At 42.8% G+C, this 70,546-nt stretch overlaps 4 protein-coding genes across 6 annotated transcripts in view; 2 read left to right on the plus strand and 2 right to left on the minus strand.

Annotated features, from left to right (window-relative positions):
* Positions 1–275: 275 nt before the first annotated feature.
* On the plus strand, positions 276–11,116 carry EPHX1 (epoxide hydrolase 1). Its single transcript, XM_010226538.2, has 8 exons — positions 276–478; positions 2,357–2,537; positions 4,017–4,244; positions 4,908–5,037; positions 5,505–5,719; positions 8,054–8,162; positions 9,122–9,247; positions 10,723–11,116. Exons 1-8 carry the CDS (start codon positions 296–298, stop codon positions 10,946–10,948), a joined length of 1,398 nt encoding a protein of 465 aa, XP_010224840.2. The 5' UTR covers positions 276–295; the 3' UTR covers positions 10,949–11,116.
* Positions 11,117–20,486: 9,370 nt separating this feature from the next.
* TMEM63A (transmembrane protein 63A) lies at positions 20,487–46,601 on the minus strand. Of its 2 annotated transcripts, XM_088532565.1 has the most exons (23): positions 46,542–46,601; positions 45,487–45,683; positions 43,472–43,551; positions 42,655–42,718; positions 41,661–41,698; positions 40,509–40,651; positions 39,529–39,580; positions 38,355–38,463; positions 37,873–37,943; positions 37,395–37,475; positions 36,830–36,953; positions 36,331–36,464; positions 33,762–33,899; positions 31,775–31,928; positions 30,897–31,003; positions 29,208–29,294; positions 28,485–28,547; positions 27,286–27,448; positions 26,087–26,192; positions 24,309–24,476; positions 21,568–21,683; positions 21,134–21,196; positions 20,487–20,729 (listed from the first exon to the last, which is right to left on the minus strand). In XM_088532565.1, the coding sequence occupies exons 2-23, from the start codon at positions 45,670–45,672 to the stop codon at positions 20,559–20,561; spliced, it is 2,418 nt and encodes an 805-aa protein (XP_088388691.1). In that variant the 5' UTR covers positions 45,673–45,683; positions 46,542–46,601; the 3' UTR covers positions 20,487–20,558. The 2 variants fall into 2 exon arrangements, with proteins under 2 accessions (XP_088388691.1, XP_088388696.1); XM_088532570.1 differs by lacking the exon at positions 46,542–46,601 and having other exon boundaries at positions 45,487–45,711.
* A 13,274-nt stretch (positions 46,602–59,875) lies between these two features.
* Positions 59,876–62,778, plus strand: LOC104578965 (left-right determination factor 2). 2 transcript variants are annotated; one of them, XM_010226549.2, is made up of 4 exons: positions 59,876–60,140; positions 60,830–61,073; positions 61,913–62,152; positions 62,439–62,778. In XM_010226549.2, the coding sequence occupies exons 1-4, from the start codon at positions 59,876–59,878 to the stop codon at positions 62,776–62,778; spliced, it is 1,089 nt and encodes a 362-aa protein (XP_010224851.2). The 2 variants fall into 2 exon arrangements, with proteins under 2 accessions (XP_010224851.2, XP_088387690.1); XM_088531564.1 differs by having other exon boundaries at positions 60,842–61,073.
* A 5,537-nt stretch (positions 62,779–68,315) lies between these two features.
* SDE2 (spliceosome associated SDE2) overlaps positions 68,316–70,546 on the minus strand; it is a 7,433-nt gene continuing 5,202 nt past the window's right edge. Inside the window, exon 7 of the mRNA XM_088532644.1 lies at positions 68,316–69,100. Coding sequence (XP_088388770.1) covers positions 68,885–69,100 — 216 coding nt within the window. The 3' untranslated portion in view covers positions 68,316–68,884. The remainder of the gene's footprint in view (positions 69,101–70,546) is intronic.

Here is a 70,546-nt window from a genome sequence, read left to right on the forward strand (position 1 = left end):
CTAGAGATGTCAATTTGTGACTTGTGACAACAAAATGCCACCACCAACATAGGGCACGCAGCATCTGCGATGCAAAAATGAATGATGTAATCAATATTTTGCTAACGCAACCTATTGATCTAATGTCTTATTGATGCAACTTATTGATGTCCTGAGTGTGATCAGTGAAACTTAAACGTGTAGATCAAATCCTATCTTAAAAAGTGAGTAAGCTTTTGTATTTTTGTAGTATGTTGCATGCCTCTGACCTATCCAATTAGGTTCACCAGCCTTTGGTTCTTCTTCTGCAGGCATTATGCTGCTTGACATACTTGTGACACTGATTGCGGGAACAGTCATCTACTACTACTTCCTTTCCAAGAAGAAAGAAGAGACATTACCCTTTAAAGAGGGATGGTGGGGCAAGGGACAAAAGCCTGACGCTGAAGATGCAACTATTCGACCGTTTAAAGTGGAAACTACAGAGGAAGAGCTGAGCGTAAGCAAATTTCTGTACGGGGGAGAGAGAAGTGTGAAATGGCCAAGTAAATGTAGAACTTGCTTGAAAGTAGTTTTTAAACTGAACCAATAACTACATTTGTTAAAACAAGGAATCGCCAACAGGCGGGAGTGGGAAGTGATTTTCTGTTAGTTTAGAGATAGGTTTGGATAGGTAGAGAGCCCTTGCTAAGCCTGACTGTATAGATTGTAATAATAGTGTCTTTATTTCTTTCAAAGGCAGATACAAATATTTTGTTTTCTTGAGTGCCTTTAGTCTGCGGCTAAAGACTGCTGCAGCTTTTAAATGCTCAAATGCTAATTCTTCTCTGATTGATTTTATACTTTGGTCAGCACTAACACTATAGTATAAATATGGAAAAAAATACTTAGGTTGCAGAATTTGTTAACTAGCAAAGCTGTTGATTATGTGTTTAATTCGGAGATTGTGCAGCTCCTAGACCTGTTGGGAATAATGTTTTAAACAGTACTCATGAGATTGCCAGTATTAGTCAGTTGTAATGGATTGCTTCCTCTATGAAGTCTGATTTTTTTTTTCCATTTTTTTAATGCTTCATTTGTTCTCCTTAGTGATATGGACATTGATCTGTAATAAATATAATTTCTCTTTACACTGCACACAGAAAGTTAGATACTAACCTACAGATTTTTTGAAATGTACAATACTATATTGTAGTATTGCAACAATATTGACTCATCATCCATCACTAGTAAACTCTTGTTTCTAAATAAATTTTCACAAAAACTAGGGATTAAAGTTATACTAGCATACATCAGATAAAACTTTTTTGTTGCTTTTACAGTTGCTGAGCAAGGACAAAACAGCCTGTATGTACCAATATGTTAAAAGCTTTGTTTAAAACCCAGGCTTTTGGTTAAACCACATTAGCAAGGGTTAAAGACAGCGTGGCTTTCTCATGTAATGTGCCAAGGAAGGTTAGCTCCCCTGCCACCAGCTTGCCTAGTCTGAGACTGCATGAGCAGTGCATGCGTCTAACTCAATGTAGTCAATATAGGAGCTGTCCTTACAGCTATATTCAAAAATGCTGCTCTGGTTTAAACCTCACAGAGGCTCGAGCAGGGGAGGACAGGATCTCCAGAAATCCCTTCTACTCCCAGCTATCCTGTGATTCTGTTTGCACTAGGAAGGGGCTCTTGGCTGTCCTTCCTTGAGAGCGATTTTGGACTGAATTTGCCACCTCACCTGTAAACTGTTAAAGGGCATTACCACAGTCACTTCAAGAGTTGTTCTAGAGGTGGAAACTTTCACTCCAAGGCTCATTTCACCAACTTTGGCTATGTGAAATCTAGTGGTGTGTTTACCAGTGAAGACACCCAGCCTGTTGGGTTGGGAAGGAGAGCAAAAGGTCTGAGCCAGATTCATGCATCAATGGTAGCCTGGGGAACAAAGCACCATGGAAAGGTAAAGAAACTTTACCTTTACTTTAACTTTTAGTGGGTTTGAAGCCACTTTAGCACTTTTGGTAATCACTCTGCAAGATGCCATATCCTCTGGTTAGCTAGAAGAGTAACCATGTGATGGAGGAGATGAGTATCATAAGCAAGCTTCTTTGTAGCTGCCTGTTGGTTTTGGGTTCTGTTAGAAGGATTAGAAAAAATTATCTCTGTGGCTATCAGCCTTGCAAACAGGTCAACGTTGTTGAACAAAGACTGGGAGAGTGTGGCAGCTGTAAATAGGAGAGCAAGGAGGGCTTGTAGAGGAGAGCAGGAATTGGAATGGATGGATTTGGAATGATTTCACTTGGGAATAACCAAAAAGCCTGCACAGTAAATAAAGCACAAGCTGGCAGACATAAATGCTTGTAACGTCTCTTTCCTTCTTTGTTTTTGCCTTTAGGACTTATTTAGGAGACTTGACCAAGCTCGATTCACTGAGCCACTGGAGAACAGTTGCTTCCAATATGGGATTAATTCAGTATATCTCAGGAAGGTTGTCTCTTACTGGAAAAATCAGTTCAACTGGAAGAAACAAGTTGAGGTTCTCAATAAATACCCACACTTCAAAACTAAGATTCAAGGTGTGTGGCTTTTTCCATTAAAAATAAGCAATGATCATAATCTTGTCTATAAGAGGTCTCAGTGATATGAATGCTGCGGCATAGGTGAGAAACTCTCTTGTCATACCTGAAATATTTAGGAAAAGGAAGGACATGTGGAATCCCCTACATAGCAGGTAGACATCAAGGTTTCATTTTAACATAAGCAACAGTGTCAGACAAGACAAAATGCGAAGTCCTCCCCAAAAAAAAAAAAAAAAAGATGAAGGGTGTATTGTCTGAGACAGGAGAAAGGAAAAGGATGCTGCGGGCAATGCCTGGAGATAACAATATGGAGAGAGGTTTTGGCTTTGGCACAAAGGCCATGATAAGACAAAGTTAACATGTGAAAGGTCAGATTCTTAACTTCTGTCAGCACTGAACATTTCTGAGAGATTACAGAAGTTCACAGGACTAAATAAGGATGGGGAAATCTCAGTCAGTGAGAAAGGCTGGGGTTGTTGGTGAGCTGGAGCTGCTGCAAGTCAGAAGTGTTTGTATATGCATCAAAAAGTGAGGCATGCAAGCCCCACTGCTAGAGCGAATTTCCACTACTGTATGGTGGAAAGCAGAGCCTTGAGCAGCTCTGAGGATAAGCAGCTCACCAGGAACTCCCAGAGTGACGCTGCTTATATATCGTACAGCTCATACAGGAAATACAACTGCCGTTCTTACTTTTTCACTTAATAGTGATGGGAATGGCTCTAGAGTATGGTTGAAGGCACTGAACACTCTAGACAAAGATAGAAAAGAACTATAAAATCAAGCTAAGCTAAATCTCCTTTAGCAAGTTTTTTTTTTTTTTTTTTTTCAAATCCTTGATTAGCTTATCAAAAGTTAAGATGTATAACTTGATTGCAGGAGGCCTCCACAGGGAGGGAATGCTTACTGAAGGCTTTTTAAAATTCCTTTTGCTGCAAGATTAGGATCAATGGTGGAGACAGAAGCCAGACATGTTCAAATGTAAAAGAAGGCTTGCGCAAAACAAGGAAAGTGATTAACTTCCCCTGAAACAAGCTGCTGCTGGCTGTAATGGCTTCTCAATGCCTTCAAGCCATAATTGCATGTCTTTTAGGAAACAAAGCTGTGGTAGGCTCTGCGTAGGAATATTTCAGTGAAATTTAAGGGCATCCGATATTCAGCCACTTGGAATAAATGATGTAATTGTCTCTTCTGCCTTTTTGGCTGCGTGAGTCACTGTGTTACCATTAGTGGATTGCTTCACTTCTAGGCCTTAATTTGCCTATTTAGTCTAAAACAGAAATATGTCTACCTCTTTTGGCTGCTGTGGTGCTTAATTGCCCTTTATAAAGTACTTTAAGTTCCTTGGGTAAATGGATCCGGAGGTGCAGGGTGTTTGCATAGTCACCAGAAGGCTTCCAACTCCCCTCTATTCTGTGATTGGTTTCAGTGTCATGGTAAAATTGGGCATGTTATTTATTTATTTATTTATTTTAACAGGTATCGATATCCATTTCATTCACGTAAAGCCTCCTCGCCTGCCGGAAGGCCAGTCTGCAAAGCCATTATTAATGGTTCATGGTTGGCCAGGCTCATTTTATGAGTTTTACAAGATTATTCCACTTCTGACAGACCCCGCTAGCCACGGCCTCAGCGATGAGCACGTTTTTGAAGTCATTTGCCCATCTATCCCTGGCTACGGCTTCTCGGAAGCCCCTCACAAGAAAGGTAGGATGTGTGGGAAGAAGCTAGGCTTTAAACAGCCCTTGATCTCAAGGCGACAGAGCAGCCCCTAGCAGCAGAACATCCCCTCCTGGTTCCTCTCATTTTCCCAATGTGGAAAATCTGAGCTTAGTAGCATTTAGGGTGTCACTGAGCTTCGTACCTGCGTGTGTAGGTGACGGCTCTGTGGGATGGAGGAGGGGTTGGCTTTGCTCTTCCCTACTTCCATGGTTCTGATTTGGCAGGGCTGCTTGTGTGTATGCTGGAAGCGGGCCACGTTCATTGAGGATCACGTTACTGGTTGTCACTTCGGGTTTCCAGCTGTCGTTAAACTGGCACCGCTTACGGCAGGCAGAACAGCAACATGTTGCCAGGGCAATGTCAGCACTGCTGGGCACATCAGCCGGAGTACAGTCCTGGGTGCCCGGGAGAGCAGCCACCCCGCCGTGGGGCAGGCGCCTGGAGATCTGTTGGGGCTAGAGGAGCAGCCCCTAATGAGCACTGGACTCTCCTCCTGCTTTTGCTCCTTCTCTGGACCTTACCTTGGCCTGGCGAGGGCCTCGCTAGCCAGGAAGACTTGTAGCTTCTTACAAACTTGGCTATTGCCTTTCCTGGGAGAATAAATGCACAGCAGGAGTTAATGCAGTATGTTTTTTTCTTTTCTAACAGACTTTAATTCTGTAAGTGCTGCTTCTGTCTTCTATGAACTGATGCTCAGACTGGGATTCAGTGAGTTCTACGCACAAGGTGGTGACTGGGGTGGGCTCATCTGCACCAATCTGGCCCAGATTGCTCCCAAGTGAGTAGCTCTTTGGCACACTGCTGAATGATTGGCATGCAAAGCTGTTTTATTCTCTAAATAGCAAAGTATTGCTCATGCACCTCAGAGTTCCTGTCTAAGTCCTCATGAGCATTGTGCAGTTTCTGTCTTCAGTGCTCAGTACTACACAGTGATACAGAACTTCTTCCAAAAAGACAATTGCTGCGTAGCACTTTCGTGATGGCTGCAGACCAAGTCTGGAGTGGGACCAGTGTTTGTAGTGAAAGGAGGATTGGTGGCATAGTGATGTGCTGATTACTGGCAGTTGCCCCTTTGGCTTGTTTTCACATGAAAAGCTAGACAACAAAGTACAGCTAAGACAATGAGCAACAATGTATTCAGAGGAGCAGAATTTAAGTATATCTCTTCAGTTAATAACATTTTAAACAATTTTAGAGTCAGATTTTTATTGAATTGTGTGCTTTCTTTTCTGGTTTTGTTTTTAGCAATCTGAAAGGCCTTCACTTAAATTTAGCCTCAGTTACAAGACTAGGATTCAGTCATGTGCTCTCCGTTCTGCTGGGATGTTATCTTCCAGGGCTCTTTGGATTCCAGGATGAAGATGTTAAGCGGATGTATCCCTTCTTGGAAAAAGGAGTCTACAGGATCTTGAGGGAGTCTGGCTACGCTCACATACAGGCTACAAAGCCTGATACTGTTGGTAAAGTGAACAAACAAAGCTTTCTGAGCTCAGAATTGTTGATTTTAATTGTACTTTTCCTTTCTAGAAACAAGACACATTGCTTAAAAGGTATAGAAAATCTTTTTTTTCTCCCCCCCGATTGAAGTAGGAAAGTTTGAAATTTTTAAAGATATGCTCATCTCCTGTACAAATCAGAAAAGAATATGTATCTGTGTGTAGTATTTAACTTGTTTCTTGTGTGAAATGGTAAATCTGCACACCACAACTGAGTGTATGGCCATGTGCCTGGCATTCTCTAAATGCTGCTGACCTAATTTTCAGTTTTCATAAATAAAAGAGTTTATATAATACTTTTCCACTTCACCAGGGACCACAATTCCACTTCAAACACATCAGCTATGCTGAGAATAATTTCTTCCCAGAGAATGGATCACATTTAAATAATGTAAACTCTAAGAGGCTTTTAGATGTCTCAGTATACAAGCTAGATCATTTATAGGGATAATAATACCTGAAAAGTAAATCAAATTTAGTTTTCTCTCTTTGCTAGACAACTGATTCAAGAATAGTGAATATATCTTACCTGAAAAGTAAATCAAATTTAGTTTTCTCTCTTTGCTAGACAACTGATTCAAGAATAGTGAATATATCTTGGTTTAGTGCAGCACTAAACTCACTGGGGTTTGATCACACAGGAAAATAAACTATTTTCTTAGTTCAGAAAATGATAACTAAATCAATTTTAAGTAATTTGGCTTGCTTTGAGTTGTGGTCTCTGAAAAATTCTAGTCTGTCAATTCCTTGTATGCTTCAAGAAAAGATAGGGAAGCTGTGGGTGACAGATGGCTAGACCCAGCTTTGCTCCTTTTGCTGTGGCTTTCTGGCTGATTCTTGTCCCCACCAGTCATCTGTGGTTTGTCAGGGCGGACTGCACAGACTGTGAAGCAGCAGTGAGTTCAAATTTTGGGAGCTGAAGCAGGAGCACTCCTGCAACTTGGAGGAGGAAGGAGAGAGGAGCATGGCAGAAGGGAGGGCTCTGCAGAAGAGAGCAGAGCGTAGGTGGCAGAGGCAAGGCCAGAGAGGCTGCCAGCACCTTCGCGAGGCTTCTGCTGGGAAAAGGCCACCTTGCAAGTAAGGCGATATGGCAGGAGAGCCGCCGGCGATCAGCAAAAGCAGGATCCTCGGCACGGAAGTCGTCTCTGCCTTCTGGCTGACAGCGTGCTCCCGATTGCTTCAGCGTTGGCTTTTGATCAAATTGGCTTCTGTGAATCTGATTTTATGCTTATTCCCTGGGAAACTCACAGGGAGTGTTGGGTTCACTTTCAGTTGATTGAGAAGTCTGGGAATTTGCCTGCACTGTTAGAAGTGCTGTTTGGATCAGTGTCAGTTTTTCCAATCTGTAAACTGATGCACTCTTCCTCATTTCCTTCACAGTATGAGAACTGGTTATTGCTTGTCTAGTTCTGCAGATCTGGAGGGCATGCTAAATATAACTTTTTGTTACATTTGGTTTTTCAGTTATAAATGTTAATTATTTGATAACTGGAATGCACATTTAGTTTGTAACTATCAATGAAATTGTGCTGGCTGTACTGTGGGGCACCACAGAGTGAGGACGGGGGGATGCATGGATGGGACTTAAACACGCTGTCTTCTTTAGGAAGAATTTTTCCTAGGCCAGAACTGAGCAGCTGGGATGATTTATGGTGCCTGCATTTGACAGCACTAGGCTGTATTAGCAAAGCTCCAAGAGCAGGTGTGGGTCTTCTGGGTGAACAAAACAGATGACCAAAGGTATATTAAGCGTTGTTCCACATTAGGCAGTTGGCTATTTCTAATGCGCAGGATGAACCTTTTAATAAAGCCTTGCTTGTCCTTAATGACTTTCTAATAATCCCTGAAAAGGTTTTCCACCAGATAATGACGGAAATTTTCCTCGTCTCTTCTTACATATGTAGGCATATGGAGTTTGGTCCTGTAATGCTGTTAATACATGACAGCTTCCACATTAATGGAAGCAAATCTTACTTGGCACACTAAGATAATCTTATTAGCTCACTAAAAGAAAAAAAAAGGCCAGCAGAAATCCAATAGTGTTACATCACTTTAAAAAAAACATACTGTGTGAGCTAATATGGAAGCTCCTGGTTTGCAGATACTATCAGTTTATGATTCAACAATAAACGTTTCTGACTTGTTCTAATACTTTTTTTTTTCCTGCATTTAACACAACTGCTGGAACAGCTTCATAACAAGCTGTCTGCTCTGTATTAAAATGGCAGCTTCTAAAACAGTCTTGAGGTCAATAGCAGGATATTCTAATTTTAGTTAAATTTTCCTCCTCTTTTTCAGGCTGTGGTTTGAATGACTCTCCAGTAGGACTGGCTAGCTACATCTTGGAGAAGTTTTCTACTTGGACTGATCCTGAATTCTGTAATTTAGAGGATGGAGGACTGGAGAAGTAAGCACTTTTGAACGACCAAGCCCTAAGTCATAGCTAAATAAGTGCCTATTTTGGCTACTCCCATCTTGCAAGGAGCCTGTCGCAACCAAAACAAGACACTGTTGGACTGCACAACACAGAGGAGCAAATAGATTTTGAGGGTTGACTACTCCATTCCCACCTTGATCCCCTAGAAGAGATACGTCCTGTAACTTCTGGGGATTAAAAAAGCTAATTTAGGTGGAAGAACCTCATTTGGTCGGAACAATGAAGATGTGCTCTATATTAAAAAGCTGGGAAATAGAGCTCATGATTCATTTTAATACTGATACTTAATTCTGTGTACTTGATTAATCAGTATTACTTCATCTACCTAATGTTTGCTAAGTCACTCCTAGTTTGAGGCAGAAATTAGATTTTGATGTCCCCTTCGAAAACTGCTGAGGTATGTGACAGAACAGAGTCATGTTAGGAAAATGTCCAGTGAAAATTGCTTTCATTAGCACGTTTCCACTGCTTGCAGCTAGTGATTTAATATGAAGAAAATGCACTATTTGTGGAATAGGTTGGTGAAGTTCCTGCAATGTCTCTAGGGAAAGCTTATGGTAGCATTTGGGATTATGAATAATAAATGCCACAAGCTGTTCCATGTGCTCTTCTCCTACCCACCAGTGCAGGGACAGTATAGCCAGCTATGCTGGAGCATAAAGCACCTGTGGGGTGCAAGTTTAAATGTCACTTTCCAGCCTGTGTCTGAACATACTGATTTGGCCACTGACACAGAAGAAAGAAGCAGGAAGTAGAAGTAATACCCACCATCACTCAACTGTTTTCCTTATCAGTGGGGTTTCTGTTCAACTAATTTTGCTTTAATAATTTCTTCGCACAACCAAACCAGAGAGTCAAGTCCTTGCCAAAGAAATATGAAACGGTGTTTAGTCTTAACTGAGCAATCTCTCTGGGCTGACCTTTTCCAGGAAGTTTACAATGGATGACCTGCTCACCAATATAATGATCTACTGGGTATCAGGCTGCATAGTTTCCTCAATGCGTTTCTATAAAGAAATTTTGCAGAAGGGCATAGGCACACAGAAACACGAAAAGTAAGTAGTTTCTTCATGAAATATTTTGCCTTGAACTTAATCTTTTGGTGGCTGATAGGTCTTTCTGCAAATTTCTGAATGCTGCAATGATGCATCATGCTGTTCTCTCACAGTACAGTGCTCCTGGGTGATGTGCAGGGTTGTGCTTGGACACATGTAAGAATCACAAACGAGCAGTAAGGAGCACTGGCTCAAACAAGACAGCTTAAGGACATCCCACTCTGGGCTTAGCCAAATAAAGATAGCGCAAGTGCAAGCAGTCCAGGAGTTTATTTCACATGCTAAGTTAGCTGTGGCTGATCCATGTATTCCAAGTTTACGTTCATGTAGGGATGTCCCTGTTCTGGAAACAGATTGCCTCTTCCTGGGAAGGATTTAAGTCCTCTGTTTTGGACCTTCAGTATATGGACAAACTCTGCACCCTCTGAAAGCCAAGCTGCTCTTCCTGCTGTGCCGGAGCGCTTCTGGCTGCAGCTTGGTTGCATGCACTTGTGTCAGCTGGGGTAGGAGTGGAGGTTTAACCCTACTATGAGGTATCTGCAGCCACAGCTCACTGCTGGGTGAGTTTAGCTGGGAAATGAGGCTCCTGAGAAACTACTCGGTTGTTTAAGCTGTTGTGGCCACGCCATAGGCAGGATGGTGTGCCGTTTGTGCCTAACTGACATGAGACATATGGGCTTCTGCACATCTGGAGAGTCTCAAAGACTAGGGTGAACCTGGGTACCTGGTTTTCAGACTCTAGTGTACATGTGCCCAACCACTTGTGTGCCTTACAAAGTCTACCACCTCTGATAATGCTGCTTATGTGTATGGGATATTTAGACCTTTTGTTACCGTGTTAAGGACTGCTTTATATGATATTTTCTCCTCAAAGCCTGTTGCTTCTCTCCCCCTGCCCGTACTCAGTGGAGTATATTCGTGCAAGTTGCAAGCAAGAGCTTTTGTCTGTGGGTACTACTTTGCAGGGCATAGGTTCACAGTTCAAAATGTTTTCTCTGGTCAGATTTACTTTTTACTGCCTTTTTTTCCCCTCTCGTCCTACCCTTCTTGCAGCAGCTCAAGATAATCCCTCCCCTACCCTACCCTCCCATTGCTCTGACAGGCTTAACGTGCTTTAGTTGTAATCTTCGCAGTAAATCTCTCTTACCAGTCCTTGTCAATTAGTTGCTTTTCTCTCAATTCCTAACTCTTGATCCCTGCGTGCAGCATGAGGAAATGTGATACCCACCCCTTCCTCGAGTTCTAACTTTTGTACTTGCACCACTAATGTCTTAAAGTCCTTGTACAGATGTCTTGAAACTTGTGCAAAAACTGTAACTACAACTGCAGTGTTGTCTAGTGTACAAATTTTGGATATGGAAATCACCTTTTAATTGCCTAAGCAGTGTGTCCAGGCATTGGAGAACACAATTTCCAAGGAGCATCGCCTTGCTTGCTGAATTAAACATTTGAAATACTCTTTTCTTCTCTTGCAGGCTCCCTGTGCATGTTCCTACTGGCATTGCCTCCTTCCCCAATGAGCTCATGCACACACCCCAGGCCTGGGCCCGCAAGAAGTACCCCAACGTGGTCTCCTTCCACTACATGCCTCGAGGGGGCCACTTTGCAGCGCTGGAGGAACCAGTGCTTCTGGCTGAAGATGTTCTGCAATTTGTTGGAAAAGTAGAGAAACAGCAACTTTGGAAAAAGAAAGGAGAGTAACTCCCCTGAGGGAGAGTAGGCAAGTTTGCTATGACCTATGTGATCACATCTTATGCTTGACCACATGTGAGAATGGGCAGCAAGCAGAATGCAGGGTAGCTAAATAAGATACTGCCTTTGGGCCTTACTGTTGTTTCTTTTCTTACTGTTTTTTTTTTTTTTTTTAACTCTTTCGGCTAGGCTAAGAGTAGAGCATGAAGACATTTAGTAAGCACAGACTTCCAAAATCTGTTCTATACTATAGTACTTTGAAGTTGAAAAATAGTCATTAAGACAACTCATGCTCGGTTTGGCTGTTATGAAAGGGCTGTCCTCACTGCAACAGGGAGCTTGAGCTGGTGCATGGGCACGATTCCAGGCAAGCGATGGGGAGAAGAACTCAAACAAGTGCACTGAGTAACAACCAGCATTTACCCACAGCACCTCTCCAACTAGTCCCACGGCTGTCCTGCTCTTCCAGGCCCTGTGTTCCGCTGCTTCCCGGCTGCTAGGCAGCTCCGAGCCACAGGCACCTCCCGGAGCTCAGGCCAGAGTGCTTACAGCCCAAGCTCCCTCTGCACGGAGCTCATGCTCTTAACAGCCAAAACCACAGCCCTGGAAAGGCTCAAGGCACCACAGCTTTGCACTGCTTCTGCAGGGTAGCATAAACACCTCTTATAAGAGACGGAAAACTGCATTAATCTGAAATTAAAAGAAACTTGCATCAAAACTGTCTGCGTGTATTTCTTTTAAACCTTGGAATGCCTGAGATTTCACTTAGTGACAGCAGATAGATAGCTGTCAATTTTAAAATTACTCAAGTCTCTTTTACAAAGGTCAGACTGAAGGCAAACTGCTCAAAGAAAATTGAATTTGAAGGACTGTACATTTTTGCCAGCAAGAGTCCCTAGGGTGTGCAGCTGAGCTTCAAACATTCTTAAACTATGTCCAGATGACGGATTTTTCGTATGATTTTGTTCTCCAATCACTTCTAATAATCTTCCTTACCTCTGCAAGCACAGAGAAACATAAACCATCACCAACACTTGCATGGATTAATATTATTTTACACTATGAATTGAAATGGAAGCTGTTAACCAGCCGTCGCGCCCGTGCAGAGCCCTGCTGCGTTCCACAGGGTGTTTGACTCGCTGCTGCCACCCAGTTTGCTTGGCAGGAGGGGAGCTGGCACTGCTCCTGGGCACGCCGGAATTGCCATGCCCCACTCGCAGCCGCCAGCTGCACCACGGCAGAAAACTACGGGGCAGAGGGACTGCGCCATCACTGACCCGCTTTCTGAGCAGAGGTGAGAGCTCTCTGCCTTTCCCTGCCTCTTCTGTGCCCGCAAAGCAGCTCTTGGGCCTCCCTACATGAGTTGACTGCACTGTTTCCTAGACCTTCAAGCTGAACATGAGGGCTTTAAGACAGCCGAGTGCTGACTGCCCCCAGGTTAGCAGTGAGCACTAACTCCACATTTACTTTTAACTGCTTCCATCAGTCAGAACTTCTGTGTTCTCACTGGCAAAATATTTTGTGGTTTAGGCCAGTCTGCTCTGAGCAGACAGAAAGAAAATGCAGAGCTAGTCACTCGGTCTAAAAGAAACTTTCCACCCCCTGAGAACTTGTTTCAGGGTAAGGATGAAGAAAGTTGTTTGTTCGGGGGAAATGGGGTCACCTCTGTGTGCTGGAGCTGGTTGCAGGCACAGCCCTGCTCTCTTGCACAAGCCCTTGGTTGCTGGTTGTTTGTTCTTGCTGAGCTTCTATCCCCCGCGTGCCCTTCTGTTTCAGAGCTGGAGGTCAACCCCTCTCATCGTTAATGCACATGCAAGCAGCTTCTGCGGGGCTGGGGAGCACTGCCATGTGCTAATACAAATGAATACTTCCCTGGAGACTCCTCCATCACAGCACAGATAAGTCAGGAGGAAGGCGGTTCGCTATGTGATACCTGCCAGACCCCTTTCCAGGAGCGAGTGAAAGGCTCAACGTGTTTTCAGCCCCTTGCTAGAGCAGGTCCCCTTGCAAGGGCTCAGCCTCGGTGAAGGGAAGCCCGTTTGGACTCCCATCAGCCTCCCCGTGTTACAGTGGCCGTTCTAGGCCGGGCATGGGTGAGTGCTGCTGAAAGAACCAACTTTCTATCTTTAAACACCCTTCAGAGCACTCAGCAATTGGAGACGGGATGATAACGACAGTAGGTGCGCGTGCCTGCTGCGTTCGGCACCGCAGGTGAGCGCGCTTCAGCTTCCTACGCGCGAGCTGTCCGTGCTGCCAGATTTTACTGAGCACAAGAAATAGCGGTGAGACACTAAATACAACATGAAAATGGACCTGATTAGCCCCCATCTGGAGAAATCTGGACATAAAAGTTACAGGCTTTAGAAGCTTAAAAATGTAAGTGAACAGCTAAGGTCTTCTGAAACCTGATGTCATACGTCTCGAACCCTGAGCCTACAGTGAGCAGCAGCTGGTTCTCATCACCTGGATCTACAGGCACCTACAGAGACCTTAAGTTTCTATGATCAAGGCCAAGTGCTCTGCTGCTGTTGGGCTGCCCAGGCTGCTTCTGGAGAGCGGCATTCTCTAGAGGAGTCACTGTGGCCTTTGAGAGAACCCAGAATCTCACGATGCTTCACTGCGCAAAGTATTTGATATTGCTCAAGGAGAAGTTCTTGACCTACGTCCCTGCTTAAGGAAGTTGCTGTCCTAAAAGCCATTCCTCCTTAAGCCGCTCCCAAACAGGCTCTTCTGCTGCACTGAAAACAGAAGTAGCTGACCTTAACCATGCTTTTAATTAGCCAGTTATGGCCTATGAAGAGTCAGGGTAAAAGGGTCAAAACCACAGCGATGTCACTGAAAATAAATAGAACTGCCCCCTCCGCCTCCCAGCCCCCAACTGGTTTGTGACAGAAATACACCCCTTCAAGCTGGATGACTGGATGCACATTCTGTTTTACATGATATAAAGCGCATTACTTGAAGATACATTTTTTTTTCCTGAAAGAGTTTGGAACAGAAAGGCCCTGCTGGGTACTGTAGGAAGAGACAAGAATAAATCCATATTGATTTGAGGCTTGCTTATTTTAAAACACTGAGAAACGATGCCACTTGTTTTACTTGCTGCAATAGCACTTTAAAGAGCATAACTCACACTAAACCTGTCTTGCTTAGGATTAGTTTTCTTACATGGAAGAAATATCCTCGCAGTGCCAGACAGCCTGATGGTGTTATGCCAACGCTGCCTAGGGAATTAGCCCCATTACAATTGTCACTTGTCTTCTGGAGACTGGTACTTACGAGCTGAGCTGCGCTGAGTGACAGGTCTTTCCCCCTGCTAGATGTAGCCCAAACTCTAGTCTTTAAAATACCTTCCAGACTGGATTTTAAGATGTTAAGAAAACATCTTCAGGGTCTTGTGCTCTCTCCAAGTCCAGATGTCTGCCATGTTGGGAACAGGAGGGACAATACATCAGATTTTCCTATGTAAATGTTGAATTTCCAGCTTTGTGAAGGGAAAAGAACGCCTCCAGCAGCAGAGGTTCAAAGCAGTGCCGGCGAGCGGTGCCGATGCGGCCCTGTGCAGAGAACGGTGCCTGCAAACCCAACCACGACGCACGGCTCGGCTGTACGCGAAGCGTCTTCCTCTGCTGAGGGAGCCTGGAGGGCCTTGCCCAGCTAACAGGGAGCCTTCCGCAGTGACTGGAAGAGATTCTTAAGGTTTGAGGGCAAACAGAGACAAGGAGGGATTGAGTAACCTGCCCAGAGATCCAGCCACCCCCGAGGAGCCGGCGCCCTGCCGCACACAGACAGGATCAGTTCTGCGAACCGCAGCACCTCGCCTCTCTCCCATGTTAAGCTAAGCAGCAGAAACGATTGCTTATGTGATTCCTCCTAGCTCCTAATCAGCACACAACTGATTTATTTCTCAGTTTTTGCCCTTTTCTTCCCTCTACATAAGCAGATTCTGATTTCTGGTCCCTTGAGACTGGAATGATTCTTTTCTGTCTTAAGAGTAATTTGGAAACCACAGACATCAAATATAGAGCAGAACAAGACAAGCCCACTCCATTCTCTAAAGCAAAAACTCTGTCATAAAAAAGTCCTACGCACGCAGCTCACAAATTCTTCAAATCATTTCCTTCTCTGTTTTTCTCCGTGGAGACAGCTTCTAGCTTTATGTCCTTGTGTCTACAGATTTAGGGAAAAAAAAAAAAAAACCACAAAATCAATATACTGCTGATTTGCCTTAAGCTTTTTTTTTTTTTTTTTAATAATGATTTTAGAATTCGAGGTAAGGTCTGACATAGAACTTTCACTTGAAGAAAAGCAAGTTGGTGCTTTACATTTCAGGAGATCAGCTGTAATAAAGCTAATCAAGCAGGAAAGCCAAATCTTCTAGAACAACTCTAAATGCATGGAAAAAAATTCACATAGAACGGAGAGGAAATGTTTGAAAAAAATGCATTTATCTTGCATTCTTTTTGGTCTCAGAAAGATCTGAGAGGCAGGACAAGTAGCTGCCTTCTAAGCCACTCACGTAACTTTCTTGCCCAGCCTTGGCCTTTTCTGTTTTGTCTCGCTGCTGTGTACAACTGAGAGTTCCACAACTACCAAGATGCAACTCCATACAAGAGTAACGGTGCGAGCCAGCAACAAATCCTGACTCTACTTTCAGTAATACCCTACGATATATCATACCTGAGATTTCTTGGACTCCATTTCAGTGATTATTTTGGAGGATATTGCCTCAATGTTGCTATCAACTATCTACCAGTATTTAACTACTCAATTTAGAAATGGATGTGAAAACTTCTCCCCCCTCCTGGGCTCTCTCTGCGTTATTTTAGACATTTTTGCAAACAAATACCTTGTACTGAATCTTCTGAATGTCTATCTTGCAGCAGGTCAGTGCAGGTCTCAAGGGGACTATGGCAAAATGATTATAATCATCTGGCAGACAACACTGCTGGCACTGGAGAATGACAAGGAGAACCTTTTCTGCACAAACCCATAGGAGCAAAACGAGGTCTTTTTGATACACAAAAAGATCTTAATTTAATCACACTTGGAGAAAACTCTATCAAAAACTATCAAACTATCCATAGTTCTGGATATTTCCAAGACAGAACTTTAATGGAGAGAGAACTCTATCCGAAATGGAAGCTGGAAATATATTTAGTTCATGAAGTCAGCAAAATTCTTATCTAATGCCACAGAACATTATTTTTCACTGGCCATAAAAGTTGGTCTTAAGAGGGGAATTTACATTGCAAAGTGCTAGAGTAGAACTTCCTTAGGAAGGCCAGAAACAAACTTCTGCAGCAGACAGCAAGTTTTCCCCCAGGAAAGCGGTGGTGCTTGCTGTCAGCCAGGAATCCAGAGTCACTGTACCAGGGATTGCAGGCTCCTGTGTGGAAGAGAATAGTAGTGGAGATACTAAATAGGGAGAAGCCACTTCATAGACCATACCAGCTACTTCATGAGGACCCATTCTTTGTTTCAGAAAAACAAACAAAAAAAAAATAGAATATTCAATAGAAAGAGAGGTGATGTTAATTCCTATCTTCTCCAAACAGTAAATGTTTACAGTCTGTAACTGACACAAGACAAATCAAGATAATTCAAGAACTCTGTGTGTGAGCACAAACATTTGGAAGATGCACTAGCAGCTCAGATGCTGTGATCAATTAGATGTCAGATATACAGCAAGAGCCAGGAGGTAATGCAAGAGCTGGAAAATGAGAGGGGAGAATGTCTATTATAATGACCCAGCAGATAATTTTCAGTGCCCCTGCTTCCAGTCATTCCCTCTCTGGTTTGATCTGACAGACAGCTGTCCTCAGAGCAGAAAAAAAACAAAGTTCTTCAATTCTGAAATATCTGAAACAGGCACTTGCAGCTGTTACAGACAGGTGACAAGCAGAAACACTCTGAAAGTCCCGTCCAGATTGGAGAAGGAATCTCTGAGGCCATTTGAGAAATATGGACATGTGTCCTCTAGAAATCTATGAACCTTGCTGCCACATGGAATTAAAAATACATATTTCCTTACCTTGGTACAGTTTGGAGACAATAAACAGCATCTTTTCTCTGTGCTGAAGGGACTTGTTATATTCATTTTGGTGGCAGGAAGATTTTCCTCCTCTCCAAATCTTCCTGTGCTTTTCACCTTGTTTTTGTGAAGAGCCTGGAGAAGATGCCTCTGGGATCCTCTGGTGCTCCTAGGACAATTCAATATCCCTGAGAAGCATAAAAGAGAAACATGTCAAACTTGGATACATGAGCCATTTGTAGGTTATATGTGAGAAAGCTTCTAGTTGTGCTGTTAGTATCTACGGGCAAGCAGAGCTGGGAACTGGATTTCTGCAGAGAGCTGGGCTAATGCTGAATCACGTGGAAACAGCTGGGACAGAGTTCTGCTCTTGGCTTGGGACATGGGAAAAGCTCAAGGCAAGGCAGGAATGGGCGCACCTGATGCAAGTGAGAAACGTCCATCTTTGGGTGTTGAGGACAGGCGGTCGCAGGGCGGGAGGAGGTGAACCTGGGACGGCTGCTCCTGGGCGCCTGCCCAGACTGGCGCAGAGCGAGGCAGGATCTAAGCGAGCAAGTTTGGGGGAGTCTCAGCCTATAATGCAGCATCTTCTTCTCCCTGGAAGAAAATGTGCCTTTGCAGAATTGCACTACATTGTACGAGTATCCCAGGGGCTCTGCTCTTCAGCTTTGAAGAGACTGTCCTTGGTTGTGCCATGGGGATCCCGGCACAGCCGACACGTAGTGTGTGCTCACGTGTGAACATCACGTTTGCCTCGGATTCGCATTCCATGGGGTCGGCGCTGCTCCCAGAGCTGGTGGCCGCTTGATAGTAGGGACCTAGCAGACTCAAGGGAGAGGGAAAGGTGATGCCGTCCCAACTGAGCAGTGCGAGGAAAGCAGCAGGCGCTGGATCGCAGCAAATATGGCTTCTAGGAGCTACGATCAGCAACTCCAGCTGGGCCATTTGCTTAGGCTTCCTGCCAGAAGATTTATAAAAAGCATAGTGAAGAATGTGCAATGGCTTTAAATATGAATTTCAAATTCAGCGCAGCCAACATCCACATTTGTCGAAGCTTCCATCCCTCAGCTTTTCTCTAAGGCTCAGTGAGGAATGCAAGGAGTTGTTCCTGCTGATCTAATTTTATCCTCTCGGAGACATCCACCAGCATGAAAGAATGAACCAGAGCCAGTGCAGTTTCTTAATTACTTCCAGCTCTGAGCCGAGGAGACCCAAGGGTACTAGGGAAGCAGGCACAAAAGAGCGAGGCGGAGAGCAGCCTTTACTTTGCGTGTTGCTAGACCCAGAGCTCTTGTGCTCATTTACTATCTGATGATCCCAGCCTTTACCCAACCATGGTGCGACTACACCAGTTCTTGACCCAACATTTTAACTACTGGGGGGTGGGTAGTTCACTTCCAGCAGAGCCCAGTGGGGTACGAGAGCTGCTGCTGCACGCTAGGTGAAATACGCAGGTGGTTTCCACATCAGACATGTTAATGGCCTCTACAAACGCCAGCAAGGCCTGTTTAGCCAGATACAACTTTCCATTACCTAATGGGTTTTCCATATTCTGCTATCTGAGGCACATGAGCATGTCTCGAGGTAGGTTTATTCAAGTTCAGTGCTGCTGTCTATCCTGAGTTTATGCCAGCAATCAGGAGCTGTTACCAAGGCTCAGCAGCCTCCCAAGCACCAAGCAGACAAGCGCAGGACGGAAATCCACTAACCAAACACTTTGTCCTTGACGCGACATGTGAATCTCGTAGCAGCCACTTGCTCAAAAAAGTAACTTATGTCACAAAGCTTAAAACCCCTCAGTGGCAGCAGTGTAACCAGGGCAAGCTGACTCATTTATTTGCTTCCTCAGTTAGCACAGCAGGAGGTGGGCGCCGATCCCGCAGATGCCTGCACAAGACGGGGCCCTGCGGCATAGAGCGAGTTACAGCAGCCACATATTTCTGATCTAGTTAATAAGGAAGGAGGCTCCGTCTCCTCATCTCACAGCCCTGCAAACTCTGAGAGCGGCAAACAGAGCCCACCATGATTAATTTTGCCTAGAGCCCCAGCTGAAATGGCCATTCGGATTCCAAGGCAGCACACACCACCGCTAAGGATACTACGGTCACGGTACTGTGAGACCTGCTGACCTGCAACAACCACCCATGCCCTGCTAGAGCAGACCGGACGTCCCTCTTATCTCTGAGGAGCCAGGAGTCTCACCTACCCCCAGCTAAAAGGAGGGTCCTGTCGTCATGCGTATCGGAGCTCTGCAGGGGCCGTCGCGTGTCGGGGCAGGTCTCCTCCCTTGATGTTATCTATGCCCATGCAGAAGGCGGTGCGCAGGGTGCCAGAGACAGCCCTGCAAGACACTGAACATCTGCACACCCTCATCAGTGGCACTAGTGACCCCACTCTTAAGAAGCTGCTTCTCAAACAGGCTGGTGATGAAGCTCCCTCTTTTACAGTGAGCAGGCAAAGAGACAGCAAGGGCAAAACCCTCTGCTACCCAAAAATCAACAAGACTCATCCCCTTGACAAATTTAAGAGTATTCAAGTGTTACGGGAGCCTCTGTGATGGTGCTCTTAGGAGCAGCTCATGAAACTGCTCGCTGCTTCATGGCATGAGCACAGGCGTGCTTAAATACACAAGCAAGGAATTAATCAAGACAGCCTTAAATTTCTCCAAACTCAAGTGTTTTATTGTTTTGTGATTATTAGTTGCTGTTTTGACATACTGTACTTAGGAATAAATTGGCAGCTACTACATAATTTAAAAACTTAATATCTTATAGCTCGTGTAATTGGCACTTACTGCAAAAACCCAGAGATCTGTCATTTTGACCCAAGATTAAAAAGTTAAAATGTTTACATGCTTTATTGCTGGCAAGTGAACCTTCCTTGCGAAAGGCCCTTAAAAATGGTGAACTGAAATAACAACCTGAATGCCCTCCAAGAATATGTAAAAACAGTAGCAGGTCAATCAATCCCTTCTTTACACCAGTCTTTTTGCTTAGTACTTTTAATACCCAAGTGCACAGTAACTCCCTCATGTTTTTCAAGAAAAAGTGCTCATCTCTGCACCGACTACTTTGGGCAACCACCAAGGAGACACCCCCAATACCCTCCCTGTCTCCCACTGGGAGGGCACATAATTACATCAAAAGTGACACTGGCTCAGGATGTAATACATTCCGAGCAGTTTATAAGTACTCAGCATTTGCTAAAAATTCCAAGAGTGTTACTTTGAATAAATAAATGGCAGCTGTGTCCAGGAGCTGCATCTACCTCGGCTCCCTGCTATCCATACGCAGCATCATCATCTTGCTAAGGCAAAAGGAAGGGACAGCAGCAGGGGAGCTCCTGAGGACCGCAGTGCTCGGCGCTCGTGTCGCAGCGCACGGACACGTCCCACAAAACAGCCAATTCCGAGGCGGCTGCTTTTCAATCTCCCGGCACAGCTGCAGACCACACAGTGAATTACTCCTCTATCTTTTCTGTAGGCAGGAATGTGTAAATAAATCCGAATGCTCAGGGGGTGGTGGTGGGGAAATGAGTTCTTGTAAAGCTGGACCAAGTGCTCCACCTCGTGCTAGCCCTGGGTATTCAGAGGGAACCCTTTGACGACTGCTCAGTACTTGCAGGTCCTGCAGAGAAGCTTCTGTCTTCTTCTGTCTGGGACAGAGTGTCCTCCATGGTGCCATAGGAGTGCTGCTCTCTGTGGGTCAGGGCCGTCCTTTCCGTAGACTGCGGATGCAAGACTCGGGGGACATATTTCTGAAATCACAAGTGTTAAGGATTTTACTCGAAGTGCCACGTTGGGATAAGTTACCCAGGTAGAAAACGGATGGAAAGAAGAGTGGCAAGGGGAAAACCTGTTCTTCATCTTCACCCCCAAAGTCTTTTGCACCCTAAGGGAGGCTTCCTAGCGCAAACCCCACCTGCAGGGGCACCTACCCCCAGACCCGCTGCAGCATCGCAGCGCTGAGCCACCCACGCCGGGGCTGCTGCAGCACCAGCTGGAGGAGCCGGCAGGGCCACCGCGGGACTCCTGACCTCCAGCCTGTGCAAGGTCTCACAGCTCATCAACGCTAGTATTTTCCACCCAAGGTCTTTGGTGAGCGGGGTGGGAAATGAGGTTTTCTGGAAAGACAGTATTATTAATGGTGTTAACTTCTTACGGAAGGTGCTGGGAAGGCTCGTACATCTGAGTCGTTTCCTCTTTCTCCTTGCAAGTCTTCTATCTGCAGACAGGAACAAGTGGGAGAATGGGAGAGAGACACTATCAAGGCTAAATCAAAGCAATGCAGAACAGACGGAAAGCACCTGGAAACTCACAGTTGGTGGGATTAGTGCTAGCTCTACTGTATGGCCACAACAAACTTGCCTCCCATCTCTTCTTCCATACTTCCATACTGCTTTTTACCCTTCTAGTCCCTGCTGGCACTGGCACACTCCTAGTGTGCTGAGCAAGCTGTCTCCACCAACCAGCCCTCTTCAGCCTTACTAGAAAGAACCCGGATGGGCCTTGCCCTGGCAAGGCGAAAAGCCCCGTGCAGGGAGAGCTGGTGCCATGCAGCCACGCGCCAGGAGCTGCTAGGGGTGCACCACCTACCTTGTAGTTCAAGGGGCTCAGGTACTTGAAGCAGCCAAAACAGGTATAAGCCAAGCAAATAAAAATGGTGATGCTGACAACCAGGCAGGTGAACATGGTTGTGGGTGCTCTGAATCCTAGAAAAATATCCGGAGAACACAATATGAAAGCACGTAGCAGGGAAAACAAGCAAACCCTTACTTTACTCCCCATTTGCAGAAGCCTCATGTTTTTCCTTAGAGGACTGGCCAGCCCCGATCAGGAGGGCCTGGTTATGGGCAAAGCTCACTGAAGGACCAAACAGCTGAACAAGCTCATCACACAGCTTGCTGAGAGGCCAGAAAAGGCAAAAGAAAAAGGCTGCAAAATTTGAGTAACAAACAACATTCAGACACCCTTCTCCTCCTCCCGCCTCAGTCATTTACTCTGGACTTAGTTCTCAAACACTTTCATTAATGACCTGTGAGATGGAATGGGCAGGGTCATGAGCCAGTGATGTGATGCTACCACAAAGCAGTGGAGGAAAACCCAAGGGAAACACAAGCCTCTGGTACCTAGATAAAAAGAGCAGTTCTTTTTGGTGCCTCAATTTGAGCAGCCAGGCTGCTTAGACCACCACTATGAAAACAGAGATAACTGGGAAGAATCCAAGGAGAAGGAAGAAAGAAAAGAAACTGCAGAAACATGAACTAAGATCTCAGGTAAGTTTTTCTTGTTTGAAGAAAAAGAGAGAAAGACAGAGAGAGTGCTCATCCTAGGGAAGGTCATAGAAACAGCCTCTAATATGAAAAAAGGCTGTTAACAATGACAGTGATTTTCCATTTCCACTGGGGAAATAATATGAAGAAATTAATCTCATTTTACAGCAAAGATGACTCAAAACATTAGGGGCCTTTTCCAAACTTTTTTTTTTTGGCTAAAAGAGACAATATTAACCCTCAAATTTTCTTGTGGTAACCCCAGTAGATGTAGTGACCTAGGACAGACAAGATTCACTGTTCAGCATGGTTATGTGAACCCGGTGTGGATCACTGTGTGTGTGTACGCATGGCAGGGAGAACCACACACAACAAAAAAAGAAGAAAACAAGTCACTGTTCAAAGCAAAAAGAGAAATGAAACAAACGCCCTGTGTACATTCTGGAACCTCCTTTAGCAAAAGTTGTTTTTACACAACTAGGTTAGAGCAGAATTTCCCAGTTTTGAGGCATGTCTGCACCAACGGGTAGTGTGAAGGACAAGGAGGGTAAGGGAACAGTGGAAAAACAAAGAAATCTCCCCAGAATCGGTTTCCCCTGCCTTGCCTCCTCAGCATATAGTAGCATGGCCTCCCCTGTTGAGAGGCAAAGTATCTGAGGAACAGATAGCGTGGGAACTGAGGAAGAAAACAGAGACTGAAAGAAATAGATGGCACCAGTGCAGCCTGCGATCCAAGATAAGCACCTTCTGCAGACACTCAACTGCTATTTGATCTCGACTCAGACCGGGGATAGACTAAATGATCTCAAGGTCCTTCCAGTCTTACAATTCTGCAGTGAGAAAACAGGGTGCTATCACTGTACTGTAACTAGCCTGAAGTACGATAAACTGTACAAGGCAAATTGATGATTAAACAGTCAAGCCTTACACATCATCAATGGATTTATTTTGCAAATAAGAAAGCAGAGGTCTCCTCCCTCTCCTTTGGGCAAGAATCAGCAATGAAACCAGAACCTTAAGCTCTAACCTCTCAACTCGCACCTCTTGCCTAGACTGCCTTTTGCACTGACAAAACACTGAAAAATATCCTATAAAAAATAACTGCATGCTGGCCCCAACTCAAACACCATCATCCAATCTGCATTTTCCATTACTAAGTTCTGTGATGAATGATGATCTTGCTGTAGATGCAGAACAAGAAACATTATTATGCAGATTAAATTTTTACTGCACTAACATTTCCTTTATATTAAATTAAGGAGTCATATCAACTACTGCAACTGCAATTTATTTTTTTTAAACATGCTCTAGAAACTCTGCCCTTACTTTCGGAGGACATGGACTGGTTATCCTCCGGGTTGCAAAGACAGCCCTCAGAACAAGGGAAGATGCAAGCTCACGAGCAAATGCTTTCTCCTGCGCCACAGGTAAAGAAGCCATGGCCACTGCCACCCTCTCCAGAGCCATTTCTCTACCACTGCAGATGCTACCCACGTCAGGTGTCTGCAGAACACAGAACAACTTGCAGAATGAATTAAATACAGAACATGGGATTTTAAATTAGAATCTGGGGAGGAGAGGCACCATCTCTCTGCATTTTCTTCCATGCAGTGTTTAGCACCTCACATGAAACAGGGGTCTGGCTATTACTATCCAACATTTTAATTCTTTCCTAACTGAGAGCTGTGCAACAGAGACAGCAGTCAGCTCACAGAGGCAAATTAAACTTGTGCATAGGGAATACAAATGCATGCAGTGAAATCAGAACCCATCTTATTAGAAGCAGCTACATGGGAACCGATTTTTATTTTAATGTATGGACTTTTACTGTCTGTCACTAGGTAGCCAAACTAATGCATGATCTCCTATAAAGTGAAGGAATATGAAACTCCATGTAAAGGGCTTGAAGCTCATGTGTGTCAGACATAAGCAACATTACTTCCTGTTTGCAGAGGCAAAAAGACAAGCTTTAAAGACTGCAGAATCTATGAGACTTTCTGTGTAATTCTACATAAGCTGACAAGAGAGGTAGGAGTAGCTTCTCAGGGAAAATATAATACTTACCTAGCCGCAAAAATGAGAAAAAGTAGAGCCAGAACAGGCAGAGGATTGGAGCTGCCAGGGCCTGATTCACAGCTGCAAAGTGGATCTTCTTCTCCAGCTTAGCCGGGAGATACGCGTAGTAAAGATTGTGCCGGTCGACCATGTGCTTCAGGAGGATATATATTAAGCCTGGAAGTAGGCAAGGGAGAGCCAAAGACAGTAAAAAGTAACAGCTCTGCAAGGAGATCCACACAAACCAGGTGCAGCCCAGATCCGAGTGGGGAACAGAGATCTGCTGCAAGGACGCTCATGTGGCGGGGCTGGGTCCCCAAGCCCCCGTGTATCCCCCTCTCTTCAAGCATCTCCACTGCAGCCCTGGCACCCTTGGCACTCCCGGGACAGACCCCAACTCCCCCAGCACCGGAACGTGGTGGCGGGCGGAAGGGAGGACTTGCCCGTGCTGGAAAGCTCTGGTAAGCAGCAGAACATTCAGATATTTGCAGCCACATATGCAGAAAGCTCTTTTCCTACTTCCGTGCAAATAGGCTGCGTTGCTGCAGTGTTACCTGCACAAGGTGAGGTTTATTTCACAGCCTGTGATGCGGATACATTCCGTATGGATGTGCTTCTCTTGCACTAATCGCAAATTTGTCAATCTGTCCTTCTAAGAGCTTTTGGCTAGTGAATTCTGCATGGTTTTCTAAGCTTCTGTTATTCACTTAGCATACTAAAATATGTTATGGATTATGTGGCTTAAGAGGAACGGTAAGTTCATCTCCATTAATGTCAGCGAAGGAAACAGTTGAGTTTTTCTGAGTAATGAACATGCTTTGCCATCTCAACAATAATATTTTGCACCATTTCACTGCTGGATTTGGCCTAACAGCAGTACATTTCAATATTTTTTTCTTTTTGCAGAACTGTTACATCATCTATAGCATGCAACACATTTGTAAAAAAAGAATATCATGCATGCATAATTATTCATGACTTTCTGCTTTCAGGAAGAAAACTAAATATAAACAGATATGAAGTATGTTACAAAAATCTGACCACATTTTTCCTATAATAAGGTTGTTGATTAAAAATGAATTCTGGCCAATATCTAATTAAGGTATTTACGTTGTTTCTAGCTCTCTACATTTTCAATTAGAAAGGAAATATATCTAATATATCATATGATTTAGAATGAGTTATGCCTGACAAACGGGTTTCCAGAGGGGAAATGTCTGCAGTAGCTGGACTCCCTCAGCACGCCCTGCACTCCCAGCCCAGCGCCTGCCTGGGCCCCTGGGTAAGGAGATCAGGAGCAGCGCCCGTAAAGGTCCGTCCCAACGAGCGCTCAGGACATCATTAGGCCGCATCCCTGGGGCCAGGACCACAGAATGTACAACTGTGCAAAGCACAGGGACGGACAAAGCCCCTTCTCTCATCCCATTCGGGTCTTTAGATCAATGGTTAGTAACACAGGAGAGTTGTGGCAGGGTCAAGGAGAGATAGGGTCCAGTCTCAAATATACTTGTTTTTGTGCTTCATTTTACACATTTCAGTCAATCCTTTGGGAATTTTTTTTCCAAATGTGCCTAATCTTTAGAAATAAAATTGGTATTAAATATATCACGTTCAACTGTAGTACAAGGTGGTACAAGGACAAAGTTATTCATCACCTTCTGTCCTGCTTTTTATGAGAAGGGAAGAAAACTACTCTTGCATCAGAGCCATCCAAACCGGACGAGGAACCGGAACTGGACCCTCCAGAACTCCCACGCGCGCCGGTTCCATCCCCCCACAGACCTTACCGAACGGCACAATGATGGGGCAGGTGATGCTGTAGGCCATGATGACAGTGAACACACATAACATCCAGGCGTACATTGCTCCAAATTCATATTCAAATGCTTGTTGCTGTGAACAAAAACAAGACACCCTGACTCTCATTTCATCTATCAGCACATCAGCAACTAAGCTGGATTCAGCAAAGCAACAGTTCACCCTCTCTTATTTTGTTACTGTGAGAGATCAGTTATTTTCCTGAGAGGCATGAACAATGCAATTAGACAGAGGCAAGTATCATGCGTTTTGAACAGTGACACTTGCAGAAAATATGCTACTTCTTTCATAATCTCAAAGGAATTTCTCAAGGAATCTGCTTTCATCTACAAGAAGTCATTTAAAACCATAAGGCATAAAAAAATAACGCTCAACTCTTAGAACCTTGAGCTGACTACAAACACCACCGAGTCCCTGCTCCCTGTGCTGCCTTTCACCGTGGCTCAAGATAGCAAAGCTTTGGGGTGATCAGTATCCCCATTTTTTTTAATTCCTAGCTGAACCTCTTGGGATGCGAAAACAATACAAAATGTTTTTGTACTATTTCATTTCTACCACAGCAAGGGCAATATGCAACAGTTAACAGAAGTAACTGTTCAAAACATATTATTAAAAATGGAACTCACCATTTAGGTCTGCTAAAGAAAAGAATGAGGGTAGTTCTATACAGGTTTAACTTAAATTCTAGTATCTTGAATTTCAGGCTGCAAAAAGGCACCAGTTCTAAAAGTGGGATGTAGATGGACACATGCTTATTCTGCTCTGTGTATGTTCAGATTAAGGTATGCACTCACATGCCTGCAAGTTTGTACACACCTGTGGGCCAACAGAAAAAGCTCCAACTATGTACAGACCCAAACTTAAAAAAAAAAAGTTTAGAAGTGTATTATATTTCAAAGGTCACCATAAAACTCTCACTTGGAGCTATGAAGAGAATAATGTCTGAAATTCAGAGCTCAGATTTTTATTTGTGACCATCTCTGATGTGAATAAACACCTCCCAGCTTTCTAAGCTGCAAAGGAAGGGCATCCAAGGTTTTTATGGCTGAGCAAAATAAAGACCAAAAAAGTGACAGGAGTTGACAGCTAATACAGAAACGGGGGCTCCCACTGTTTCTGACCAACACCAGACATTTAATTGCTCCCTGCTAAGGAGGGGCCCTAATACCTGTTTGATATTTTTCCTTTCTGCTGTGGACTTGGCCATTATCATGCGTATGGTGTAAAGGATGAGGCCAGGCAGGCGCAGCAGCTCCATCCCGTTGCCAATGAAAGCAGAGGCAATGACATAGTTCACAAAGAAGGCTCCCTGGTCAGGCAAAAAGACACATCTACAAGGAAAGACATCAGAGAGTAACTGGAAAGCAAGCCAGCAGGCAGAGAGGGCATTTGGACAACAAACCCCTATCACTTCTGGAAGCATCTCTCCCTAAAGATAATCACTGGACATGATTAGAAGTGGCCAGAGGACTTCTGACAATCTTTAATTAAAAAGTGTAATGTAGCTTTGAGTGCTGTAAGTGTGCTATACCGTAAGGGCACATTTTTATGATGCCATTGCCAGTGAGCCCCTAAAAAGCCTGGCTGAAGCACAGAGCTTGCAGAAGGAATAAACTGCTCAGCAAGAAAAAAAGCCGATTTTGATGCATGGCTGATAGCAAATGAGAACATCACTTGATGTCTGCAACAACAACTTGAGACTAGATGAAACAAGACTGCAGCAGGATGGTGGTCTCTCCTAACTCAGTAAATCCTAAATATCTTATTGCTACTGACTTTCAGTACACTATCTAGAGACCTAATTATGTGCTAATAATTACGCCCTAATTCCTTCTGCCCAGCCACCTAAGTAGCCTCTGTGTCCAGCTCCTAATCAAGAGCTTGTAATAATCGGTATCTGCAAGTCTGCAATCTTGGGGTAAAAACATTCACATTTCTTGAAAACAAGTCAGCATGTTTTTGAAACAGTGCTTGACCTCACTGTATCCTTGGGAGAATCTACTGCCAATGATACGCAACAACCCTCAATACACCGTGTAGTTTCCTCTCACCTGCACTGTACCTGAACACTCTTATCTTCTACACGCCTTGGACTAGATAATCTCTAGAGGTCCCTTCCAACTTAACCATTCTGTGATTCTGTGACTTGTAAGGTTCTAGGAACAGAACCACCTCCTTACTGAGTGCTTGTACACAGCATTTGGCAGAAAAATGTATGGAAATTCAGAGCAAAAGTGTCTGCATTCTTCTCCCCTTACTCAGAAATTTCTCCAAGCAGATTTTCATAAATATTAAGTTAGTCAACAGCCAAAAAAAAAAAAAAAAAAAAACTGAACAATCCTGTAACAAAGAGTTGCTCATACTTACTCCAGCCTGACTTTAGATTCAGATGATTCTCTGTCAAACAGCCAACGGAAAAAGAAATCAAGGCTGAAAAAATAATAATAAATGTAATTTAGTCCCCAACAGCTTAGTACTGTATACAAATAAAGTAGTTTCTCTTGTAGTAGTTCAGATTAGAATGATGGATATAAGGAGTTTAATCAAATAATCTGTAATGTTAGAACCACCATGGTTGGTGATAGTCAGAATTAGGAAAGTGATATGGAAACCAAACAGAAACATCTGCTTTACATTAAAGTTTTAACATTTCATTTTTAATAGAGAGCACATAGAAAGAAGACACATTAGCCAGTGAAACAGCACAACAGCTGCTGCACAGGTGCTAAGGCGCCAGAGAAGGAAAAGGAAAAGAAGGAGAAGGAGCTAGAACTAAAGCAAGGGGCACTCAGAAGGCTGGATTCTCAGCCATGACAGAAAGCACAGGAGACTTTCAACTATTTTGCCATTAATCTTATAATATCTTAGATTCCTTTGCTACAAGAAATGCTGGACTTAACTCTTTAAAGGCTGTAAGGTCCTCAGAGAAACCACAACTTTGAAATCTAATGTGTAATGTCAATAACTGTACATACTGCAGGGGGGTGGAGACAGATCAACTATACATCAACTAGCAACTAGAAACTAAAGGAAAATATCTCAAATTATGAAAACATTCAAATATTAATATATTGAACTATGATTCTTTACCTGGTCAGACCAAGGGAGGGCAGAATCAACACCATGAAGATCAAAAAAATGTAGACTTTATGCATCATAATTCTGTTTTCTCCAGATCTAGCAACATAAAGAGTGACTGTGTGAGAAATGCCTATGAAGATTTCCAGACCCGGAAAGTTTTGTCAATGGAATGTCAGCACCTGTGACATTTCCCTAAAACATCATGTTGCTGCGTGATACTCACAAAACAAACACCTCCAAGGTGTTTATTATTTTCGACCAAGCAGGCCCTCGGCCTTATCTTGGACACAGAAAGCATTTCTGAACATTAATATTGACTCTGGATTAGCAATATTATCAATACTCTTTTGCTGCACCTCTGGCAAAGAGATGTGGGAACAAATCGCAGCAGTTCTCTGATCCATTGATTTCTCAATTATTTTGTTTACAAATAGCTATAAAATGTGAGGCCAAGAGGGCAGTGGCAGTTCTTGTGAGGGCACCAGTACCAAGAAACTCTCCCCTCGCACAAACTACCTGACTACCAGCACAAGCCCCACGTCTCTGGGAACAGCGTAACGCTGCTAGTGCCAGCGCCCCTGGTACAGCAGCAGGAACAGCTGGGTACGGAGGCGTCACTGCTGCAGAAGGACAGCGACTGCCGTAAACAAAACACATGGCTAAAGGAGGTGCCTTGTAGGGCATTAAAACCACAGAGGTTTTATTACAGGATGACGCAGCCCTTGGGCGCTTGCCAGTTAGCAGAGCTATACCAAGTAGTGGTGTATGAAATCAGAGCTGTGATAGCTAGAGACTCTAGAGAATTGTTTCGACCAATACAAAAGGACTCAAAGCTTATGTATTTAACGCAGTTGAGAAGAGCAACCAAAAAAAACCCACAGAGCTTTAGACATGAAGGCTTACAAGGAAATGGCACAATAAAACAGATCCACATTTAGATTAAAACAATAAGGAGGCAATAACTGCAGGCATTATGGAAAAGGCTAAGTGATCAGTATTACGTGTTTATCTGGCTCCAGGTAAGAAGCTTATGACCAAATCCAGAGTGTCAAAGTGGGCTCTGCCGAGAGTTCCCTGGTTACAGCACAGCTCCGTGCTCTGTGTCACTGCTCTGCGTCGCTGCGCTGCTCTGGCCATACCTCAAAATCGCATTTGGACAGATCTGCTTGGCCTTGGTCACACAGCTCTTCTCAGGCCACAGTACGCAGCAGCCTGCAGCAGCATACTGTGCACCAGGAGTCACACACAGAGCACTTCTCTAGCTCCAGCAACAAGAGGACAGATGCCCTCTTTGTGGGCAGCAGCCCACCAGCTGGTGCACTCCTATTGAAGCAGGATCCGGGAGTTCCGGGCCGCTGAGCCGCTAAGAGGCCCTGAAGGACAGTGCTCCCCTGGGGGCAGGGGCTTGTGCACACTGGGCCTCCTTATAGCCTCTGCTTATACACTTATGGGTTTGATTAAATTTTAAACACAAAACACGGGGGAACATAAGCAAATCATGGTTAGATGACATTTGCTGTACTGATTATAAGTGATTTAAGCTCTAGAATATTGGTTATAACACTAAAATGGGAGGAAAACCAGTCTGGTAGGAAGGGTCTGTGGACTTAAGAGCTCCATGAAAACTAAGCATGGCTCCATGTATTATGGCAGTTCAGCTGATGAGGCAAGAGCAAAGTAGAGGAAATTCTTGCTTACTTTGTCCAGTGGGACTCCAGCAGAGTTGAATAATACACAATTGTTGGTAGCAAAGCCGAGAAGGACCACAGCAAGAGTGTTGGGAAAAACTGACTGACGATGGGATTCTAGCGAGGAAACAGAACAAAACAAAAATGATAGCGTTAAAAATATTTAATGTGGTTGTGGTGGAAGAAGAGGGACCCTAAGAATTTCTTCTTTGTAAATCACAGCAGATTGGACTGTGAAAATCATATTCAGGTGCAGACTTAAGAAGGGAGTTTTCTGGTTTTTCAGACAAAAGACAGAAGTAGGACTGGAAATTAAATTCCATGAGAGTAAAGCCTCCAGGCGTTTTTTTAAGGTAGTTTCCACCAGCTTAGGAGGAAAAAAAAAGAAAAAAAAAGAAAAAGAAAAAGAAAAAGACCTAAAATAAACAGTTTGCAGTTGAATTGGATCCTGCCATCCTGGTTTTGAATGCAATAAGCAAAATAAGACCATGGCATTTCACTTCAGTGCTTAAAATGAGCTCTTCCCTTCTCTGAATGCAATTTGAACTCAGGATTCCAATTTTAGCAAAGGTAAATTTCAGTAATTTACCTTTGCCTCAAAAGGCATTGAACATAAAATTGGAATATATATTTTTTATCACAAATAAATGTAACATTTATAATGATAGAAAGTTTCAGATCAACTTACTTGGTGCTAAGGAATAACAGAGAACCAAGGGATGTACATTTTTTTTAATCTGTAGGCTCCACTGAGCCACAAAGCACTTCTGAGAACAGCAACTGAATTTAGTTTATGATTACAGTTTCATTTTTGTACTATATACCCATCCGTTCATCAATACTTTAGTGCTAATATATAGCTACATACAAACATATGGCGATACTCACATTAAGGTAACGAATAGGTTTAGTGACATTGAACTTGTCCATGGTTGAGATGATTATGGAAGGAGTAGTGAGAAAAAACAGCACGATAAAAAGCAGCAAATTAATGCAAAACCATCTAAACCACCATTTCAGCCCACGCACGGAAAGATTATTCCTGCCAAACAAAAGGACATAAAACAAGCAGTAAACATCTTGCGGGTGAAAAAAAAGGATACATTCTGTCAAGTGGCAGGTGGCACAGCTTTTTCTAAATTTGTTTTTCATATTTTTTAAGTTACGTAACAAAGCTCTAAAAACGATCTAGTTGCTCATAGAAATAAAGAAAACAGTGCCACCTTTCCTGAAGGATAGCATAAGTTGTACTTTCAGAAGAACATATTAGTCTTTCTTAACACTTCAAAATGCAATATTCAACACTTTCATTATTTAATAATACAGTAGTACAGAAGTACTGAGCACTGGAAATTGGAATGAGAAGAGATTGAAAGGACATGAACATTTTTTGTAGGGAGACTGGCTACCAGAGGTGGAATCTACCAAGAAATTGTTTATAAAAAAAAAAAAAAAAAAAAGCACCAATTCCTTCCTCCCATCTTAAAATAGCAACCACGGATCTTGAGCAGCAGTACAGTTCTTGAACATTATCCGAAGAGGTTTCCAAAAGGATTGGAATAAATTGAACCCTGGCCAAAGCCAACCACTTAGAACAGTCCAAAGAGGGAAGGGAGGGCTCAATATAGTCCCCCCATCAGCAACTCTCTTGGCGAGCCTCTTTCTTCAAGAACAATCTGCAGGGACATTCGGAAATGCTTTGCAAATGCTTCAACCCGCCGCGGCACATGGCTAACTTTTTACGTCCCTAGGACAGGGCTTGGAGGAGGAGGGAAGAGCAAAGGAAACGCCCATCTGAGAAGCCTCTCATGAAAAAGGCAGATTTAACTGATCCTACTTCAAAAGAAGTTTGCAAGAGATTCTTGATTCACATTTCAAAACACCACAGCTGGAAAAGCACAGCTAAGAAACATGGATGTTTGCTTTGCAGTTAAGAATCTGTACTCTTCTCTAGAACTGCAGTTCTGCAGCTGTGAACAAATTCCACAATTATTAGAGCTAGATGCCACAGTCATATTAAAAGCACTTTTCTTTTAAAGGCATTATAAAAGAAGGAAACTTACTCTTTTTTAAAGTATGTTAGATACCAATGAAATACAGTAAACGTGTGTGTGCTTGTGTCTCACTTGTAATTTTGTGTTGGGTAAAAGGCACGTCATCAAAAATTATTACATAAACATGGATCATATTGATCTAACCTTAAGTTATTTGCAAAGCAAATTCAGTATTTTTTTAGCCTATAAACATGACAGAGGCAGCACAGGAAGAGCTTGTTTGAAAAAAACCATTTACCTATTTTCAGACAGTCTCCCACCAGTGGTAGGAAATTTACTGGTTCAGTAACAAAGTTTTTGAAGATAGACCTTAACTTGTATAAGACTTTGTGATAAACTGAAGTATCATGTGGCAACTCAAAAAATATAACTGTTTTCAGAATACTCAGCACTAACAACAAGTTGCTAACCTCAGATCTCAACAGTAGGTATGTAGTAACCTACATATAATATTTGGTTAATACATATATTATGTAGGTTAAAATATGTACCTATATATGTACATACATATTTGTGTGTGTGTGTGTGTGTGTGTGTGTGTGTGTGTGTATATATGTACCTAACCTAAAACAAAAAAAAAGAAATAATTAAAAGGAATAATTAATAGGAACTGCAGATCCCAGAAGTTTGGGGCAGTAAAACGGCCTCTGAGACCTCCTCGAAATCACTGGAGAACAGCAGTAATGGAAAAAAAGATGCACATCTCCCAAATCCAAGCACTATGCAAAGACACAGGGTTAAAGAAAACGCACTAAGGCCTCTTGTTCTGTCCCCATTCTAAACGTACTTCACCATCAGTAAATGGCAGGCAGGCAGCTTACCAACAGATATTCTCAGGATATGGAGCATATGTAACCCTCCAGTTCGATATACCAAGCTCTCTACTGTAGGAGGATGGCTGAGGTTCTCCTTTACACTTAATACTCTGACATTTGCAGGCATTGAAGTCCTTAAGGATACTGTAAGCAGGAAAATAGGAGGAGGATTTTTACAAATACTGCATATATCAAGCAGATTGGCAATAGAGATTTTTTTTCTTTTGATAACCAGAAATTAAGATAATATTTAGACAACAACATAACATCACATCATGCATGAATGGCCGTCATATAAATAGTTATTACCACGTGACTTTGAGATCTGACAAACCTTGCAAACAAAAAATAGTAGGGGTTTGAACTGCTCAATGCTTCTACCAACATGTCCAACAGCAGCCACACTTGTATTAAAAAATAAAGAAATAAAAAACAAAAAATAAAAATCAAAGTCTGAGAGCCATAGGAAGAAAAGAAAACAAAACTATCTCCAAGATCAAAACATCTCTTTATGGAATTACAGCTATTTTCAAACCAAGGCAGACTAAAGGACTAGTCCGCACTCTCATTTCATTATACCAGTACCAGAACTAGCCAATTTAGCTTTCAGTACCAATTCTCAACAGACCTTTATCATGCTGGCATCCCCACAATTGGAGTATCACCATCTTTTGCCCACTCTCAAAATAAATTTAATACTTAATTTTCTCTTCTAATTTTACTATGTGGTGATTGGCAGTCAGTTTATTTAAACTGAATTTAAACACAGATGGACAGAATAAATGTTTTCAAAGGTTTCCCAGGACACACCAGCAAGTGTTAGGCATAGGTTCAGGTGTAGTACAACCGTGTGTGTTACAGTTAAGAAGGAATTACTCTCAATTAGAGTTCTGCTACACTAGCATGGAAACAGTGTGGGCTCACACTCCTGAACATGCTTATTTCTCAGCAGTGTTCTTAACATAAAGCAAAACAGAGGACTACACAGGCTAGTACCAAGCAGTAGAAAAAGAAAGAATTTTTCCCCTTACCAGAATTCAAGTAGTGATGTCAAACTGTCAGCATCTTGCAGCAGCAAGAATTTAATAAAGTTAATTACAAATTGATCAATTCTTTTTAAAACATACATTTTTTCCCCCCAGAGGACAGAGACCACTGCATCAGTTCCAAACTAAACAAACATGAATCTTTTCAGTTTTCTTGATAACTCAGCTCGGAAGATGCAGGCAACACAATTCAGAAGATGTACCCAAAGAAAGAACATCCCATCAAAACTGTATGCATAAGGGAATCTAACTGCTAGGAAAGAAACTCCAGAAACTTTGAGTTGCACATCTTAAAAGGTCATTTCATGCTCCTGATTTTCTAAACACACAGCAAAATTAGAAAAGGGACAGATTTTACCCCATTATTGTTACTCAATTACAGAGCAGCAAGCAAAATATTCTCCAGCAACTTAAATTCCTTCAAAAAACCCCTGTGTCTCAGACTTCCTTGATGCCAAAGGCTGACTCTCTAACATGTCTTGAAGGTCAAGACAATATTGCCAATTTATGAAGTGTGTTATTTTTATAACAGAAATATTATTAACACAGAGAAGGTAAAGGGAAGCAGATTAAGAGATGCCCAGAAACTGCCCACAGAGACAACAATACACATTTTGACTGCAAACAGTTGAGTAACAGGTAAGACAGGTGTATAAAATGGAGTAAATGCGTCTGACGGTGAAGAGGCAAATTTTGAGGGTCATATAGATAATCTGCAAGCAGAAAGCACACTGAAACAGATGGAATCACTTAACCATTTTGCAAAGTAGTAACTACAGCCAAAAAAAACAGAATATATGGTGTAACTTTTGAAGCAGTCCAACTTATCATGCAAATTTTACTTTGAACCTATTTATCATATCTTACTCTTCAAATAACTTGCTTGTTCTCCATGATGCTTTTTATATATACACATAAATGCACTGATTTATACATGCGCACAAATGTATGATATAAAAAATAATTAACAGATATATGCATGTATGCGCATATATTGAATCCTGCAGAACACTTGCTACTATTTCCCAAAGACACAAAAAAATGGACAATAAAAGCTTCCCTTCTGCCAAGTTGCCAATGTGTAACATGCAGAGACCATCTTAGAGTAATTCACAGTAACCTACAGTTAGGTCAGTTGTTGACTCATGTTTTCAGATTACTACCCAGCACTGTAATTTGCACCCACCATAAAAATGTGTCAATTAGACAATTTACATACTAGAAAATGGAGGGACCAGTAACTTGGATTCGTGAACCAATTACACTGGTCTTCTATTGACTTAGACTGATGGGTTGGATCCTTAACCCAGGAACTCTCCAGGGTCACTCCTTAGCCCAGTGTCCTTGTCCAAGGCATGAGCACTAAACGCAGACTTTGGGGGAAGCTGACTGGTAAGCAGAATAGACCAAATTCACGGGACAGTGAAGAAGAAGAGAGGAAGAAGAGTCAACATAAGCAAAAAAGTAACACAAACAAGAACAGCTGTACCAATACAGCCAGAGCAAACAAGACACCATACAAAACTTACTATGTCGCCATGGATTTCTCCTGGAAGGTTACAAAAGCCATGCCCAGTGGATTATTATAAACAGTCAGTTCCTCTCCTGTGCATTCTTCTGTCAGTTTATTTGTAAGTTTGGTATAATATTCTATAGCATCTTCCTGTTGGGAAATTGATGACTGTTACATCCAAGCAACAGATGGCTGGAATCTTAATTAAAATAGAGCCTACACAAATCACACTCCCTCTTCCTCCTACTACTTCCACATATTACAAATCACATTATAAGATGAAGGCAAACAAAAAGGAAGTTTTTCCTTGTATTTCAGCTTTCACATTAAGATCACATTTCAAAAGCTTAGGGGAGTTCCTTTTCTGTACCATACAAGCACATGAAAGATGAACTACTTGTAATAAATGAATAGAGAATATGCTGAAGCTCAAAAAGATGTCACACAAAAACTTTTCTTCTCTACTACTACACTGATCTACCTAGCCATAATACAAAATGAACACAAGTGCTTACCCTTTCACAGCCTCTTACTTCACAACAGCAGAACTGACCAAATGGCTTAGTGCTGATTTGGACTCGCTTGCCATACTTCTGATACAGATGTTTATAGTAACTCAGGCTTTTTTCTGCCTGTTTTCTAGGAAAAAAAAAATCCATAACACTTTCCATGAGAACAGCATGTAAACAAGCTTAAGAAGAGTGCAATCCCCTGGACAAAAAGTTATGGCAAGAACTAGTAAAATAAATCTGTTCCCAAAGATACTCACATGCCTTATTTTGGCTACAAAATGCAATTTCCTTTTCACGTCTGTAATAACATTAGGCAGCCTAGAATTGTAGCCAGATTCCAGAAGAAAGAAAGAAGTTATTCTAGTGTACCCAGAACACAACCTTTTTCCACCTGTGATTACTGCCTCTGGCCAAAGAGGTAGAGTCCCAGAGTTACCAATTCAGACGCTGGGTTTTCTGCTTTGCACTGCCCGATAAAACCAAGTCAGTCAAAGCCTATCTTATGTCACATACAGAGTATGCTACCTACAAGAAATGTAGGTTAGATTTAGAATATGAACAAAGGTACCTTTTTTTGAATAGATAGATTAGCCTGGCTACATCATAACATAGCTGCACCTCTAGCACATTGCAAGTAGGGTAAGCAGACCTAAAAAAGAAGCAGTAAACAGGAACAATGAGAACAGAAGTTACAGTGGCAACCCGCTCACATTACAGTCACATAGTTTATTTCTGAATGAAGTGTCATGGAAGCGGAGACACCTCCATATAGACACTTGCTGAAAATATTTTCGTATGAGCCATGCAGGATTATTCACAACTAAAGGCCACTTGGTGCCAGGAATGAAAAGTGTGGATCTGTAGTCACTTTCTTAGATTCTGACTTTAATATCAGCTAACTAGCTTTACTGAAATAAATTATTTTCATTTGGTCTCTATTCTGTAGGTCCCACACTATAGTATGAATTTGAAACAGCCAGACACTTCCACTCCAGGCAGTTTTAATTCTCCAGTTCTTAAGGATACTAATCAACCATGGAACTTACGTGAAATGGCCTTGTATGACCTCTTCTTTTGCATTTTTAGGAAGACCAGTTACAAATAACGTGCACTTAACCTGCAACAGGGAAAAAAAAAAGAAAAAAAACTCCAATTCTGAGAAACCACACCACTACCAAAGAAACAAGAATATGAGGAAGACAGTAACACAGCACAAGCAGCTGTGTTGAGGGATACAGGGAGAGGAGGAGGAGAAATTCTGATTTTAATGGGAACTGCACCAATGTAACAAAGTACCTCACTTATCCTCTACATTAGCAATAGGGCAGCCCAGCTTCATAAATTCCACTCTATTTCTCCAACTCCTTTCCTCAGAATTCACTCAGCGCAATTTGCTTTCAGTGAATTCCTTCATTCCCATATCTAACGCCAGATTTTAGCAAGAAAGAGGCATCTTAACATATGCTTTTTTTCTTATTATCCACTTTGAAACAAGCTAAATGCTTTTTCACCAAATACAGAAACTTACTATATCTTCCTCCTTGTACGTGACATACTTCATGTGGTGTCTCATGAAGACAACAGTCAGAATCAGGTAAACAACGGCAAAAACGGTGTGCAGCCAAAGAAGATTGTTACTGAATATGAGAAACATGAATAGAAATAGGTAGAATTAGTCACCTAACTGATGCAAGCAGTTATCAAAATGTTAAGCAGGCAAGAACATCACTTTGAACATAAATGGATAAAAAAGAAGGTATTAAGTGGTAAATGGTTGTCATGAGGATGCTTTGAACAGTCATTAGGTTACCCGTAAAATTTTACCATAAACAGGTAGCAGCCCTTCAAAGGCCACAGCTATTCTACGACACAGACAACTTCCAGGCAGCAACTGGCTTGCACCTTCTTATTTATATGATCAGTAGCACACCCTACATTATCAACCAGCCAAACTTTTTTTTATTGGTCTTACTAGTTTCTGTGATGAGCAGAACTCTCCTTGAACACAAACTTTACCCAAGTTGAACACAGCCTGAACACAGGGAGGAAAGTCTGATTCTCTAGTAGCTCCTTTTGCAAAGCTCAGAAAAAATCTGTTCTGTGAACAATTTTACAGTTTGTAAAGAGCATTAATAACCACAATTAATCTAAAATAAAGGACTGTCTTCCAGACTAAAACAAAAAACAAAAACCCTCCAACTACAGAATCACTGTAAGGTTAAGAGAAAGAAAGTGACAAAAACTTTAACTAAACTTAAGAGCATCTATGAGTGCTTTTCTTCTTTAACTATGTTATAGACTTCAAGTGTCTTAGATGGGAGAGATGTACACACACAAATCTGATGAAAGAGAATTTAAGTCATCTGAGCTACACGTTCTAGTAAAACTGCTTTATTTTGCTTTCTGAAGTATGATTTTAACATGAAAAAATCTGAAAATAATCTTGACATGAGCAGTTATTAGCCAAGAGAAACATGTGGAGTAAAACTGTAAGAGCAGAGAGAGCAGAAGCCAGGTTTCTAGATTTCTTATCAGCATTGCAACTGCATAGCCCGAAGCAGAAGGTATCCCAGTTTCAGTAAATGAAGCATGAATAAGTAATTCCTATCCTACAAGGCATGCCGCAAGTATCAATCATGTGTTCAGAGGCTATGGCAGGAATCAGACAAACGTACAGAAAATACTCTTCAAGATTTACTTACCCAGTTTGCAAATTTACAATAGTTGTTCTTCCAAAACTATAGGGATCTTTATCTGAGAACAACAAAAAGTTGCAGCATAATTAATTGGTGCAAGATTCACATGCAATCCATGACAAAGATTTTTTTGAAGGCTGGTAAGTTTCTCGTTAAAGCAGATCATTTTCACCTTTAAAGAGATTCAGAATCAAAAGTAACACTGGTCTACATAGAACTGCATTTAAAGTTGGAATTCTCCCCTGCTGCCCTAAAAATATACAACATTCAACCCATCGAGAGAAATATAAGGGAAATAACAGATTATTAAACAAAATAAATAAATAATATCAGATCTCTGCAGTTTATTACTTCCTCCTTTCTATCTTTCTTCACAGGTATAAGCAATACTGTCTAGGAATCTAACCTATTTCCTTCACATTTTTATTCCATCTTCACTTGTTTCTTATCTCAGCTGTTTACTTAAACTACTTGCTCTGACGATCCGATCAGCGGCTTGGCCTAAATAATCTCTAGAAGCCCCTTCCAAACTCAAACATTCTGTGATTGCAAAGGAGAGAACCATCTGTTCTCCAATACAAGAGGTCAAAAAGTAACAGGCTTAAATCAGAGCAAAAGAGATTCAGACATCAGGAAAAAGAAATCCTAAACTGTGAAAACAAAGTTTCCACACCTGACCTTTGCAATTCAATAACCATTATAAAAGAATGCTTTGGCAAACACCAGCCAAGAGGGCGTAGATAAAGTTAACCCTGCTGTGAGCCTTCCTTTTTTTTTGCTGTTTTAATGACTATACATGTGTTGTTTATCTCATTTCTGGCAACAGTTTTTGCCGTACGCTTAAAGACCTGTCACACAAGCAGTCACGCTAAATTACATATACTGCACAAAAAAAAACTTTCCAAGTTTGCCATAAAAAAGAGACCCTCAAACTTTTGCGATATTAAGGAATAGGCAATTCTTCGAAGTATGTAAAATATTCTTACCAAGTAGATCACCTGACAGGTTGACAGGCAGTATGATACACACAGACAAGATGCTGACAGCAATCAACAAGCAAATGATGTGACGCTGGAAGGCAAGGTAATGTATGGCATCTTCACCACATCTGTCATGAATCTCGTCATCACTGCACCATGGAAAAGCACACGGTCAGCCTGTGCAGCTTGGGAATAGTGGTATTCTTTTAAATACATAAATTTCTCAGTTTACACAATGACTTCTCCAACAATCTCTGTTAATCTTCAACATTGTCATGTGTTTTTGAAAATAAACTGACCATTTTTCACTTCCAGAAATATATTTTCTTGTGTGATATCAAAATACAAAAAAAAAATAATAAGAGAGAATTTAAGAAACACACGAGAGATCTGAAAAACAAACATAAATACAAATTCCTTTCATAACTCTAGAAGCTGAAGTCGTCTGCCATGACCTCCTGCTTTATGACAGTCACAATCTGGCTCTTAAATTGTAGCAGTATTCGCTCATCTCCATAAAAGGTCCCTATGAGGAAAATAATATGATCACCTTTTTCTTATGATTCCAATTTAACTGAAGATACTAACAGATTCTGGAAAGAGCTACCACCATCTATCTATTGTCACCAGGACAGAGCACTAAAATATGAATCAACAGAAAAAGAAGAAACTTAACATAGCTAAATCCTCACCTCCTCCGTTTTTGTTTTAATGTACACAGGTAGAAGTTGATTTTTATCTCTATTGATTAGTAAATCATCATTTTTAAAGAATCAACATCATATGTCTAATGCTGAGTTTCTGGAAAAGGATGGGGACAGATTTTTCCCAGTTAGCAAATTCCATCCCCAACTAAAGCACCAGTTCTCCACAGAAATCCTTGCAGGGATACCCTGGTTTCTGCCTGCAGCACCACTGGCTTCAAATACAGGAACACCCGCATGGTCCTCTTTGAAGGATATAAGCCTAGAGCCAAGTTATTAGCTCCAAATCCGTGTAAATGCCACAGATTCATTCTCATCCTAACACTCTTCCTAGTGTCAGTAAATTCCTGGGTTGCCAACAGCAAGGTTAGCAAGAGTGTAGTGAGTGCAAAGACTTTTTTTTAAACAAAAAAAAAGCAAGCCACTGCTTACTACCTCTGTTTCATGTACTTACTGCATCCGAAAGGCAGCTGTCATCCAAGAACAAAATCCCTACAGATAAAGAAGGAAGTGTTAGGAGCTGAAGTACAAGAAATATCAGTCTTTAAATTCTGCAGTTAAGAGAAGTGTTTCCATTCACTTTCTTAGTTGTATGGGTCGAAAAAAAAAAACTCTCATGAAAGGTGTTGTAAGTGAATAATATCTAACTAAAGAGATGCATTTTAATTCCACAGACGTAATTATAAAGTTGCTTTAGGACTAAAAAAAAAAAAAAAGAAAGAAAAAAACCCGCCCAAATACCATAACACTCCTGATCAAATACTTTTGATGCTTTTGATGCTCATACAACTATGCTAGATGTTAATTCAGGAATATATGAAACAATAAAATACAGGGTGCCACCTTGAACAACTCTCTCACAGTTTCACTCTGAAGCTGCAACACAGAATGACAGAGACAGTATGAATTCAAAGAGTTCAAAAAGACCATGTATGGATCCAGTTAAAAGCTTGGCCAAAAATGTATCTTCCATTTCTAGCCAGTCTTAATATCAAGACTAGCTGTCACTAGCACTTGTCTCACCCTCATGCCTAGCTTCTTCAACTTCATGAGGAAAATGTACTATAAAGACCAGCAGGGTATTATTTACTATGTGAACATAATAACTTAGTTCAAAATGTTAAAGTATAAATCACTTGCTATTCTTCCTCTTCTTCCCTCATTCCCAAACATTACTGTATAATCTTCTCACTACTTGAAAAACAGAAAAAGTACTTAAAGACAACAGAGAGACAAGATATTCATTTATGACAAGCACTAGTGTGTTAGGCAACCAGGAGAGATTACATAAAATGCTGATTTTGATGAAAACATAGTACACAATTACACTAAGTTTTAAACTGAAAGACCATCTATATGCAAGGACTGGTTTCTTGGGCTAGGTGAAGTAGCAAACTACGTCAGCTTCTAACAACATACTTTACATAAAAATACAGTGTAATACCTACACTGTCATATTCTAGCTCTTCAGGCACTGATGAGGAGGTCGACAACCGGCTGTACCTTGATTCACTAAAATACAGGAGAAGATGATTTTAAGTATCTTTAGTAATACATACATACAACATACAACCGTAACATTTCTGAAATAACTACAGAAAGGACTATAAAAACACATTTTTGCTTATGAAGGCTGCAGTTTTCATATTGTAGCATATGCTTAATTATAAAAACTCATGCTGTATCTTGTGTTGAAAACTAAGAAATGAGCTTGTAAAATAAAGCACAAGCTTCATTGGGATATTAAACAGCAGTAACATTAGAGGATGCAACATACCTTTGGAAGCCTAGAAAGATAAGTTCGAGAACTTAAGAGTTTTTTTTTTAAATATATTTTTAAGCCATTCAAGAAAAAAAAATAAAATGATATGGGCAGTTCTGGGGAGGTACTAGTCTTGAGCCCAGATAATTAACGGTTACTATCCTCCTTCTGCCACAGAAACACACTGTGAGCATGAGAGCATAGGCAAGTGAAATGCTAACTGACTAACAGCCTTTTCCTTTTTCTTTCCTGTTTCTACTTCCTTTAGCCACAACTGTAGAATTAAATTCATAATGGTGACTACAAACACACAGCTTTATTTTTGACACTGCAAAGAGGAAGTCTGAGAGCAGAAATATATTTCACAAGAGGACATTTTGAACTAATATATGCATGCAATTAATATCATACTTAATTAATACAAAATTCAAGTTTAAGTTCTATTCACTACACTTATTTCCAAAAGAGTTTCAACAAGTAAGTTTGATTGCATATCTTCTTACCTTTCAGTTTCTGACACAAGAGCAACACGACCATAGTCCCAGAATCTCTTTCTTATAATGGAAAACACCAATATTAAAATCTGAAAAGTAAAAATTAACAGCTTTTGACTATTTGCTTTTCATTTCAGAACGACTCTTGTTAGGTGTACAGGATAGATGTTCAAGATAAGATATTCCCCTCAATATGTGAAGGCAACTTCACTGTTATTTAACCCAATGATCACCTTGACATAAACAACACTGTACAGGACAAAGGATTTTGGCACCAGTTTTCCTGGTCTAATTTATAAAGAAGGAGGGAAACACATAAAAGTATTCCTTAACTGAAAATATATGAAGGTCTGTGACACATAGGAAAAGCAGCAAGCTGTCCTGAGCAAAAACCCAAACTTTCATAAATGTGCCTTTACCATTATTCATAACTTAATACAGACAACTGTGGTGAAAGACTTGTAATGCATTTTTTCCTGCACGGTAAGTGGCTGTGGAGAGTTCAATCGTCTTCTCAAGCATGAGAATTACTGTTATCCCTCCTACCATAAGTAATGTATTATTATAACTCATAAAAGCAAAAAACAATTTTTGACCTATCCTTTGTACTTTCATTTCTTGAAAGAGACTTGAAAGAGAAAACGGAAAAAAAAAAATTCAAGTATTTCACAGACGCACTTTAAAAAAGCAAGTTGCTCAGTACAAAGCAGAACAAGGCCTGTTTTAATACATCTACATCACCATGCCCTTACCTCTTAGCCCCTCCTACATCCCAGTACCTGTCTGGCTGGAAAGTGGTGCTCATGCTGTAATTTACTGGGAGCCATGCAAATACTGACTGGCCAGCCAGAATACATACCAGGACTATCCTGCTCATTTCTGTCTTTCACAATGAATAAAGCATTTTTAGCCTTCGCTGAACAGGCAACACCAGTTTTGATCTTTCTTCTATTATCACATTTCATGCAACTTAGATATTTCAAAGACATCAAGTTTTGTAGACTCTGAAAATTCTGAAACTGCTTGAAATTGGTTCGTGTGCTGTACAGTTGTTAGGAGAAACTGATAGACAAAAGGGGAAGGCAATGCAATGCATATAAACTACACTCCTTTACAAAATGACCCCAGAAATAATATTCAGTAACCCATCAACTGACAGTTATTCAAAAGATTGCAATGAATTATGTCATGAGTAAAGAAATAGAGAAGTTGGAACATTTTATTCATAGTCTAGGTTCCTATTGAACTACCAGCTCCAGCTCCACAGGTAATTTTAAACTGTCCCACAGTAGCTTTCTAGAACTCAGTGATTACTCAGTGATTACATGATTCCTTTGGCCTCATTTTATTACCAGAAACCTAATTTACTAGGCCAGTTTGCAGGTTTAATAGCTCTTTTTGTGGTAGCTTAAAACCATCTAGACCATATTCATGGAAATAACCATAAATTTTATTGCAGTGTCAAGTCTCTCTTCAAGCCTCTGGACCAACACTTAGTTTTATTCCCCCTTTTGTCAGGACTCAGCTGATCACTGCATTATCTCCTCTACAGCTTCATGAAATCTAACCCGAAACATGTGTTTTTACTCCCTTTTGCAAAACAAGCAGGATATTTTGCCTCTTGTTAAGCAATTCAGCAATAGCTCTCCCTTCCTTAAAATAGTATTCTGTGCTTTACTGCAGTAAAAAATATGTTCTTGCAGTTCAGACACAGAAATCTGAGCAACTACTACTAATCCCATTACTGACTTTACACGTAAAACCCTACAGGCTCTCCACATCCACGTGTCCAACATAGAGTGACACTGTCATTCCAGGTATATATGAATCCTCATAATACTTGAAAAGTGGTCTGCAGCTCCCAGGATGGCATTAGCACATTTATATCCTATATATTTATATCTATATAGAATGAAGATTCTGGGAAACTCAAATCCCTACCTGATAAACAGGGAATTCTGGACAACCTAGCATTAGAAAAGGTCAGAAGTGTTCTAAATACAAGCAACAGAAACTGGACTTACAAAAAAACAGGTTACATCGAGCAACAGGACAGTGGGGATTCCACCAAAAGTTACTCCTTGGAGCACGGTGCTGCCCTGGGCAGTGCTGTAGCAGTATGTCTCATTTGTTGAGTTGAAAGGCAGACTTCTGTTCCCGAAGTAGACTAGCCGAGAATGTCCAACATCCGGGAAAAAGAAAGAGCTCATTTTGTCTTTCCCTAAAAATAGATGAAAAAGAAAAGGAAAGAAAAAAGTTGGAACAGCCACACAAGCAGCCATCTAGTGTACATGAAACTAGGTACCATAAGAAACTACCTATGATCAGCCATACTGGGCAATCATTGCCCTTCACTTGGGAAATATTCTGCAGTAACTGACAGGCTCAGTTACTATGTGCAAACCCCAGATATCTAAGCAACCAGGTCCTGCTCCACGAGCAGCTGAGGAGGACACAGAATACCCACGTATAAACTTGGCTATCTTTCTACTTACTTAAGTTACTTCAGACTGGATTTTGACTCTAGGAATTACATGGGTTACTAGATATTTCAACAAACATCAGCATTTTGAAGATATTGCCCCTAGTTCTTGAGCACATGTGAACATACTAGCTTGTGAACGCTGAATATAGATTTCAAGCTTTTGACATTATTAACACATTTGCTATTAAATCCACAGAAATAATTATGATATAAATATATCTGGTTCTCTTTCTTTGTCCTTGGAATACTGTGTGATTTTCCTTTTTGAATAGGAGACTATCTGAAAGACCAGCATAGAAATATAGCATAACATTAACATGAAAGAGCAATAAATATTTCTGGATTTCCAAGAGATCAGCTGTCTATCTCATTTCAGTCAGCTGATGTGCTCAGCCAGTTTAGTGACATACAAGATCTCACGGGATTTGGCTAGTGATACAAAGGCCTTTTTATCACTGCAGGAAACTGCTCACTTCTTCTGGGGCTTTCTGCTTCATACAGTTCTCTTTTTTTTAGATGTTAGATTTGCTCGGGACAAAACTGTGTTTCATGGAGAACATAGTTCTGAAAGATAAATTGGTAAAGAAGGCATACCCCAGAAAACTTGTCCCTTGAGATCACAGGCTGTGCAGCCTCATCACAAGTCCAGGGACAACTACCTTTGGAATACCATGCCTCCGTAAGGGGCCACCATGTGCCTCTGCTGACAGCAGTACCCTGGATGCTGAAAGACAGGGATATGTGTGATTGCAATACATCATAATAAATAGAAAAAAAAAACGTGGATAATATTTCTCCATGATTTGTGCCATGAATTGGTCCTTGCTCCCTAGGCCTGAAGTTCAGTGAGGACACAAGAAAGTTGGGATTATTTTTGAATGCACTTTGGAAACCTGCATCATGACAACTGCAGAGCCTACTCCTGAAATGTCAAATAACATGCCGGCTCTTATCGGAAACCAACTTTCCAATTGAGAAAGCCATTATTGTTAAATAAGCAAATTGCCGGGATAATCAGAGACCCGGGGACACCCGGGATGATGAGCGACACGGCAGCGCTACTGCGGCAGGAAGGGGGCGCGGGCACCCGAAACGAGCGGCGCCCGCCCGCAGGCCGGCGGTGCGGGGGCTGCCCCGGTTCCAGCACCACCCCGCAGCCCCTGCGCTTCCCTGCGGGGAGGCCGGGAAGAGCCGCCGGGTGTGGGGAGCCCGAGGCGCCTCCCGCGCCGGGCCCGCCCGCTCTCCGCGGCCGGACCTGCGCTGCCCGGGCCGAGCGCGCCTCACGCAGCCCCGACGCGTCCCCGAGCCGGAGGGGGAGCCCGTGGCGGCGGCGCGGCCTAGGCCCCCCTGCCCGTCGCCCCTTACCCGCACCGCGCTCCCCCGGCCCGGCCCGTCACGAGTTTCGCTGCGCCTCAGCCGCCGAGCTCCGACCAACAAGTGGCGGCGCCGCGCATGCGTGCGGGCCGGCCCGCCGGCTGCCGGCGCGCCGGGGCGGTGGACGCCGCGCCGCCCGCGCCGCCAACGGCCGCTCCCGGGAACCAAACGGCTGCTCCTGCGCGACCAGCGGCCGCCCCGTGAGCCCAGCGGTCGCTCCCGCCCGCTCAAGGGCCGCTCCCGGGCGCCCGGCGCGGCCGTTGCTCTGCGTAGCAGCCCGCTGTTTGGCCGCTGCCTCCCCAGCGCCGAGGAAGCCCCTTAATAATGTTGTTTGTCTGCTTTTTAAACGGGGATATTGCTGTCCATAGACACTCTGTCGTTGTTTTCCCGTCTGAAATGCTTCCCTCAGGGAAATGCTGCAATATGAAATATTAAAATAATTGGAGGGGGTAGGTTCCCATTATTTTTCCTTCTCTCTCTCTCTCTCTTTTTTTTTTTTTTTTTAAGTGGTGCCACGAGTACTATGTGGCAATTAGGAACAGAGTCAGCCCAGAGCAGCGGCTGGATTTTGTTTCACAGTGGGAGCTGTGCTGGGAGCTGTGCTTGCCCCCATGGTGACAGGGTGGGCACAGCTTTGGGAACAGGGCCAGCAGCGTGTGCCAGGCTGGCCTGTAAAGCCCTCTGCTTGTGCAACTCCACAGGCATCACAAGCTGTCCTAGAGGGTCGTGACTTACCACAGTTTTGTGCGGGACCCTAAAGACAAAAATGCTGAGTTAAGGGTTGGAGATTCCTAAATAAAATGTTAACGCAGTTTGAACTACAGCTCTGTGCTTTGGAGGAAATCATTTTGTGCCTCTATGAGCCCCATTAACAATGAACCTCCTAAGTAATCCAAGCAAAATGAGTTTTTTTTTTTATAACAGAAGCAGAAAAAGGTGAGCTACCAAGCAGGCCGCAGGATTTCACAATTCCCAGTCTACGGACATGGGAAGCACACAGGCCCCATGTGCAGAGGGCCCTACACAGATAGCTCTGAAATAAATTAAGTAATAGTAGTAATATAAGCACTCCATGAAATAGTCAAAACCTCTTGCCTCCATACACCCATAAAGGGAGAAATAGCTTTCAAATTTTGTGGATTGGAAACAGATGATACTCAGAGAGATTAGCTTCATGTATCTGTGGTAGGGCTGGTCTGAAGTGACTTCCCAGTTGCCCACGAGGACACCCTTTCCTTTATGGAAGTGATTTGCTACCGGTTTTTCCAGGCTTCTATTTCAGTTTGTCATCAACTATAGTTTGATACTGCCCTGCTAACTGTCGTCATCATCGTCCTACTTTCCTCTGCTTCACTCTTACTTGCTTGATTGCTCTTGATAGCCCCTAAGCCCCTGAGGAGGAGGAGGAGGAGAATGATGATGAAGAAAATGTAACTGTTTGGAAGGAGGCCAGGAAGATGCTTGCCCTAAAAGGTTTACAGCCAGCAACCAGCCTCCCAGATGAAGTCGCTGGGGTAGTTCAGAGCAGCAGGCCGCTCCAGGAACAACCATAGGCATCAAGCCTTGCAGGATTCAGTCTCTTGTTGTAAAGAGATCTACTGATCAAGATTTCAGGCCAGCACTCAGTCAACTCTTGATTTTTATATTTAAAAGCAATTAGTGTCCCAGCTGCCAAAAAGCCTCCAGTGGACAGTCCTGATGATCCTGCTCCTGTTCCTCCAGTGAATACACTGGATTCACAGTGAATTCACACAGTGAATACACACTGGATTCACAGTGTATATTTCTTAAGTCCACACATGCGTACCCTCTGCCCCACTCCTCGCGTTTTATTAATCCTTATGGGAAAAACTTCTCCTCTCTCAGTTGAATCCTTTACTCACTTCAGAGGAGTGCATCCTCAGCACATAGCAGACAGTGATGCTTAGGTCTTCAGTGTGTTTCCTCACCTTCACTCTGTCCTGCAAAAAGAGAAAAGTACCAGTCATCTGCAGTATCTAGGAGACACTTAAAGGCATCATTTCATAAATTTACCTAATTTCTGCACTGTAGATATTTTGGAATTTAAATTGGCCATAAATATTTGCACTAGTTAGAAATTGGTGTAGAAGTTCTTAATCCAAAGCAATGTGGTTTGGATTTACTGCTGGAATAAACGAGTTCAGTTGTCATGAAACAATGCTGATGTTTTTAGCCTAAAAAATACCACCTCTTCTATTTAGGGCCGTGTTGGTAGGAAAAATTTTGATGTGAGTATAGTAGAGTAACTATTCTATCTTTGTTCCTCTGGTAGAACTCTCCATGTGGGTAGTTTATTTCAAAACAGGAATTAAAAGCAGAATAAAACCAATCAAATCTATCTGGATACTTTTCTTACTGGTTTCACAAGCTGTTTTTGTACTTCAGAGTCTTATCTTTTTTCTTCTCTTTTTTTTTTTTCTTCCCAGAATGAAAGAGACCTTGCTATGACTAAACTTAATTCTGTAGTGTAAAACAGATGATGATCAGTAACTTGACATTGTAGTAAATCTTCATTTTGCAGACTTTAGCCAGGCTATGAAATCATTTCTCCTTCTCTCATTCTCACAAGAAGAACATCAAACTTTTGCCATTTGTTTTCTTTTTTTGTTTGTTTTTTTTGTCTTCCTCTGTCTAGACGGGCTCTTTAGCTAACTGCTGTGATTTTGTTTATCTCCAATTTCAACAGCAGAGTCACATTTCCCTCCTCCCTGCCTCTTGTAAATAGGATTTTGTTTACCACTGTCTGTTCTTTCGGTGACAAAAGCCACATAGTGTCATTAGTTAGCAAACTTTTAATTACATTGCTAGAGCAGATGGAAATCTAGTGTCAGGACCTAGGGAGCAGGTCAACAAAATTTAAAATTCTTCCATCTTTCCTGTGCTTCGCATGCTCCATTTCCCCTTCGACGGCTCTTTAGCGCTGAGTTGAACAAGTGTGTGGAGTATTTACACTTACGTGTGCAAGTCTTCCCTTATGTGAGTTATATCCTTAGGCAGAGGCGCTTTATTAAATGACCTTATGGCCGAAGAGCTCAGCTGTCGCGTTAGGCTTGATTTATCACAGCAGGACTTCCCCTGACGGGTGAAGGCCCAACAAGACATCAATAGTCTCGGGCCCGTGGGTAGCAGGTGGCCTGGGCGTTACCATGCATGAAGCTCTGGCTGTGGTCGCATTGTTTGCGCCACTGCCAGCTCTCTAAAGAAACGTGTTAACCTGCTGTTCCTTCCATATCTGCTTATTCAAGGGTGCCTTAATGGACTTAACTCAGGTTTCTAGCCTATTGCTACCTCTTAATCTTCACTTTCATCTAGCAATCTGTTTACGGGTCTCAATATGCCAAAGGACTTAGCATGGGCATTACAGAGTTTCCCTTTGAGGGATTTGAGCAGATATATATTTATGACAAAACCCGACAATTAGAAGAATCTAGGACAGGATAGATGCTTAAATGAACTCTTTTAATCACAATACAAACAAGCAAGCTGCAAGAATTGGTTTAAATTAACAGATTTACACTTGTAAGTTTACACTTGTAAAACTACTTTCTGTAATTCTTAATTCTTTTCTTAGTTCTGATTCCCATTCACAGGTCATGTGTTGTTTTTCTTGCTAAAATAGTCATTCATTAAAGCTGGAATATAAATTTATTATTTAAAAATATACAAAATATTTAAGCAAGCATAGATAATTATATATGATAGAAAGTTCCTTTGATTTTCTTTTGCGTTTTTTAATGGATAGGAAATGGTGAATGATGCATTGGTTATTTTAATGTGATTTGTTTCTGTCATCATTTTTGTTATACTGTGTTTGGAAACATATTGAAATGCTCAAATGACTGTGATTTAAAATGGAAATACTGAAATGTAGAGAAGAGAGGAAAAAAAGCAGGCGGATCACAGTATGTTTTTCATTGAAGACTGGTTTTAAATCAGTTATCTGATTTACAATTATCCCCCTTTGTGCATTGAACTCCTTGTTTCTGGAGATACAGAGGTTCTGGCCATGTCTAGAGAGGAGTTCCTGTGAGTACTTCTAGGTTTCTCGTAACTCACAGCCCAGCACTACAGACATTACTAAAACCGGTTGTAAGGGATGCCCAAGTCTTGCCCAAGGCCAGTCTGGGGAAGACTTTGGCACTGAGCCCTACGACAGGGCAGTGCATCGGCTTCCTCAGCGCTCACCTGGCTGCTGTAAGGAGGATCTTTTGCTAGTGTACAGGGTTTTTAGATTTATTAGTAGCTCATTGGAGTGAAACTGCTCTTGGTAGCTGTTGTTGACCAGCTTTGGTACAAAACTAGGACAAGGACAAAAGGGCTCAGACAAACCCAGCTTGGATGACTTAGTTGTTTTGCTGAATGCACATACTCTGAAAATGCCTGTGTAGGGGCTGAGGGGGAAACGCATCGATAGCAGAGCACCAGCGTTACAGAGGGAGACAGCTTCCTGGGAGAGGAGGCGAGGCAGAAGCCGTCTGTCAGGATCTGATCGCTCCCAATGAACTGGACAACTTTTCCACAGAAAAGGTCACCCAGCTCCTTGACTTGCTGGATTTCGGTGAGTCAGTGAGCAGGTGTATTTATTACCAGCCTCAAGTATCAAACCACTTGCAGCTTGCCGTGTCTTACTGCTCTTGCTCACTATATATGTTAATTTTAGCAGATTGCTGTGGCGTGCCTGTGTCTGGCCTCCACGGCTGTCCTGATCCTGCAGAACAAGTCCAGTTGCAGGAGTGCTGTGGAACTCATTGGAGTTGGCACTCTGCTTTCTGCTGGGGAGAAATCTGGGTGCTCTCTTTGACAGGAGCTACAAAACGCACCGGGAGATCCTGCAGTCTGAATTGCTGGTGGATCAAGACCGCTCACATCCTGGTTTTATTCATAGATCAGAAGGGGAAAACTAGCTCCCCACTCACCAAAATTAATCAGGTTGTCAGCTTTGACCAGAATATTCACTAAACTGGTCAGTCTGCTTTATTCGCCCTATACCTGCAAGAGGATCCAGGAGACCCAGAGCTTTTATCTGTGAGAACTGCCTTCCAAGGGCTTAGTGGTGACCTGTCCTGGGTCACTGGCTTGCTCCCATTACAATTTCAGTATCAAACATGCTGCTTGAACGTTCATAAATGTAAAATCCAATACTTTTAAAGTGTTATGAGCTTTATATAGAAGATTGTAATTCAATTTTAAGCAAGTGTCCTAAAGAATAAAGAATATATTAAAATAGAAATCTGAAATAAATTTTGAAAAGGGACTTTCAAAGTGAGCAATCTTTATCTTCCTTCAGCAAGAATTCCTCCTTCCCACTCTTGCTTTTAGAAATGAAAAAATCTTCATGCAGACTGTGAGGATTTCAAAGAGCTTTGGTTTTATTTTGATCCCAAGTTAATTCAAAGCAAGCCACAAGCAGCAGAACTATTTTCTCTGAATCTTTCTTTTCTCCCTGTTCCATCCTTCCTTTTAAGCATAAACGAAGAGTATAAAGGTATTTTTTGCATCTCTGTCAGCTGTAGATGGCAGGTTTAACATTGCCTGGTGAGTACAAGTGTGGCCTGATCTGTGTGAAAGGAGGAAGTAATGTAAATGTAAACCAAGTTTGAGCTATGGAGCAGTGAATCAACAGGGAAGAAAAACTGTCTTCCCTGTGAATAAGCAGTAACAGATGGGAGGAGGTGTCTGCTTGTTTTCCTAAGATATTTATTGTACAGTAGTACAATATTGTGTAGAAGTGGGCAGAGAGCTCATGTCCTTTAAACTGTCCCTTCCTCTTGCCATGCTGTGCAGTTTCAGGAGAGCAGAGGTTATGTATTCAGGTGACATGCCAGCTTTCATGCACTGTAATGATTATACATTGCAGTTGATTGTAATTCACTTGTGAGGGACTTTAAAAAGTGGTTCTGTTAAAGGGCATGTCCCCTCTGGGGGGCTTCTGGAATGAGACAGCTTCCAGGATGGAGGGAAGCATCCATGGCTCTGGTAAAACCAGAGTGAACTGCTCCTGCCTTCACAGGATGTTACTACTTTTTGTTTTATTTTGTTTTTAGGACTTGACCTACATCACTTTCCTGAGCGGTTTCCTGGGACCGGGTGGCGCAGAGTTGGGTGGATGGAGCTGTGAGGACACATATAGGCTGTGCTGCAGCACACAGAGTCCGGGCACCAGCTGGGCTGGTGTTTAAGGCACAAATAACTGACTGCTCTGGGCAATGGCAACCTAGAGTCAACATGATTCTTTTGCAGTGTAGTTCCTGTGAAGATTAGAAGGGTTTGATATGTCACAATAAGTCCATGAACTTATTATTCAAGTTATGACTGTGAGAGCTTTTCTTGGAGAGAATGCAATTACATTAAGGAACCAGTTGTCATCTGCTTTTCTTGGGAAACAAATCAACCTCATTCCACAGTAGCTGCAATTTCTGGATCGGTTTTAGGGCAAGCCCAGACAGTAATGTATTCCATGATCCATTTTGACTGGGAACATTTCCTGTTGGGGTAGCCTATGTTTAGGCATTTTGCAGCCTGGAAACATAGCACAGTCCATGTAGGTAGGTGGACTTCCTATCCCAGGGGCTGAGAAAAATCAAGCAATGAAGCCACTGAGGAGTTTTGAAGCCTGCCTTCCAGGTCTGCTGCACATTCAAGTTTTCACTGAAGTCAAGGAAAATTGATTTGCAGGCCCTAAACTTTCTCGAAAACACCATTTTCCTGCAGTCTGCCATTGAGTGGTTCTAACAGATCAGGTCAGATTGGGTAAGTATTTCAAATGAATTCCCAGATTATCCGTATCTTTGCTCTGATTGTAGTAATTCACTATTTCTGGACTGCCATCGCTTGAGTAAAATACTTTGCTTTCCCTTTTAGAATCAAAGACGAGAATCAGACTAGGCACCCAGGTTATACCTAAAGTCAATGGAAAAAAAAAGGACTCAGTTTATTTTGTGCCTCTGAAAATCTTCTCCATGGAGATGATTTGCCAAAGGGCTCTGAATTTTGTACTGGCAATTGCTGAAGTAACAGCCATGCTGTGTAAATGGAGCAAATTTTAGTCATCATATCTTTGTCCTAGTTATTCGGGACAGACAACTTAGATCTCCCCTTCAGATACGTGGCATTTCCTGCAGAATCACATGCTGAATCCAGTCCTGAGGTTCAGAAATGCCTTTGGTTGCTACAAGGAAGTTTATGCCAGCAAGCTAAATGTTGGTCATGCCCAGATTAATGCATTTGAATAAGCAAATGGTTAGGTAGGAAAAAAATAACGCCCAAGTTTGTGTTTCACGCTTCAAGTGGCCTGACAACGTGTGGGCTTCCCTTTTAAAATCAAATGAACACCATGCATCTCCCAGGGTCCTGTAGTATGAATGCTAAAAGGATTAAAACTAGGCAGGTCACACAGCTTTATTTTACTCTTTTAAGGGCCATGTTAAATCCAGGAGTTTGTACCCCTTATTTACATAGATATGGGTACATGGCAGGAAATGACATAATTTATCCTGTGCCATGAAGAACACCACCCCTTTGTGTTCTGTTCTGGAATCAAACACACAGAAAAGGGAATTTTCTTCAATCCTTTCCTTTTGAGGTCTTGTTTTCATTAAAAAGCAATAACACAGAAGAAATTACAAAAACAATATAAAGCTAATATAAATATTTATTTTAAGTGAAAACAGCTTTGTTGTAACTGCTTGAGTAGAAGCGCTCTATCCAAGCACTCTCCTTGCTGAGCATTGCCACGTTATCTGAAGGCAAGAGAAAATCAAGTGTTTCAATCAAGAAAATTCAATCAAGAATTTTCTTCTTTGTTTCTATGCAACTCACAGAAGTGTAGTGGGGGGACCATATACTATATGAACACACAATCTAGGCCGACAGGAAGTAGCACAAACAGCATCAATAATAAATCAGAATAGATAGTAAGCAGTTTATTAGACTTTCCCCAAGGAGTTAACATTGACCATTTGAAATCTTAGAAACAAAACAGAGAGGACGAGTGGAAGCTGCTTGGCAGTTAATCTGCAGTCTATCAGATATACAAAATTAATGAAGTCAGGCATATTTACCAGTTCTGGCTTGTCTTCTCTGTGCATATTAGGGCCTAATTTTACTTTCAACAATTTTGTGTTGACTTTTGAAATTTTCTGTGCAAGGAGCCGCTCTTTCTTCACTCCGGCGTTGTCTCGCAGAGCCCTTCCATTCCTGTCCTGTCCAGAGCTGGGGTTTCTAAAGTGGAAAAAGTTATGCTCTTTAAAAAAAGTCTGATAAAGCTTTTACAGTGTAAACACCCAACTGAAAATAAAGATCAAAATCAGTATTTGTCAGTAGGCAGTTAAAGGGCAGTTGTTAGAAAGTTAAGTGGTACTCCTACGAAATAGAGATATTCCCCAGTTATTGGGAGATTCTGCAGTAATATTCAGGCAATGATATAAGAGAAACTACCAAGGGCTTGCTATACACTTGGCAGATGTGTTCATTTGATTCGCTAGCCCAAATGTCAGTGTTCTTGCTTGCAGCCTTTCCTGTTGCTATTTTAGAGCAGTAGCTAATCATGCTTCCCCAACTACAAACAAGGCACAGAGTGGGGAGGAGACTGCTGAAAGAAGACCAAAAAAAAAAAAAGTAAAAAAAAAGAGCTGTATTTAAACAGTTGTGTTTGATTTTGTGTACTAAAAAAAAAAAAGAAAAGAAAAAAGAAACTTGGAAAGCTCTTTTCTGCCAGAACACTGGCGCTTTGCAAATGCTGCCAGCACAAACCCCATGCACGAGCCAGCTGACATCAGTGACCAAGGGCACAGTTTGATGCTGGGCATTTTACCCATTTCCCTTCAAACAGGCAGCCTTTTTTCTGGGCCATTGGGCCAGAACAAGCCCGTAAGTAAAAGCAGAACGTTGCCTATGGAAGGTGTGGTGTATGCGAGCTATACAGTGACAGAGCTATGCCAAGAGGATGACTGAGCTTAAGACCAGACCAGATTTGTGGCTTCTTAAGAATCAAAGGGTGTTCTTACATCCTGGATAACTTGTGGGATGGGTGCTCTCCTGACAGAAGGAAACAGTTCAAGTCTTCATCGTTTCTGAGACCTGGAGCCAGCGCCTGGTTCCAGGTGTTGCAGGCACTTGGCCTAGTTCATTAGAGGCCCCTATGGCCAGAGCGGATCACAAGGAAACCTTGTCCAGCCTTTTCCATTCTTGGGAGAGATCAGATCCAGTTACTAAGATTATTTGAGGTTAAATGTTTCTGTGGCATCTTCCAGAGATTGTGAGTTTTCTCCTTGCCCTTTTCTCCTTATATAAAGGCATCATCAAAATACAGGGCTGCCTCTCTGTGCAATTAGAATATTAACTTATTAAAACTAAATTTAACTAAAATTTAACTAAATTAAAACACCGATTGGAGGTAGCTGGGGTTTTGTTTTGACACAGTGTGAGGAGAGCATGTCCTGATGCATCGGCTCTGCTTGTTCCCATTTTCGAAACCTCCAGCCCAGCACCTCACCTGAGCAATCTACTCTGTGTTTATTCAGTAGCTATGTCAGACAGAAAAGAAAAAATGTAAGAAAATACTAGGTATAGTCAAACAGAATCTCTACTTGAATTCTTCTGTGCAGTAAACTTGATGCACAGATCATGGCATTTCCTCAAGCACACAGAAACTGGCCTTCAACATCACTAAGGCAAAGGCTGTTCCAGCGTGGGCCCAACAGTTGCATGAAATAATTATGTCCATGGAAATACAAATCTTGAAAAGTTCAGATCCTCACTAACAAAGAGCAAATGTGTTTGAAACATTCTTGTTTCTCAGGATAATAGCTATATCATTAGGCTAAGCCTTTCGCACTTTCTCTTTTAACCCCTTAGATTTATTTACCAAAAATCATTGCATAGATATGCTCAGACTGCCTTGAAGAACTGCTTGAAACTAAACTGAATTTTTAAGCATGGCAATTCTCTGTCCACTATGTTCAGACTTTTATGAAACCTGTGAGTTGCTTCAACCCTTGCAGCCTCTTTAAATCCTCCATTTGACGTTTTGAAAGTACCAGGTAGGCTCCAATACACACTACACAGAAAGAGCTATTATAAAATTCCTGACTTTTCTTGTTTGCATGACAAAGAGGGAAAGGCAAATCCTCCAATTGGACCAGATAATCACTCTCCTGTGAAAAGCCTACAATCCACATCCTCTGTTTTTCTCCTAGCTGAGCTTCGACTTGCTCAATATTTTTATTTTATGTGTGAAACCCATAAATCACTTTCCAATACACACTGGACAGCAAAGGGTCTTCATCCTAGTAGTTTAAACATCAGCCACAAGAGAAGTCACATCTGGATCCAGAAAAGCTGGGTACTGATGGAGATATAAGCAATTTTTATTTCATGTAATCATATTTGTTTGAAGAGCTGTCACTAAACAGTTGGACTACTTGCCAGGGTAAAGACTAATTGCATGGATGAAGATTCCAGGGTCAGGTTTTCTGCCATGTTTAATGAGACCACCACAAATGCATGGACTGCATATTTTTACAGGGGGTCACTCTCCTCCCTGCATAAACATATCCAGCTTTCTTGCTGGAACAGAGTTAGGGGATATTTATATCTGGAGGAAAGCTTTTTAGATGCAGTTTGTCACCAAACCCTCAGTGCTTCGTGTGCCTTTTAGCTGCAGAGGCAGCTCAGAGGGAGCAGCAGCCTTCCCAAGGGGCTAGGAGAACCACAAAGTTTCTGCAGTAAATCCATCCGCTTCTTTGCAAGAGCCATTTTTGACATGAGCTGAAGTTGTAGTGGTCAAGAAAAGTGGCTATTTTTCACTCCTTATTAGTGTGCTGGAAATTCATATAACAAAAAGTACTGATTTGTTCAGAGAAAGGTGAGAAAGAGTAAAGAGAAAGATCAAAGAGTTTAGGGTTTGGGAGAGTTTGTGATCCAGGTGTTGCCTTGGGCCATGCACATGACTATTAGTTTATAGCCTTATGTTATGTTTCCATTTTAGCCTTAAAATTCAACTAAATGAGATGCTGCTTTAACTTCTAGTGAGACTTTATCACATTTAAGGAGAGAAGTTTTTTAAAGGGTTAAGAAGACAAAATGGGCAGTGACAGAAGCTTTTAGACTTTTTCAGAAGTCTTTTTGTTTGTTTGCCTTCTCCTCTTTGCAGAACAAGGTGGCTCAGCTCACACTTGTTTTGATGCGAGGTTAACCACAAAGTCGGGGGCTTTTGTGTAAGTTCATTACACCAGGTCCTCAAGCCACTCCATTCAACCTGGAGATTGGACGAAATGCTTCCAGTTTCACTCATTCACAAAGACATATGAAACTGGGAAATCTTTTGACAAGGAAGACATTTATAGGCATACTGTATGTATTTATACATATTTGTACATATACTTGAAAAAAAAAAATCAAAGTCACATTGTGTTACTGCTGTGCCAGGAAATTTGCCACGAGCACCATGCTGCTTAAGATTTTTTATCAATCAATATTTATTTTTCCATTCCCTTCTTCTGAGATTATTTTCAAGAAACAATCTCCCACATCTCATGGCAGCAAATGCCAGCAAAAGAAGGGGCGTGAACTCAAAGCTTAAAGGTTGACTCCAAGGGAAACAAACACCCCCACAAGCCTCCTGTTCAGCCTTGCTCCCCAGGGGCTACGTGCTGTCATGGTCATTCATACTGCTCAGAATACCGAAATTCTTTATCTATGTTGTTTAAGTGCAGAGTGGTTTTTCGTGTTCACTGCAAGATGATCTGCCTTTCTGTAAAGCCACCTTCTTTCAAACACAGGTGTTATTAAATCTGCAGGAATCCATAAAGACTTTTGGGACATTTTTCTAAAATGTTAGGCCTGTGTATGTTCCCCGTTCTGTGATTCAGACCAGTGTAAAGGGCCATAATCCACCCGGCTGAAGTGGCTCACCGCTATGATTCATATGCTTGATACACATAGCCAGAAATCAAAACGGTGCCTACCCCAGAAAGGATTTTAAGTGATTTTTTAATGCCTGGCCTAAGGGTGGGCTTTCAGCTGCAGCATGATTCTTCTGGCTAAGATGAGCTGTTTTAGGCCTGCAAGTGCCTTGCTGGACTGGCGCTTCCTTCAGGACCACGCGGTGCCATACCCAGGGTGATGCCCTCTCCAGCGGTGTTTCTCACCTAGACTTAGCAGCCGACACTGATCACTCAGGCAAATTTTTGACAGGAGTTAAAAAAAAAAAAAAAGAACAGAGATTTCTTCACAAAATCTCTTCCTTCTTCACCAAGGAATCTGGAAGCTCTGCCAAGCCCCCTTGCATTAACTTTGTGGTCCCCGGAGGTGTTAAACTGGCATGTGTCTATTGATGGGTGAGTGATCCTTTTAAGTCCGCTGCTTCGTCTCCACTTGTGGAATTTGTTGTGCCAGTGGGACGAGGCTGGCTATAAAACCCCGGCGCAAGGGACCTCCGTCCCGCTCCGGCAGCCTCCAGTGGCGTCTGTGGTGGGAGCAGCCCCGGGGACACTCACACACTCGTCGCTGCAGAGTGCTGCCCACAGAGAAGCATGGATGTGAGGGTGGCCTGGGTGCTCTGCGCACTCTGCCTGGCCACTGCGGCCGGCGCCTTCACCCAGCAGGGACTCAAGGAGATTTTGCTGAAGCAGCTGGGGCTCGTGGAGGTCCCTAAGCTTCATAAGAGGGACCTGGTGAACCTGGTCATCCCAGAGCACGCGAAGAACAAGTACATCTCCCTGCTAAAGCGGCACCGGGTGAAGCGCAGGGCTCTGCCCAGCCTGGCCGGCATCCTCAGGGGAATCCCAGGCAACGCAGGTAATGCGGATGCAGGTAGCGCGGATGCAGGGCTTGCCCCTCCAAGCCTCAGGGCGAGCAGAAGTAAACCCCCAGCCCGTGGGAACCTTGAGGCTGCCAGTACGGAGCGCAGACCTTGCAGTTCTGCTCGAAATGCCAGGACACCGCACCCTCATAGGAATCGCACCTCTATGAGGCTATTTCAGTCCCCCTGATCTTTTATTACTATTATTTTTCTTTTTTTATTATTATTTCCTTCTGGGAAAAATATCAACAAGAAAATAAGCCTCACTTTTCCAGTGTCTGCATAAGAATACTTAAGATTTGCTTCATTTCCAGAAGGGGCATGTAGCATTTGGGGCAGCTAGTGAAGCACTTTTTGTTGCTCTTGGTGCAGTTTTTAGTTTCCATGCACAGCGGTGCCCAGAGAGATGTGTACCTTCCAGTGCTTGTTGGTCGTGGGTTGAATTGTCTAGGAGACTTCTTCCCAGTGTCCCCAGGTTGCAGACACCAGTGCAGAGAAGAAGAATTAGGGCATTTGCAAGATATTGGTTCAAGTCTGCATTAGAAAAGGTGTGTTTAGCGGCGACACAAGGATCATGTTGGGCACATGGAAGGAGTGTGTTGTGATGATAATTGGGCATGAAGTGGCAGGGCTTTGCTCATGGCAATGACAGGCTGTCTTTTTTTGTTGTTCCAAATATACACAGATATCCCAGGAGAAGTTCTCTACTCCGATACCACGCGCCAGAATCTCGTCTTTGACATGGAGGGGAGAATACCCAAAAACAGTGAAGTGACTTTGGCTGAGCTGAAACTTTTCAAAAAGCCCCTGGACCGATCCAGCCTGCCTGCCAGACACTCCCACCGGTCTGTCTCCAACGCCAGGGTCAGCGTATATTGGGTGCAACAGCAGCTCGATGGGACCAACAGGACCTCCCTGATAGACTCCCGGTAAGGAAGGGACCCCTCCTGGTGGCTGGACTGCACCTTGTGGCACATCAGCTTCCTGGGCATGTTCAGTTCTCAGGTATTTGTGCTGCGGTCAGCTTGATGCCGTTGTGTTTGTAGAATCAGACTCTCTAGCCTCTAAACCCAGACTGAGCCCCTAGGAACAGATATTAGGTTAAGACAACAATATACAATATGATTTGTTGAAATGATGTGTTTCTGTTGCAAATGGTAGTGTGCAGTGCTGGGGCTTCCTCTTTAAAAACTTCCATCTGATTCACTTACCTCTCTCTCTCTTCCACCAGTGGGTTATTGGTTGATGGTATTCTTTCTGCTGGCATTTTGCTGACTATTTTAAATAAGTAAATTATGCAAAAAGGGTCTGATTCTGCACCCTTGAGCTCTGTGAAAGCTTTGCAAACCTTCAAGGCAGGATTAGACACCACATGAGTTTTCTGGGAGGATAGAAGCTTATGGCCTTAGTGCAGTTGGGATATAAGCAGCTGGCAGAACTTGTGTTTACCAGGCCGTAGTCAAGAATGTTGCAGCTGCATATGATCCTGCACTGCCACATTGCTGTGCTAGCTTGAATGAGTACCATGACATGAGAGCTTGGTAAGAATTTTATTTAGCTCTCCAGTGTCTGCTCGATTTGCGTGCTTTGTCTCTCTCAGAGCTATTAGTTAATTGCCCTGGACACTTGCCCCTACTGCTCAGCAAGAATTACCCCATAGTCAAGGCAGGCGACAAGCCACAGGAAGCAAATTATTCTGTTGCAATAGCGCTGTGAGCCCAGGTGTTGCCGATGGGCTTTTTTCTCCAACGGAGCCCTTGTCACACAGGCTGGTTCCCATACGAGAGTCGGGCTGGAAGAACTTCGATGTGACGCAGGCTGTGCACCACTGGCTGCGGAACAAGAGGCGGGAGCCAATGCTTCTGGAGGTGTGGATCGAAGGAGAAAGAGTAGGCAGCTATGCTTCGGAAATGGCCAAAGCCGTGCGCTTTACCTCCCAGGACCCCACGGATAAAGCCTTAGGCAAACCTGAACTGGTGCTTTACACCCTCGACTTGGAAGACTATGGGTATGTATGAGGACTAAATCTCCCCAGTGTGACTTGACCGCTAAATTAAAGCATAGTGGGTGTGAACCCTGGCCACGCAGCCCTTGCCCTCAGAAGCAGTCTGCTGGGGTAGCTACAAGTTGCTACAGAATCCTACCCGCTCTTCCCAGATCCGCTTCTGCGGTCCAAACGCTTGGACTAAAGGCGAGTGGGACACAAGCCTTGCACCCAGTTAGGAGCGGGCCTCTGCTCTCCACCATCCTGCCTTGTGGTAACGTCACTCTTGCTCTGTTTCCTCTGCACGCAGGGGCCCCGGGGACTGCAAGGAGGAGGGTGCGACGGGCAGGTCCACGTGCTGCCGGCAGAAGCACTACATCAACTTCCGCGAGCTCTCGTGGACGCAGTACTGGGTGATCGAGCCGGCAGGCTACCAGGCCTACCAGTGCGTGGGGGGCTGCCTGCAGCCCGGTGGGCTGCTGCAGCACCTGGGCTACAGGCAGCGGGCCTGCGCTGCGGCGGAGACCTCTGCGCTGCCCATGATGTACCTCATCCAGCGGGGCAATCACACGGAAATCGAGGTGGCTGAGTTCCCCGGCATGATTGTGGAGCGGTGCAGCTGCTTGACAGACAGCATGGCCCTGGTGTAGGTGCGGGCGGCCCGCGGCTCCCGCAGGACGCAGTGGGACTCAGTGAGTCCCTCCCTGCCCGAGCCTCCCACGGCCCTGGCCCTATGGCCCAGTGGTGGTGCCCGAGAGCAGCACAGGGGCAGCATGGGCCAGGATGAGTATCATGGAATTATGGAATCCTTATGGTTGGGAATGACCCTCAAGATCGTCAAGTCCAACCATAAACCTGCCACCACAATGCCTGCTAAACCGTGTCCCTAAGCACCTTGCCTACAGGTTTCTTGAACAGTCAGGGACGGTGACTCCACCACTTCTCTGGGCAACTTGTTCTAATGCTTCCCTACCCTTTCCAAGTAGATTTTTTTTCCTATTATCTAACTTGAACATCCCCTGGTGCAACCTGAGGTTCTCCTATGTTGCCTGTTTGCCTGCAGAGAACATGGTCAAGGGCACTGTCCCTACAGACAGGCTCAGAGGTGCATCAGGCCTCAAATACATACATGTGCAGGGCAGTAAAATATACCTACAGATATCCCTGGGCCAGTGCTATGCCAACGTAATCCCATTTAATTGGTGGAACTATTTCGGATTGATGTCAGTCCAGAGCATTGCAACCAGCTGCAGACAAATGGAAGAACGACAGTGATCATTGCTAGGTGAGGAGCTAATGCACGGCTTCAGCTTCTAAGCCTGGGCTTCTGGTGCTTTGTAGTTTTGGCCATGTCCATCCAGGTCATGTTTACTGTGAATTGTAAAGCAGAAGCACTTACATGTATATATTGTACACACAAACACACGCAGCATATGAATATATATGTACATATGCATTGTATATGCATATGTATGTACATAAAATATCGTCTAGAACTCAAAGGAGTATATTTTTGTCATCTCTGCTATGGGCTTAGCACAGTTTTAAAGCCGAATTGAGAGTCCCAAAGTCAATGGGAATGCTACGATCTAGGTTTGCTCACATGAGTAATGGTTTGTAGAATAATCAAGCCTTATTTTTCTGGTCTTATGTTACAGTTACTTCAGTTTAGGCATATTGTGCTAGTCTTACATGCTTTCAAACTTAAAGAAGCATTAAAATGTAAATATTGAAACATGTGCTTGCTTATAATTATTCTTATGTCTGAAAATGGAGGGGAAAAACTCTAATATTTCTGAATGTACTCCAATGTCAAGCTCCTATAAACACACACAAGTAACTCTTCTTCCCTGTTGTGTGTATGATTCTGAGTGTGCGTGATAAAAATTAACTGCTGCAGTGCTACCACAGAGTGTGCAGACAATAAACCAAAACTGTCAGCCTGAAAGATATGAGCGGCCTCCATCCCCACCACTCCTAGGTAAAGTTAATCCTGACCCTTCCTCACCAACATCTGCTTAACTGTGGGCCTTACACTGAGTGCTTTTGCAGCCCTCCTGTTCCTCTGCTTGGAGCTGGGCATGCGCATGACTGCTTGCAGTGGTAGGACAGCAGGGTCAGGGCTGGTGCTGGCTGTGAACTCGAAGCCGCTATCATTGCCTTTCCCGCAGGATGAGCTGGGAGGTCCTGGGGGACGTGCTCAAGCATTCTCTGCACACAAAAGTTTTTCTCTGGCCTGGACTCAGGCAGGACAGGAGCCCTTTACTGCAGCACAAGTTTCTCCTCTCCATTACTGTCACACTTCAGGAGCAAGAAGAGAAGTTTCGAGCTGCAGTAGCTGAATCAAACCGCCCTGTCTGATCTTCCCACATTTCATTTGAGTCAAGGCTGTTCTCCCATTTTCCTTAAAAGTCCATGATAAGTTGCACCTCTATCCTGCTGGTGAGACCTTATTTCCTCTCACTCTTTCCCCCGCCACCTTTTGCACTTCACAAACTCCTACGAAGAGTGTCTGACACTCAGCCTTTCTGGGTGTCCTTCTGATTGCTGCTGTGAGCAGGGTCACATGCTGAATCCACATCGAGCTGGGATGATAACCAGGAGGGCTGCTCTGGCTTGGCTGAGGACAGTTGGAGTCTGGGAAAGGGGAGCAAGCAGAGAGTGGGGTGCAGGGAGGCGTCCAGACTGCTGTGTGATCCTCTCGCTCTATGATAGATTTAAGGAGACGTTTAACCGCCTGTTTTAGTATTCTCTGGGTTTTGTCATTCATAAGGTGTGAAACTGGCTCCTGTGATGAGCACTGTATTCGCAGCCGGGTGCCCGTGCTGCTCCAGGCCTTCACAGAGCTGGTGCAGGAGAGCGGATGGGCTGCAGTAGCTAAAGCAGCAGGTGGAAAAAGGCCAAGGAACAGGCCTTAACCTGGCAGTAAACAGTGAGTTATGTGAAGATGCTGGGGAATGCAAGTGCTGTCACCAGGCCACGGATCACACTCTCTTTTTTTGTGAACTACAGAATCACATAATGACATGGACCCATGGAAGGGCTGAGGCTGGCAGGGACCTCTAGGACCACCTAGTTCAACCTCCTACTCACACAGGGTCACCTGGAACACATTGCACAGAATCATGTCCAGGTGGGTTCTGAGTATCTCCAGAGAAGGAGACTTCAGAATTATTGAGTCAGGGACTCATTTTTAGCTCTTTTAAGGACATTCCTGTTTACTTGAATTTTTCTGCCTACTTTTTTTCTTCCTTCTATTTCTATTGCTACTTCTTTTTCTTCCTTCTTCCTTTCTTCCTCACCTATATTTTCATTCCCCTTAGAGTTCATTTTCAGTTTGCTACAAATGAACACAATCGGGTCTCAACTGCTTTTCCTCAGGCAACTGCCAACTTCCAGTTCCATCTCTGTCACCCTTGGGAGGTCTCAGCTGCCTTTCGAGCTCCAGGTGTTGTGCAAAGCCCCAGTTCCTTGTGCCAGCGCATGCAGGGAGTCTGGCAAACCCTGCCCAAGAGAAAGGGAGGGCAGGAAGTCGGGCTGGTTGCCACCTCCCTCTGCTTGCCTCCAGGAATTATGGTAATCCGCAAAGTCGCTGTAATTAACCAGTCAGAACTGAAAGCAAAGGCAGTTGTGAAGCAGTTGTGTTAACTAACCAGGGTGCTGTCCTTGACATCTTGAGGTAAATGTTTCACAGGATCCTTTAGAATTTAAAACTAGCACCTTACTGAAAACAGAAATTGTTAAGAAACATACCTTTCAAATGTCGAAATTCTTGAAAACTTTGGTAAGAACAAATTTCAGCTGGATCGAAATGATTAACTGCAATCTGTACTGTTTCTGGAAAAGGTAACACTGTTTGATCATGACCAAATATCCCAGCCCTGCAGCAACAGCATGTGTGTGTGTGTGTGTATGTGTGTGCGCGCATGTACCACATGGCAGAATCAGGGTTACAGCCACGTGTTTTTTTTCACCCGAAGTGCTGTTGCATCAGCACTGCCAGAAACAGGATACAGCCTCTCCCATTAGCTCAGTGCCACCTACAGCAGCAAGTGCAGAAGTTGTTTTACTAGGAAAATGAAAGGAAGAAACTCCTGCACATGCTGGGTGTGTTTATTCCTACTGTTGGCAGAGCCATGCTTATGACAAAACTCTCCTGTGGCTCTACTAACTCATTTATGTGTCTGTGTTGCAAAGACGGACCTATACGTGAGGAAACTAGGAGCCTTTTTACTGATGGATTCCAGCTGTTCCCAGGTCTGCTGGTGGTGATTTTTCTAAAACTTCCCAAGTTGTTTTTCTGCCCCTCACTTTAGGAAATTAGGCAGTCAGTCCTAATGGTACTGTGCTCCTTGTGAACATCAGCTCCTCAGCACTTCTTAAATCACTGTGAGATACCAAGAGGGAAATCACCAGTGGAAACCAAATTGTTGTGAAGTCAAGACTGGGATGTTTGATTTTTCTGAAGTTCTTGCTTCTGGGCTGACAGGGACGAGACTAACACTTTTCTGTTAGCAGCAGCAAGTTTCTGGTCCTCTGTGTCACGAAGCCAGAAAATCAGTAAATAACTGATTTAGCAATGAATGCTCCTGTTTGATGATGCTGGGTGGTCCAGAAAGCTGGTTTTTGCTTGTTTGTTTGTTTTTCCTGGAACTGGAGTGCTGATTGATCAGTAGGCCCAAGGTTTGTTAAAAAGCATCAGAGCATGACAGAAGGAAATAGCAAATTCTAATTCCAAACTTGCCAGCCAGAAGCAAATGCTTATCCAAGCTGGACATTTCGCCTGAGGAACACCCTCTGCCCTTTTCCCAACATGCTCATTTTTGTGCACATTTGTACTTATCTCCAGCCCTTTTATACAGATGGCATGAAGCAACGGAATGCCCTTCCTTCGGCTTCCTCAGGGCTATGTGAATGCACTCAAAGAAAGACTGTGCTTGCATCAAGGGGGAAACAGCCTAGGCAAGAGCTGCTGCCAGCACCCACCATTAAACTGGCCTAATCTTATTTATTTCATAGTAGTCTTGTCCCATTACAGAGGAGCTTTCTCTGCTTTCAGTGTTCACATAACTGAGTGCACTCCTGCCCAAGTGATAAAGGTGCCTTTAGGAAAAGAGCAGGACACAATAAAGGTTTGTCACAGGAGGCAGTAGGAAAGGGCTGGCACTTTCATGTCAGCACAGCTTCATTGTGCTCAATACCCTCCATTCCCCTTTTCTGGGGAAACAAATTTGCAAACAAAACAGTCTCCCTTCTTCCCAAGGACAGTTTGTCCCCTCGTGACTCCAGGAAACGTGATTTTCAGCATCAGATACACCTGGAGGTGCTGGAGTCTCATACAACAGTGTAACTAATAGCACTGCAGCCACCTCTCTGTCCTCTTAAATCCTAAGATCCTGACGAAGCTTAAACTGGTGAATGCCAGTATGAAACTTGGGTAGCCCAAGGAGACTTTTAACCAAGTGTCCCCAAGATATATATTATTATTTTCTACCTTGATGGAACTTTATTTCATCACTCCAAATATGTTTACAAATACGTAATAAGCTTTAAACCCATCTTACGAGTAGAACAAACTAAGGCACATCCGTGTTTTTTCGCTTGCTGCAGCACGAGCTTCTGCCTGACGAATACTGTGCTTCCTGCCTTCCACAGCAGTGCTTCATACCCCCCTGCGAACCCCCCCTGAGCTTACTCAGAACACGGCTCTAAAACCCAGCTCCAAAGAGCTCCCAATCCACCAGGTCTCCTGCAGCCCGGGGCACAGCGACACCTGGTGGTACGAGGTCCCTGTGGCCCCAGGTGACTTTCACAGGGATCAAAACACATCCGTTTTAACAGCTTCTCTACAGAGTCTGTCGAGAACAAAACCCTAAAATCTGAGGTATCGAGTTAAACACTTATGAGCCTCTCAAGGCAGGTGGAAGCTACATCCACAGTCATGCGAGCGTGCTGCCCTTCCAGCACTGTCCTCAGCACCGCACAGGAGACCATCACCAGAGTGCATGTTCATGTCTTTGCAAGACTATCCCTTTGCTTTTACCCTTGGAAAGCTAAAATAAAAATTAAAGCCTACCCTAGAGTTACCTTTCAACCTCAGATGATCATTCTACATATTAAATGTACTTCATTCTTTCTATTATATTAAGAACGTAACTCTTCCTTCAGGTACTTTTCAAGAAAAGTGAAATAAGTAAATTCCTTTATTTAACTTCTTATAAAGGAAATACTTACATCAATTAATAGCTGTCATACTGATATCTGACACATCACAAAAACCAGAAAACAGTTCATTTATTTATATTAACCTTTTCCATATAAAAATGTTCTCTTTATCAAGTTTAATGTTTGCCATTGGACAGTTGTAACTGCATTAACTGCAATAAACATTACAGGAGGTTCGGTATAAAGCTAAGAAAGGATTGCTATTTTTCTTAAAATAGGTGATGACAATGTCATACATTAATTTTCTAGAAAACAGTCAGGTTACTTCTTTCCACCCACAGAGAGTGCATTTACCTCTTACATTAAGCCTTTATAACCTTTTGCAAAGCATATCAAAAGAAAATAGTTTCACTCCTTTAATACTGAACACATAATTATCCAGCAACTTACTCTGTTTTACATTAATCAAACATCATTAAAAATAGAAACCAGAAACTTCTTAGAGATGCCAAAGAATTCTAGGTGGCAATTCAGAACGACAACAGAATAAGGAAAATCTAAAAGCATTCAGACACAAAATAATTGTAAAATTCACTTTTTTTTCCCTTTCGAGGGCTTTGCGAATAAGGCAGGATCAATCTGGTCTCGAGAGAGACCTCTCACTGAGAAAAGTCTTGTTGCTCTTTCCTGTAAAGTGCCCCCACATTTCAGTCCTAGAGCCATCAGCTCCAACTTCAGTTTCTCTAATCCCAGCACTTCCATCTCAGCGGCAGAGCTGAAAGCCATGAGGTCTATCGGTTCCACCTCCTGCAAAGAGAAAAACATCCCATGACTACGACTATTTTATCTTCTTCCTGAAAACAGCAGCAGGCAGTAAGGAAACAACTTGCAGACAAAACCCTTCACTTTAGACCTCTCCTCATGTTTAGCTGTGCTGCTGCACTTCTGCTCCTCACAGTGCTCGCACTAGCTGGTTAATTAAAGGTTTGCTCTAACAAGCCTAGACAAGCTGCAGATGTCCTCAAGGCTGCTGTGTACACTGCTCCCAAGAGAGAAGCCCTGGCCATTTTAAATGATGTAAACACAGTTGAATTTTTAAAATTGTCCCACCAAGATTAGCACATTCTACTTCCAACACATAAATAAGATTGAAATAAGAGATGTTAAGTGTCAGTATTTTAATTCTTTTCCTCTGAAGATGAAATAGTAAAAGGCAGTTTTTATATCTAGAGAAGTTAAGCACTCCCAAAAAAATGAGTTGAAATAGGTAAGCTATCATTTCACCTAGCAGTTCAGTGGCTTAAGCTTGGTTCCCAGCACCATGACAAAGCTATCGGTCTCCTTCTAATCAGGTGTAGACTATAACCATATGGCCCTGAGCTTGGTAGGAAAGGGGATGAACAGTTATTATTTCTGAAGCACTTACATTGCAATTATAAAAATATATCTAAAGCAGCCTCTTTTTAGTAAGATTGTACAGAACAGAATTTCACATCTCATCTTGACACATGAAAAGGGAAAAAAAATACGAATCCTAACATAAAATTGATGCATTCACAGAATCACGCAAAAGCTGAGGAAGGACAGGACCTCTTGAGACGGTCTGGTCTTGGCCCTTGCTCAAAGCTGAGTCAACTAGAGCAGCCCTAGTCCGTATTTCTTCAAGGACAACTCAGAATGGTGAAAGTTAGTAACACCCACTAAAAAAGTACAAACCTAGGCCCATGCATCGCACACTTAAGCGCCTATTATCCTTCTGATAAGTAACATGCTGAAGTTATCAGAGGGACTTTAGAGCAAGTAACACGAGCAGTGGGAATGAGACAACTCAGTTACTACCTTGGCAAAAAAATAACTGCTAACAGTATGAGAACCTTTGTCCCTCAAAGCACACACAAAAGACTGGTTAGCTCATTATTCCAGTCCTACTTTTACAAAATCTGCCAAAGACTGTTACAAAAACATTTCCCCCTCAACAGCAATCTGCCACAGCACTGGTGGAGTTTCCTGTTCTAAGAATAGATAGTCTCGCAAATACTGAGCAAAAGGCAAACACTAGAGAACAGTAAACATCCAGTTCAATGTGTGATAGTAGTAGCTCCAGTAGTACAGGACATGACAAAGTTCTAACTTCTCAGTTTACATCCTTGATTGTTTTCTCCCTTTTAACTCTATTAAGTTTTCCTTTCACTCATCTGAATTCAGTCACTGGCACCTGGTAGAGACTTTCTGCTCAATTCAAACAGAACCAGA

The sequence above is a fragment of the Tinamus guttatus genome, unplaced genomic scaffold (assembly GCF_059628265.1).
Source record: "Tinamus guttatus ecotype Peru unplaced genomic scaffold, ASM5962826v1 Tinamus_guttatus_pri_ptg000033l, whole genome shotgun sequence".
NCBI classification, from domain to species: Eukaryota; Metazoa; Chordata; class Aves; order Tinamiformes; family Tinamidae; genus Tinamus; species Tinamus guttatus.

Coding starts and splice junctions, on each gene's coding strand:
- EPHX1 (XM_010226538.2), top strand. CDS start 296: ATGCTGCTTGACATACTTGTGACACTGATTGCGGGAACAGTCATCTAC. Junction 479..2,356: donor CTACAGAGGAAGAGCTGAGC/GTAAGCAAATTT, acceptor TTTTGCCTTTAG/GACTTATTTAGGAGACTTGA. Junction 2,538..4,016: donor CTTCAAAACTAAGATTCAAG/GTGTGTGGCTTT, acceptor TTATTTTAACAG/GTATCGATATCCATTTCATT.
- TMEM63A (XM_088532565.1), bottom strand. CDS start 45,672: ATGAGCTCTTTCTTTTTCCCGGATGTTGGACATTCTCGGCTAGTCTAC. Junction 21,684..24,308: donor TTTCTCATTTTTGCGGCTAG/GTAAGTATTATA, acceptor ATATTTTTCTAG/GATTCAGAGCACCCACAACC. Junction 20,730..21,133: donor GAGCCTTCCCAGCACCTTCC/GTAAGAAGTTAA, acceptor TTGTGATTTCAG/AAATATGTCCCCCGAGTCTT.
- LOC104578965 (XM_010226549.2), top strand. CDS start 59,876: ATGGATGTGAGGGTGGCCTGGGTGCTCTGCGCACTCTGCCTGGCCACT. Junction 60,141..60,829: donor GGGAATCCCAGGCAACGCAG/GTAATGCGGATG, acceptor AAATATACACAG/ATATCCCAGGAGAAGTTCTC. Junction 62,153..62,438: donor CTCGACTTGGAAGACTATGG/GTATGTATGAGG, acceptor CTCTGCACGCAG/GGGCCCCGGGGACTGCAAGG.